A 72089-nucleotide genomic window follows, 5' to 3' on the forward strand; every position below is an offset into this window, starting at 1 on the left:
ACACTATGAGGTTTGAATTCCCATCGGATACCTTATATTCAGCTTTTATACCTGAACAGGTATTACTTTCCCAATAAACAATACATGTATAATAAAAGAAAGGCTTTACAATGAAAGAAAGAGACACTCTTTTTGCTATGATTTTAATGATAAACATGCAGTATCAAATGTTAAAAAATGTATGCTTCTTCCATACAACACATAATCACTGTGCTTAAACGGCTGTGGGTAAGTTACCCATACCAAGATGGATCCGCCTTGCGTCGGTTAGGGACTTCTCTTCTATAGAATAACAATACCATTACGATTCGGTTAAAATTTATAGTGGCCTGTTGCATTCGATGCTCGAACTATATAAATTTGCAGTTAATGAGAAAACTAGAAGAAAGGACATTTTGTAAAAATGTATAAAACCTAGTTTTACAGCTAGCTGCATATTTCACTTGTATGCAAGTTGCATTAAATTTCATTAAATTGAACTAAACTAAAAGACGCAATTGTTAAAATTCAGTGACATAAAAGTAATAGAGCAATCAACATAACGTTAGTGTAACAATTAGAAGTAGTATATGACAATATAAATAACTAAGACAACAGGGTAATTTAATAGTTTAACAATCCCTGATAACATACAAAGAGAAATATTAAAAATATACTATGAAACGTTTTCAAAAAAACATAACACTACAACTTACTGGTGGGATGTATAAATACCGAGCCGCATCAAAGAGTATTCATCAAAATACACATTAAAGGAAACAGAGGTGAAAATAAACCGCAAACAGATAATTAAACTATAAAATTTAAAGAGTATGACAAAGCCATGGTGCGAATCGAAAAAGTCGATAAGACGCGCATCAGTTAAAAAGATTTCAAACCATAACCAGGATCGAGTACCTTCTGTGGTGTAAGTATGATGCGTTAATAAAATCTCATTTTGGTGGTGAATGAGTAGTATAAGAGGCCGTGCAGGTTACAAATATGATGTTAATTGTCTTCTAATTGTTGAAATTATAATTCTTAAAATTTTAAATCTAAAGTTACGGACAGTCTTCTTAGTTTCGATCAAAAAGTTACGGACGTCTTGTGCATTTTTTTTAAAGTTAACCTTGCTCTTTACTGACCTCTATATTAACTAATTTATGGTAATTGTTAGTTATTTCTTTATTTAGAAATCCTATAAATATTTACATTCTGCATGAAAAACGTCGCAAAAGGTTCATTTTGTATGAATTAAATATCAACGAGTTTATGGAACTAAACGTATGTTTCCTATACTGATACAACTCTAATGCTGATAGAGTACGTATTCTATCAGCAAGCTCTTTATCTATACAATTCCCATTGAAGAAAATTGTCACATAACTTAACATGCACAAGATGAACTATACGTTTTTTTGGGTTTTTTATAGTCCGTGTTGTATTTGTGAAAAATTCCTTATTTGTAATCAAGAGTAGTAATACTTGTAATAAACTTTCCGTGCATATTATTCTAGCTAAAGTACATTAAACCGAAATACAATTAGAATACGACGACAGACCCATGCTATAAATAAGTTGCTATTTCTTAGATCTTTAAAAAATGCGCGCGAAGATTTTCTTTCTCTTTTTAATTGCTTCTTCAATCGACTCAAACAAATTGTACTGTTTACGACTTCAGGGTTTTACATTGCCAAGCACACAAATCCAAACAAATTAGTTAATGACATCATTATTGTTCAAAACAGAACACTAGACGGTAGGCGGTGTTGAGGCGATATCGAAACTCGTCAGGAAAAGAAAATAATTTGCATCCATAGATATTGAGAAAAATGTGTATATAAATCAGCCTTTGTAGATGGATGGATCTATCTTAGAGTTATCAATTAACAGTAAACAAATGATCGTTTCCAATTTATTTAATGCGGTGCAGTACCTTTGTTTTGTGAAATCAACTTGCATTATGTATAAATTTTTATTGCAGAGTGAAGTATTGGAACCAGTGGGGTTTGAGATAGGGAGTGCGGAGTTGACTCGACGGAGGAGGTGACTCCAGTGGTGTTTGCCTCAAGAGGAGCACTGCTGTTTTTAGCCGGAAAATGCAGGACAATTTTCAAACTTATGTGACAGGTATTTGATATAAATGATAAGTGTTTATTTTTTTATAAGAGTTTGCTGCTATAAGGAAATATTTGACTCTTACTTGTGTTTTTGTTTGTAAATTATAATTGTCGAAACGGCTATAAATAGCAAATTTGATTGTCAATGTAACAAGTTTGAGAATTGACTATTGGTATTTGCTACTTCTCTGCCGTGTACCTGGCATATAGGAGTAGGGATTGTTGATAGTTTCGAAGTCAAACTAACGCCACCTAGGTAGAATTATGTGTTCCACTGTTACCTAGTTAGTACGGTGACCAGACACAATGTTTTTTAGATTTAATCGTCAAACATACTATATGGCTATATTATATATCACTGGATTCGGAAAAATGAGTACTTTTGAAATATCGATGTCGTCAAAAAGAAATGTGGTAACAGTTTTGCATAAATTAAGGTCAAAGATCAAAGTCTGTTATTATTTTTTTCTTCCATATTTTCAAAATTTTCACATATATACAACAATTTAGGTTAAATTTCAGATAAAGACATATTCTAAAATCAATTAGCAATAAATTATCTTGAAAAATGTAAAAAATAAACATTATTATTATCGATTTATTCTGAAAATTGGCGTTTTTCAAACACTTGTTCTTTTATACAAAATCAACAAATATTCTGTTTCAGTTACAGTAGTTACCTCACCGGCTGACATTCAACCTCAGCAATAAATTAAAAATATTATTTTTACCTGAAGCCTATTATCATGAAAGCGTATTTTGCAAAAGCTCATTCATGTAATTTACCAAAACTCAAAACCACTCATTACATCAAAAATAGTTACAATTAAAAATCCAATCAAAGAGATCCACACAGCAGAATTAAGCCAGGAGTATCTTCTGGTTCATCTGTCAAGGAACATAATTCTGACCTTTAACAGGAGCAATGCTCCAAACATACAATGATTTATTGTGAACAAACACATGACTTTTTTCATGAAGATTTTCCCTTACATGAAAACACAAGGTCCTGCAAGATTTCTGCTGACAGATGCCCTTTGAAATACAAGGGGTTTAATGAATCATTTAACTCTCGCCAACAGTATACTGAAGATGACGGAATAGGGGTTTAGCAATGTGTAATGCGGTTCAAATTTCAGTTTACAACAAAACACATAAAATATACTGTTTCAGTGCCGCTTTACAGAGAGGTTAACTGACTTAACTTACATCTTTACTGGTGGCAAGCTTGACGTGCATTGTTTTAATAAATATATCATGATGGAATGATTTAAAGAGATTTTTCTGCTCATGAAGCTTTGAAATTAATGTTCATGCCCAAACAAGGGCTTCAACTTTGTCCATATTACCAAAGCTCTGCAAACCACTGTCCTTCAAAGTCTTGTAGTCAGTTTGTTAACTTACTCCAAACACAGACGGAGTAATGGCGCATCAGATAAATGCATTTATAGAAGGCAAATTGTTGAGGAAAGACAGGTACATGATGAATGGGTAACAATCTTCGCCCTTACTTTACATTGCTTATGTTCCCTATCTGCACCCACAACTCGCTAGTATGTGACATATGTTTGTTGTATTCACAGAGGTCCGCATAATTTTGCTTTTCCCATTTCTCTAAGTTTGAGGCATGGAGAATCATACGAATATCGGCCTCATGTTGAGTGCTAAACAAGTGACGACAGTCATTAACAGTGTTGGTATACATAACTTTCACAATCAGGTGGAATTATAGGGGATTTGTCAAAGTTTTGAAGAATAAAACCACCAAAATAATTAAGGAGTGCCTGTTTGTTTTCTGTAACAGAAAGAAACTTCTTCCAGTCAGGAACCTCTCCCTTCAATAATCTGATACATTTTATTGGAAGCTGTAGTCTTTGTGCGGCCTGCATTTCCTTTCAGCAGACTTTATAATGTTGTTCATCGTGTAACGGTCAAAAACATCAACTACTGTGTGCGCTACAGAAAAGCATTGAGACATATTTTTTTAATAATCAGCTGCAAGATCACCGAATGTTCTGCTTTTATTAACATCAATACATTGAACTAATGCCATACCATCTCCGATTTAAGTTGTGAGTGATGGTACAATGGAAGGTAGGGAAAGTGCACAATAGACTTAAGATTCTAATTGGTTCACCAAATCAGACTTGCATGATTTTCTCGTGGTGCCGTCATCATATCAAAGGGAAATTGGAAGGGGACCTACAGGTTGCGACAATACATGTTCTATTCTAACATCATCTTTTCAGTTTGCCAAAAGCAATGCCAATCTTAATACAAGTTCTTGAATTATTTGACCTGAAATTATTTCCCCCGATTTACATTGAAGGTTTGTTTTTGAGGTCATGTTTTCAAACGTTATTAGTTTTGACTTTGATATAGGACTATATAAACTCCTTGACTAAAGAAAGAGAACTAGTGATGAAAAGTATAGACATATTCAAGCCTTCATCGACAGCGGTGAGCAAAGACTCTTGACTATCTCTTATAACATGAATTTCAGAAGAGATATTGATAACACATTAAGGATGCGATTCCACATCAAAGTGATTAGTCATGGTTCATTTAGATGGTTCACACTGACAATAACATGTTTTTCATCTAATTGCATTTATTTCAGCCATTTCCAGTATTTAATTACCAAGGGATTCTATGAAATGTCTATTAAGGGTCTATCTAACAAGCGCAGACTTTTAATTTGCTATGCCTACAGTGCCACCTGATCCCCTTGATCCTTTTATAATGTTCCTTTAAACAGAAAAATGTCTACTGCTCTAAGGAAAATACCCCAGTATATAAATGTCAGTAATACAGCACAACCCCATTGTTTATATGTATCTATAAGAGGTTGTGTATGAGCTTCGAATAGCTCCGTCATATGAGCGTTAGGGCTTGTGTCTGGGTTGAATGGCTGAAATGATGCTTCTGAGATAAATGAATTTTATATTATTGATTGATAAAGGTATGAAATATCATATAAATGTTGCTTATTTAACATTTTGTGTAAAAACAAGTGATGAAATTGAATTGAAATGTACTCTATTAAATGCAATATATTTGTAGTGTTAAACTTTTACAAAACCCTTTATGAACGGATTAATTTTACTAAACTTTATTTGAAATCGTCAAAACAAGGTGTAACAACAATGTATATAATAACAGGAATCATATTACGAATGTTCTATTACCATATAAACCTCAAAACTTTTCAAAATCACAAAATGTCATTGATATTATCAGCTAAAAATAAGTAAACATTCTTTAAGGTGGAACAAAAGCCATTATTTCATTAATTCAAAGCTGACACCAAGTTTTACATAACCAAATAGTGGTGCATGCCATATAAATATTGGTTCTAAAATAAGTTATAAAATGATTAATTTGGTAGATTAACTAATACAGTGTCCTCACGACTGGGTCTGTAGACAGTGCAAAAAACCTGGGCATAAACAAGCAGATTGTACAAATGATTCAAGAAGTAGCAATTACGAAGACGCTATTAATGAACAACCAGATGCCAATGACGCAAATACTAAAGACAATGAAGAACCTCAATCCCAATTGATACTTCGGCCATTAACTTCAACGGCATAAATCAAGATCATAAAATAAAATAAAATTTCCAATTACAACATACAGTTGGTGTGCCAGCATGTACAACATAAGATCCACTATTGGCAGCTGGTGATGATGGAATGATGCACTGGGGGCAGCTGGTGGCTCATGATGTGATAAACTGGAGGCAGTTGCTGGCTCATGAAATGATGAACTGGAGGCAGTTAGATGCTACTGACATGATGAACTAAAGCCAACTAGTCTAAGAAAACCAAAATTTGGGACTTATGAAGTGAAATGTTGTGGTGACTGACCGCGATTTTGCTGATTCTCCTGTTCAAACAATGGTCTAGTGGTCAACTGCTCATTTTCTGATTCTTGTTCTGTTTCCACCAATAATTGAGGAATCTGAAAAGAAATTGAATATCTGTAAGAAGGTTGCATAGTCTATATATGTTTGTAGTATCATATCCCCTATTGGCAAAGTCATCCCTTGTCTACTCCGAACCTGTGTAAATTAGAAAAGCTGAAATGTCTCCATCCAGTGCTGACCCTCAACGTATCTGCTATTTGTTGCTTTGGTGCAGGAGCAGATCCTTGTAAGAAAGATATCGTTAAGTAACAAGAATCTCCAAGAAACCCAAAAGTTGTTTAAGTGTCTAAAACTGATCATCTATTTTGTGCATTTTGCAGACAAAAACATACCATACCAAAAAGTACAGCCCCTAGTTTGGCTATAATTTTGGAAAATGCAACTTAGAACACAATAACTAAAGGCCCCCATGAGCCATTAGATAAAAAGACCAAAACTCAAAAACTTAACTTTGACCACTGAACCATGAAAATGAGGTCAAGGTCACATGACATCTGCCCGCTAGATAGGTACACCTTACAATCATTCCATGCAACAAATATAGTAGACCTATTGCATATAGTATGAGAAAAACAGACCAAAACACAAAAATTTAACTATAACCACTGAACCATGAAAATGAGGTCAAGGTCAGATGACACCTGCAAGTTGGACATGTACACCTTACAGTCCTTCCATACACCGAATATATTAGCCCTATTGATTGCAGTATCTGAGATATGGACTTGACCACCAAAACTTAACCTTGTTCACTGATCCATGAAATGAGGTCGAGGTCATGTGAAAACTGTCTGACAGACATGAGGACCTTTCAAGGCTTGACCCCCCTAAAATATTTTTGACCTTACATTGAAAATGGTGCAGTCTGAGTCATTTTCAAACTATTTACAAATGCATGAAAAATGGGGTTTCATAGGAATGATATCGTTTTTTTTTAGATTTTAAGGTCAATCTTGTGATATTGCGTATTAAAATACGACAAATAAAAATATTTCAAAAATAATCTTGTTGTATTACCAGATTTTGCTAAAAATAAGAAAGCAATGGAGGGTCAGCAATAACCATTAATACCAAGAAACAACATAAATATAAACTATCTAAACATATAGCCGACTTTATGGCATGAAGTTTTCTCATTGTTGAAGGCTATAGGGTTGCCTATATTTGATACATCCACTTTATTTGAACTTTGGTAGATAGTTGTCTCAATGGCAATCATACCACACCTCCTTTTTTTATATGAAACACAAGCTGTCATTGTCTGTTCATGTGCTTAGGAAGACCAGGCTAGGGTAAGCAAAACTTCCCACGTACACCCTTACAATTTCACCCTATTTCTAGCACATTCAGAATATGCTGCTCATAATAAAAAATATTTGTCAAAAAAAATCACCACAAAGGGTAGATATTATTAGTGTTTTACTAGGAAATTTTGCTTAACCTGGCCATGTTGAGCACATATACACACAGTGACAACTAATTGTAATGTAGACAAACATATTGTGACAGTCAAGACTTGAGAGGCAATGAAAAGAAATTAGATTTGTTAAATTTTGTTCAGCACTTCAATCAAAACACAAGTATCAGAGAGTCACATTGTCATAGTCAAACTCATCAGTCTTCACTTTTATTGTCATCTTCCTCACTGTCATATTCAGCATCATCTTGGAAGTTAGTAAGATTGAGCAGCTTTAAAATGTGTGACATTTTTTTCTCATCCGTCCCATTTCTTTCTTCATCGTTTTCGTTCAAATTGGCTTGGACACCTGCATCTGCAGTTTCCATCACTTCTGCAGGAGCAGTTGTCCCGACTTTAGCAACTGCAAGGCCCTTAAGTTTTTTCCTTGGTTTTGACTTGTACCAATTGTCAACAGCTCTGTTGCCTCATCAAATCTCTCGTCCAAGTTGTTTCTTAAGGCTTCAACATACTTGGCCATCTTTCCTGTTGCTTCCTTTAACTGAGCATCAGTGGGTGTTAACTCTAAAAATCCTAGTCTCTCAATACCTCGGGTTTCTTTGACGATTGCTGTTTTCACTTTTTCTGTCAAATTACTGTCTCTAAGTGCGTCTTTATCTTCCTGGATGCAAGGTTGAATACATGCATAATTGATTGTTCCAGCTTGAAAGGTTTTGCTCAGTGTTGCAAGAATTGGCAAGATTTCTTTCAGAATGAAGATGCTGGGGGCAAATCTGACATTTTTCATCTTCTTTAAAAGGCCCGTGGCAACAAATCTTTCTCAAGCAATGACAAGCATTGCATTATTGCTGGGAAGTCATCATAACATCCCTGAACTGCTGCATTAAATGACAGCCATCTGGTTGAACATGCCCTTTTTTTACTTTGTGGACGATTGAGATCCTTGAAGTTTTTGGTAGTTGTTCATTGCATTTTGCCATTTCCATCTGGACTCTAACCAAGGTTGCAGTCCGTTTAGGAGAATCTTCAAAAACTTTCCAAAGATGTCGAAGTATGTCTGATGTGTCAGTAACAAATTTACAGTCTTTGTTAGAATCTGTACATGCCAGCGCTAGGCGATGACATATGCAGTGTACTGACTGTTGGATATTCCTTTTTAATTCTAGCAGCAAGGCCATTCCTTTTGCCTGTCATGGTGCTTGCTCCACCAGTTACAAGTCCACACAAATTGCTTCCATTTTATCTTTTATACACTCCTTTAGTACTTGGTGAAGAGATTTTTTTTTTTGGGGGGGGGTTATTTTTTTTTTTTTGTAAATTTTAGGATTTGTGACAATTTATTTTGCTATTTCTTTGTCTATAGCCTAAAACAGATTTATGATGTTATATTTGTTATTCTCGTGGGATTTTGTCTGATGCTTGGTCCGTTTCTGTGTGTGTTAGTTACATTGTAGTGTTGTGTCGTTGTTCTCCTCTTATATTTACGCGTTTGAACATCGGTATACTACTGTTACCTTTATTTCCCTCAGTTTTAGTTTGTTACCCCGATTTTGTTTTTTGTCCATGGATTTATGAGTTTGAACAGCGGTATACTACTGTTGCCTTTATTTATTTACTAAGTATTGCACAACAGCACAGTGTATTGTGAAACAGCAAATTGTTTTGCGCAACAGCATGAAATCTTCAATTGAAAATAAATTCAAATCATTTAACCAATTTCAAGTTCTTTGACTACATTTATTCTGTGACAGAAAACTATTATGTGTCAAATATTTAATTAAAATCCAAATTCAGCCTCTATCAAGCTTGAATATTGTGTTCTTTTTTGCCCAAACTGATCAGGATTGGACCTCTGCGGTTGTATCAATCTGCGCTTGGCGAAGCACATTTTTGTTTATGATATATGCAAAAGACCATCCATTTCATACTTTTTAAAACAACTGCAAATTATTATGGTATGACAAGGTCAGTGTCAATGTCGTCCCCTGTACATAGGATCGTTTCCATGTGATAACTACTGTCCAAGATAATCTATACTTTAAAATTTGTACATGATGATCCTTAGTACAAAAAAATGTATTGATATTAGGAGATCTAGCCTGTATCATATCATATTTTGGGGAAGGGTTAAAAGAGGTTTTCTTTAAATTCTGTTATTTCTTTTGATATTCATCCCATTTCAGTTGAATTTCTTTTTGATGTACTCCTTTTTAGAGAGATCTCATCTGTTTTGCCATCTCTCTTTGGTTTTTGAGTTAAAAGGGACTGCTGAAGTTTTAAGTTGTTTAATGGAATGTATTATGTAACTATGGTATTGCTGGATGTACTGATGTATTGTGGGACGTACTGATGCATTGTGGGACTGGTGATGCTTCAATTTTGCTATACCATTTCTGAAATTGTGCTTTTCTAAAAAAAACCAGATGCTCCGCAGGGCGTAGCTTTATACGACCGCAGAGGTTGAACCCTGAACGGTTAGGGCAAGTATGGACACAACATTCAAGCTGGATTCAGCTCTAAATTTGGATTGTGATTAAATAGTTGACACAGCATAGGTTTCTGACACAGAATGAATGTGTTCTAATGAACTTAAAATTTTTGTTTCTCTTAGAGCAATTCACTATGCTGTTGAATATTAATCCTCTCAAAAAAATGTTTGAAGAAATTTTCTTTTTTATTTATGAAATTTCAAATGAGAAAAATTGAACCCAATTTTTTTAATCACATCCCCCTTTCCCTTATTCCAAAACTAATCTCAATTAAAATTTCTAATGGAGTTTGCAACAATAACTACTCATTTAAATACATCATAAAATATTAAGATGTAAAAAAACTGCTTGTTATCACTGAATGGTAAAGATTATTTTAATTTTTCAGTTGGTAGTAAAAAGTGAATATACATTGTATATTGTATATAACAAAGATTTAAGTTGATTCTGGACAAAGAAAGATAACTCCAATTAAAAAAAAATCTTGCTATTGCACAATATTTTGCAATTAGATATTTCTTGCTTACTATTCTGGACAAAGAAAGATAACTCTAATTAAAAAAAAAATTGATATTTCACAATATTGTGCAATTAGATATTTCTTGCCATTGCGCAATACTGTGCAATTGAAAAGACTTGCTATTACACAATACTTAATATAATAATTTTAGATCCTGATTTGGACCAACTTGAAAACTGGGCCCATAATAAAAAATCTAAGTACATTTTTGGATTCAGCATATCAAAGAACTTCAAGATTTCAATTTTTGTTAAAATCAGACTAAGTTTAATTTTGGACCCTTTGGACTTTAGTGTAGACCAATTTGAAAACAGGACCAAAAATGAAGAATCTACATACACAGTTAGATTTGGAATATCAAAGAACCCCATTTATTCAATTTTTGATGAAATCAAACAAAGTTTAATTTTGGACCCCGATTTGGACCAACTTGAAAACTGGGCCAATAATCAAGAATCTAAGTACATTTTTAGATTCAGCATATCAAAGAACCTAACTGATTCATTTTTTGTCAAAATCAAACTTAGTTTAATTTTGGACCCTTTGGACCTTAATGTAGACCAATTTGAAAACGGGACCAAAAGTTAAGAATCTACATACACAGTCATGACAGTTAGATTCAGCATATCAAAGAACCCCAATTATTCAATTTTGATGAAATCAAACAAAAGTTTAATTTTGGACCCTTTGGGCCCCTTATTATGTTGGGACCAAAACTCCCAAAATCAAACCCAACCTTTCTTTTATGGTCATAAACCTTGTGTTTAAATTTCATAGATTTCTATTTACTTATACTAACGTTATGGTGCGAAAACCAAGAAAAATGCTTATTTGGGTCCCTTTTTGGCCCCTAATTCCTAAACTGTTGGGACCTAAACTCCCAAAATCAATACCAACCTTCCTTTTGTAGTCATTAACATTGTGTTTAAATTTCATTGATTTCTATTTACTTAAACTAATGTTATAGTGCGAAAACCAAGAATAATGCTTATTTGGGCCCTTTTTTGGCCCCTAATTCCTAAACTGTTGAGACCAAAACTCCCAAAATCAATCCCAACCGTTCTTTTGTGGTCATAAACCTTGTGTCAAAATTTCATAGATTTCTATTAACTTAAACTAAAGTGATAGTGCGAAAACCAAGAAAATGCTTATTTGGGCCCTTTTTGGCCCCTAATTCCTAAAATGTTGGGACCAAAACTCCCAAAATCAATACCAACCTTCCTTTTGTGGTCATAAACCTTGTGTTAAAATTTCATAGATTTCCATTCACTTTTACTAAAGTTAGAGTGCGAAAACTAAAAGTATTCGGACGCCGGACGACGACGACGCCGACGACGACGACGACGACGACGACGCAGACGCCAACGTGATAGCAATATACGACGAAAATTTTTTCAAAATTTGCGGTCGTATAAAAATTAAATTAATCCTTCTTTAATAAATAAAAAAAAAAAAAATTTAAATCCCAATTTTTATAACATATTTTTTTAAATTTTTTTTACAGATCATGAAAGTGCAGATGGATTATCTGGTATAAAAGGAGATTGTAGTAGTGTCAATTCTGAATTAGAAAATACAGAAAGAGTGGTGAATGATGATGAGATGTTTGAACAGAACCAGATTCTCCAGGATAATACTAAACTGATTAAAAAAGGTATAATACCAATTGTATTACATTTTTATACAAAATCTAGGTATGCATATGATAAATGAGGGGGGGTATATATTTTCTTTTAATAAAAAACGCTTATCTCTACAAAAGTATTTCTGTATTTCTGTTGAACTATTGTATAAAATCTAACTTTGTAAACAAAATTTATCAAACAAATATCAAAGTAAATCAAATAATTGTAAGGAGTATGTACCCTTGTGTTATTTCAATGCTAAACATATGGAATTTTTTTAGAAATTCCACAGCCTTTATCCTTGTTCTATCAATCTTGGCAATTCTTTGACCGATAGATATAGGATCATTGCATGCAGTGCTAGCATTGATTTCCTTAAAACAAGTTTATTAATGTAGTTATTTGTTAGAACAAATAAAAGTATGGACCAAATCGTACTAAAATGGCTACAGAAGGGTACATAAACCTTAAAAAATAAAACGTCAAAGTGGCTTGGCACTTTATAAATGGCTGTGTGGTGCCAATAAATCTTTCTTTAGCATGATTAAAATTAAATAAATCTTCATTTTCAAGTATAAAGACACATTCCAAGCAAGAAGAGGGTGACCCCTACAGCCTGTCAAGTTGTAGGTGCCAACTATAGATTGTTTAAGACTTTTTCTGTGAGACGTAACAAAGGAGTATGATTGACAACTAGACTTCTAGGCACAAGAAATGACAAGTCGGTCAGCAAAAAGAACATACTTCAACTTCAGTTCTAATGAGGAGATGCGATATATTTTGTCTACAATCTGTCACGGCAGTGTCCTTTTTCAGTCTTTTGATGTTGAATCTGTAATAACTCCTCCTGTTATCTAGGGTTTTCTTGCATCGTGTCATTTTTCCTTTTTTTTTATCAGATTGTCAGATTGAGGTGGACACAGAAAGAGAGTCAACAAAGATAGTGCAGGTGAACGTAGGAGATCATGTCGCCATAAGGCATGGACAAATTATTTTTCCAGCTATGGTAAGCAAACTTTGACAACTTCTTCCCCCCCCCCCTCCCCCCCCCAAAAAAAAGCAGATGAAATTGACCTTTCATTTGACATGTTTGAGTATCAATGATGAATTGTTTTATATTCATTGGAAAATTAACTGCCAAGAAAAAAATTGCTAAACGTGCTCAAAATGGACAAATTAGAACTGCTTGTATTTTTGAGATTAAATATCTGTTACATGTAATATAATATAAAAATTTATCCACATATTTTCTTTTTTTTATATTTCAGATCACCAGAATAGATGATCCTGATGATTCAGTGTTTTGGATCTAGTATTTCAGAGAAATATCCAACAACAAGTGGAGTCTAGAAAAAAAGTAGTTTTCTGCCATTCATACCGATTTTTCAAGAAATTTAGCACCACCGGACTTAGCATTTGAAAGCTGTTCTAGATTTTAACATAAATTTCTATTAACTTAAAGTTATAAAGCGAAAATCAAGAAAACGCTTATTTGGGCCCTTTTGGCCCCTTATTCCTAAAATATTGGGACCAAAACTCCCAAAATCAATCCCAGCCTTCCTTTTGTGGTCATAAACCTTGTGTTTTAATTTCAGAGATTTCTATTCACTTTTACTAAAGTTAGAGTGCGAAAACTAAAAGTATTCGGACGACGACGACGACGCCAACGTGATAGCAATATACGACGAATCATTTTTCAAATTTTGCGGTCGTATAAAAAGTGTTCTGCTTGAAGATAATGCTAACAGAAAATAACTTTGATGTTCATCTGCATTTCATCAATAGTACTTGCGAAAATATTACGAGATGTTGTAACAATGGTGATTAAATTAAATTCACTTCAAATGTTAAAAAGTAAAAACACAAAAATACTGAACTCCGAGGAAAATTCAAAAAGGAAAATCCAAAATCGAAAGGCAAGATCAAAAGTCACAACACAGAAAACGAATGGATAACAACTGTCATATTCCTGACTTGGTACAGGCATTTTCTAATGTAAAAATTGGTGGATTGAACCTGGTTTTATAGCTAGCTAAACCTCTCACTTAACAGAACACTACATTCAGAAAGTCTAGCAAGATCAAACAAAGTACAACAACTATCAAAGCGAAAGTCCATATAAGGAGATTCGGTGACGAACATAACTAGTTATTTGGTAGCTTTCATTTATATACCGTTTCCGACTAATGCTTTCTTTTACAATATGATAATTGGCTATTGCCTGCAGTTGAATTTGATCGTGAACATCTTGAATCCCATGTTTCATACATTTCTACTCTCATTTCAACCCACAAACAAAGAACTTTTTATCATAAAATATTTTTTATGTTATCTGTATAGTTGCAAAAAGTAAAATCACAAAAATACTGAACTCAGAGGAAAATCAACTAGAAAAGTCCATAATCACCTGACAAAATCAAATAACAAAACACATCAAAAACGAATGGACAAGAACAGCAATTCAGTCGCTATGTAATATTTTGTTATTTGGTGTATATCACATACTTTTTTCGTAGGAACTATGTCCATATAAAGAGATTCGGTGACGAACAAACTATTTCTTTGGTAGCTTACATTTAAAATCGTTTCCGACTAATGCTTTCAATTACGTAATGATAATCGACTAATGCCTGCAGTTGCATTTGATCTTGAACATCTTGAATACCATGTTTCATACATGTTTACTCTCATTGCAACCCGCAAACTAAAGAAATTTTATATTAAAAATATTTTTGATGTGATCTGTATAGTAGCAATTCAGTCACTGTGTAATAATTTTGTTATTTGATGTATATCACATACATTTTTCGCAGGAACTGTGTTCATATAAGGATTTTTGGTGACGAACATAACTATTTATCTGGTAGCTTTCATTTAAAAATCGTTTCCGACTAATTCTTTCTTTAACATTATGATAATTGGCTACTGCCTGCGGTTGAATTTGATCTTGAACATCTTGAGTCCCATGTTTCATACATTCTACTCTCATTTCAACCCGCAAACTAAAGAAATTTTATCATAAAAATATTTTTGATGTGATCTGTATAGTAGCAATTCAGTCACTGTGTAATATTTTTGTTATTTGATGTAAATCACATACATTTTTCGCAGGAACTGTGTTCATATAAGGATTTTTGGTGACGAACATAACTTTTTATCTGGTAGCTTTCATTTAAAAATCGTTTCCGACTAATTCTTTCTTTAACATTATGATAATTGGCTACTGTCGCAGTTGAATTTGATCTTGAACATCTAAAGTCCCATGTTTCATACGTTCCTACTCTCGTTATCATAAAATATTTTTGATGTGATCTGTATAGTAGCAATTCAGTCATTATGTAATATTTTTGTTATTTGATGTGTATTACATACATTTTTCGCAGGAACTACCATTTAACTTCTGATCCTTTTAATAAAAGATAATAATCTGGTGAAACATATGACGACAGAATCACGAATTCAATTTCCTACACCAAATAATGATTACTTATGAAGAAGATACGTCGATAGAGTCTTACCAGATGCTCCGCCAGCATCCCCACTTTGAATGCCGGGCTTGTAATGAATCTTAAAAGTTAAAGTCGGCAAGTTCGGCCACCCATCTGTGTTTTGTCGCATCTAATTTTGCGGTAGTTGATATACATGTTAAAGGATTGGTGTCAGTATAAAAGTCGAATTCATTTGTGTAGTAAAGATAATCCCGAAAACGGTCACAGATTGCCCATTTAAGTCCTATAAATTCTAACTTCCAAGAATGCAGTTGATAATTTTGTTCCGCCGGTGTAAATGTTCTCGATCCATATGCAACTACCCTTAAAAGTCCGCCTGCCTGCGTCTGGTTTAACACTTCGCATAATCCTTCTTGTGATGCGTCTGTATGTACAATATAAGGTTTTTCGTATTGTGGATAAACCATTATGTTCGGCTTAACGAAACATCTTCCTCAATAATAATTAGGTTGAATGATTGTTTAGTGTTAAACGTCCAGTGGCAAATATTTCATGCATATTCAGACGAGAACATGTAAACAATTAATACAATTGATAGGTCTTGTCATTAAAAGCTATTCGTGATAATAGTCTGGGAAATTTGGACTGCCACTGGAAAATGAGGGTTTAACAGAAATTTTGCCTTGTAACCGGCCACATACAGTCTTATGTAGACGAAACGCGCGTCTGGCGTATAAAATTATAATCCTGGTACTTTTGATAACTATTTACACCACTGGGTCGATGCCACTGCTGGTGGACGTTTCGTCCCCGAGGGTATCACCAGCCCAGTAGTCAGCACTTCGGTGTTGACATGAATATCAATTATATGGTCATTTTTATAAATTTTCTGTTTAAAAAACTTTGTATTTTTCAAAAAACTAAGGATTTTCTTACCCCAGGAGTAGATTACCTTAGCCGTATTTGGCACAACTTTTTGGAATTTTGGGTCCTCAATGCTCTTCAACTTTGTATTTGTTTGGCTTTTTAACTATTTTGATCTGAGTGTCACTGATGAGTCTTATGTAGACGAAACGCGCGTCTGGCGTATAAAATTATAATCCTGGTACTTTTGATAACTATATTCAAACAGTTGTTGCAAGGGTTCTCAACTAGGTCCCTAATATGACCGGACATGACTGCGAACTCGATACATTCCGCACAGCCAAACTGACGCCTCACTTCAGCAAGCGATTTACTGCCGGTAGGAACAAGACCAAGTAACACGTTTTTTTGTCCTTAACAAATGAGTCATTGGCACCATCTTTTTTCTTTCTTTCAATCCATCTTTTCTACTGTAATTTGTACATATTAGTTTGCGCTTACCATTCAAAGCTCCACAATGTTCACATTTTATATAGTTTTCTTCATTATGCACATCCTTATTAACCTGATCATCAATAAAATCTTGAAAACATCTCTCAATTTGCTCCTGCTCCTTCGACACAGTGCCAATGTCATGATCAATAAAATAGTATAATTGATTGTAATGATCTGTTTCCATTTTTAAATATCTGTCTGTGTCCTGATCAATTATTTCATTGATAAGAGATTGAAGTTTTGAAGCTTGTATAGTCTCATTCTCATTGTCATTTTCCGCTTTATTATCATTTTCAATATTGGGCAACTGTAACTTCTGTTCAGGTTTTAAGCCTGCTTTTTTTGGTGAACTTTGCTCCTTAGCCCAATAGTCTTTTAACGACCTGCTGGATAGGTTTTCCAAGTAAATCAACAACTAACCTGCTTCCAGTTAATATTTATGCAGTTAGATTTAGCAAAAAAGAAAGAGGTGAAATAAAACTTCTATTGCATACACTAAGATTGTTCTACTGCTCTACAAATTGGCAAGATGTCACCTGGTCTATCTTTCAGCTTATGGAGAGAGACGTCAAAATTACTGAGTCCCATTATGTTACCTATTGATGGTTCATATCTGTTGTTGATCCATTTTAAAATATCAAAATTTGCCACTACACGGGGGTCCTTGTAAACATTTGAAAAAGTTTTTGAATCCTCAGATATATGACTATGCTGCTTTCCCCCAATACAGTTGCACAAGAGAGATTCTTCTTTCAGAAATAAAATGTTAAAAAATTCATTATAAAAACCTGTTTTTGATTTTCTTCCATCTTTGACAATGCTAAAAAAAATCAGTGTTAAAACACCCAAGAATGAAATCAATCATCAAACAACCTAATGTCATTTTGTTTATCCAAATGCAGACTTGCAATTGACATTCCCTCTTCTTATTGATAATATACTACAAATTATCTTAACACATATCTTTATTCATTTGACATTAATGTCCAATTATGAAATGGCGGATTATAATATTGAAGCGTTGTAGCGTTGTTGATTTTAACCCTCCACTTTAGAACTTAAACATAAATCTAGTAATCAAATAGCGATCATTATTCAAATAGTTGAAAGTTTTGGTGATTTTATGATTTTTTCCTCTCGCGTTGCCAATTTTGTTTGTCACTGTTGTATTGAATGTCACAGTCGACACACTTTCCCATTTGTTCGATTGGCAGTGGTAATTCACATATTTTGCGATAAAATAGATAAAAATACATTTTAAAATTTGGATTGAAAACAACTGATTGAATGTCCATAATTTTGTTATCAAATTACTTGATAAAATAAACCATACACACATTATTTGTTTTGAAAATGAAACATTACATATATTCACCTGACATTATATAAAATTGAATTTTTATTCACTTGACATTATATAAAAAGATTTTTTCAATATAACAAAGAATGAAAACAGGGTAAATGAGACCATGCAGCACACAGCAGGAAATAGTTCAACTCAAGGCTTCCAATCAGGTGCATTGAATTTTCCTACACGTGTATCTCTGAAAAAAGGTTAAACTGGTTGTCAACTGCATGGTGTTACATTTACTGCAGATCCATTAATGCTTGTGGTCTTCTTTTTTTAGGAGTCTTACATTTTGTTAGAGTTACGCCTAATGCTGTAATCTCTTCTCTGTTTGGGGCTGAAATGAGTCAGTAATGACAGAGTATTTCAATATGGTTACTTTTTTAGACTAAATTGAGTCAGTAAACGTATTGAAATACTCTGTCATTACTAATTGTGACCAAAATGAGTCAGCTTTGACAGAGCTTTTCAATAGGTTTACAGTTTGTGGCTGAAATGAGTCAGTAATGACCTGCTGATAATTCACCTGAATGCATTTTTTATTTTTGGTATGAGATTTAAAGTTATTTATTGCTATTCAAAACAAAACCATGCATTTTATTAATATCTTGAAATTTCAGATGACGATTCCGGTACAGATTCTACAACGCTATAGAGGAAGCGTCATGTCAAACTGTAGAAGAAGTTTGTAGCCCTAGATCAAAATCAATCAAGTAAAAAACAGACAATGACCAACACTAAATCGCAAAACCAACCTCTCCCAAATTTTCCTGATCCGTCCGATAAACATTCAAAAAATAGAGACAGTGTCTAAACTAAAGTAACGACAAGTCAGCCTATCCCTAATCTTCCGTCAGGATAAACATTAACTAATCACCGGACTCAATCAATGAAAATGAACCATTACAGTTATATGTACCTTACCTTGACCATTTAGCATATGAATGGAACAGTCTTTACCTGATATTGCCATGGATAGTAAAACATTTTTTTCACAACAGGTAATAGATAATTGACAGCTGCCAGTGTCTTTTTTTTTTTTTGCACAGATAGGTAATGCCACCACCTTAAACAGTTTATTCCCTGTTGATATAAACATGGAAGATGGGACCAGAATCAGTTTTATAGAATTTGAAGATATGTGTGTACAGCACATGATTAGTGTTTCATTAATTTGTATATATTGATTATTCTATCATATCTACGAATTTTTGTATAGACGCTTGGTTCCGTTATGAGTTAAAAGAAATCGAAATGTTTTTATTTGGAATCAGAAAGGAAAGTTTAACTAGTAATAATGTTATATTATTAAATGTGTCCATTTAGAATGAATCCCAAGAAGTGCAGACAACACAAGAAGTCGAAGCCAACCAAGAAGTGCGTGCAACCAAAAAAAGGCTATCCAAAAAGTGCAGGACGACATACCAAATGCAGTAGGATACAAGAAATGTAAGACCTGTTTTATGAAAAGATTAACTTTGAGATTATATATAAATGTTGGTTATTTATGTGTCAATGTAGTCATGATACTTACAATATCTTTTTCATTCAAACCTTCAGCTTGGTTAATATTTTTGTTATTTGAAAATGCATGTCACATACAGTCCTCCGAATGATATACTAATGTTGTTGACCCATAAATGTGACTGAACTGAACAAATGTTGCATTCAGTCAATGGACGACCAAATGTGATGCACAACTAGCATGCGTTCATGTTAACGATCGGCCCTCCTACTCGTCAAAGCTTGGCACCCAGGGTGCTCGTATTGCCTTGACGGTACGGTATAGATAAAGAAAGGCAACAGTAGTATACCGCTGTTCAAAACTCATAAATCCATGGACAAAAAACAAAATCGGGGTAACAAACCAAAACCGAGCGAAACGCATTAAATATAAGAGGAGAACATCGACACAACACCGAAACGCAACACACAGAGAAACTGACCAATCATCAGACAAAACACCACGAGAATAACAAATATAACATGAAAACCAAATACAAATGCCACGTCTTATCTCAATATCTCAAAAATAAGAGAAAACACAAACGACTCAACGTTAAAATGCAACACACAGAGAAACGAACAATAATATAACAATGACCATCATCCTGACTTGGTACAGGACACTTTTAAAGGGGAATAAAAGTGGTGGGTTAAACCTGGTTTTATGGCATGCCAAACCTCGCACTTTTTTTGCGAGCGGAGGCATGCTATAGGTCTGACGCTCTAGCGAAATCCATTTTAGGGCTAGTTGAAGACTATTCTGACTTAATCTTGTGTTTGAGTTAGAACAATTGACCGTTGCCTGCAGTGTTAGTTGGTCGTATTCGTGTTTAAACCCTTTAGGCAATTTGTTTTTATACATTCCAGCTTACAATCACTTAAACTATCCTTTTCCTAGTTATGTGAACCCATGATTGGAGAAAATATGTTAGTATTTGTTTTCATTATTATTTTTTCATATACGACTTAATAGCTCATGAAATGTCATCAACCAAAATTTTAGAAGATTCTTGATTTTCTTTCTTTTGTTTTGAGACCCAAATAATATCAATGCAAATACTAGTATCTCAATTGCGGACAATTGAAAGGTCTTTCCTGTAAAAGTGATGTTTTCGTACGACCTTTCGTTTGATATACGACAAGCAAACCTTCTGAAACTTTCCGCTTTCAACACTTAATCACCTCATTTGCCTACATTTTGAAATCGGAATTATGATATACATAACATAAAGTACATGAGATTTCATTTGATATGCAACAACGCCATGTTCTAGAAAGTTTGATTTTTGCACTTAATAACCCTAACCAACTAATTTTTGGAGGTTGGGAATTTGATATTTCAAATGTATACATCATGGCATTTCATTTGATATACAACAACCCTATCTTAAAAGAATTTTGTTTTTGCACTCAATGACCCCATCCAACCCTTTTTTGGGAGACGTCAATTTTAAATTTAAAATGTACGCTTTATGTTCTTTCATTTGATATGCGACAACCTTACCATCTGCGAAATATGAATGTTTGCACTAAATGACCCCACACGTCCCCCTGGGAAGAAAAGGGGGTTTAGAATTTTCATTTTTAAGTAGAGTTTATTTAGACCTTCAATTTGACATATCAGATGACCCCATTTGACAAAGTGCAAATTATCAATGATATAAATAGAAGCTATGAAACTTATATAGTCAATGCAAAACTTAAAAATTTCAAATTGATTTTTTGGTGTTTTTTTCCATGGAATGGTCTTAGTATTTGGTCAAACATATAACCATTTTAACCTCTTCAATTTCTTAAAAATTTTAAGTGGTAAGCTGTTGTTGATTCAGAAAAACATGCCTCCGCTCGCAAAACTTTAAACTGCATCATCTCTAAAACGACAATAGATATCTCAAATCTGTTAAATGATAAATGATCTACAGTTGAAGGACAACATTATAGAAAAAGAATTGGGACAATTTCAATGTTCACCATGGTCACAATTAATCGTCAAACATATGATGTAATACCAAACTTATGAACCGGAAGTCGTAGAGACATGCGACTACCACCATTCAACTCAGGACCACTTGACCTTTCACATATCACAAGGTCAAGGTCATAGTATACTGTGAAGGTCAAGGTGAAATTTCATCATGACCTGACATTGACCTCAAAATGAAGGTCTTGAATTACTGATCATCTTTTCAGTTTATAGTAAGTTGATATCTGCTTCCTTTTGAAAGATGTACAAAAAATACTAAACTTTTAAAAATCATCCCGTTGTAACTTTTGAACAGACAGTCGGACTTTTTTGGACTTATATAAAATGTAGAGCTCGTCGATAGGAACATTTTATACACTGTATGTATGCAGCAAAGTCTAATCGTTTTCCTAATATGTAAGCTTGAAATTGCACCTTAAATTTTTTGGTGCACTCGGTGACCTTTGACCTTGGGTGCATACTAAAGGTCACATGAATTAAAGATTATTGGTGAAAGTCCCAAGTCTCTACGACTTCCGGTTCTGGAAATAAAAAAAATCTAAAATTGTTTACAATTTTTCAAGGGGAATAACTCCTTATGAGGGTTGATAACAAAATGATTGTATATGTTCATTAACATTGCCATCTGTTCCTGTACATGTTGCCGTTTTCAAATCGATTCTATCTCTTATACTTTTTGAGAAAAATACAAAGGAAAGAAATTGTTTCAAGGGGATATAACTCTCATAGGGGACGATGGAATCATATTCAGCCTCACATGGTAATACATCATGATGAGATCTACATTTTGTCCAATCAAAGTCATGATATCTGTAAAACCAACGAGGGGGGGGGGGGGGGCATGTTGAAAAAAATCAATAAAAGGGAGATAACTCCTAAAGGGGATGATGAAATCCTTAACAGGGTCATTTTGTAATACATCATGGTGAGGTCTAGCGATGGTCCATATTTGGGCTTGATAACTTCAACAAAAACAAGAGACGGGCATGTCAAAAAAAAAGAAAAGGAAAAAAAAACATTAGAAAAACAATAAAGTCTTTCCTCACGTAGGGGAAAGACCTTAATAAGGTAAAAGTCAGCCTTTTCCCGCCATATTTTAATCTCAAATATCTCACAAAGGAGGACCATTACCTATCAATATTTTTAAATTAACTTTATCCTTAATAGATGCTCTACCAGCTTATAGTATAAATTATAATTTCTTAATCTAATTACTTAAACTTTATATTTAGGACTATCAATCAACATGATATTAAAACATATGCATAAATTATAAAACTATTTACTATGAAAACTGTATAAAATTTTCTAGTATCATGAACCATACAATTTATAGGAATTTTTTATTGGATATATAGCAGTATGAAAAGAACTTATTTTGATAATTGAAAAACTTTCTTTTCTTTTTTTGCGGTGGAAAATAGAGAAAAATAACTAGGGTTTAAGGGAACATATATTTATTCTTTCGAGCTTCCCCCAGGCATGCTTGGGGGATGCTTGGAGCCTTTTAGAAAAGCTTATTTCATTAAAACACCATTCAAACCCCATAAATGTCAATCAGATTGAGAATCCACGCTGAGTTCAATCAGTAAAAAGCTCATATGAGCCTGTAAAAGATGCTTGTTTATAAATGTGATGTTTAAAAATATATTGGCAATACGTCTTTATTCTGTGTAGTTATTAATATTTTGCAGACATTTCAATGTCTTGGTAAAATGCCTTTTTCAACTTTCTGGATTAATTTACACTGCAAGCTATCAAACTGTGCAATACATTTGGGGGGGGGGGGGATATAAAAGAAAACTTTCGATGTGTATATGAAATTAAGAAAATTAAATCTATATATTAACTTTATTTAAACCGAATAACAGTTAACATAATTATTCTGTTTTCAATTCTACAACATTTAATGTCCCATGGAATGATGTGCATTTATATTGAGCTTTAATATATATAGGGCAAATAAACTGGTCTTATGAGCTTTTTAGAGAGCATTTTTAAATCTTTATTAGAATATATCGCCATGCATGTTCTATGATATAGCATTTAGCACTTTTTCTTGAATGTATTAAAGTGTACTATGAGTGAACTCTTACCACCGGAATTGTGGTTAATTGTATTTCGGTATTTGGAAGTAGAAGATTTAGTGCGACTTCGTCAAGTTTGTATTTTTTTTAAAAGTGTAACATTAAATCAACATACACTGGGATCTTTTCATTTGAGTAACATTCACATTACGGACATTGATTTGATTAATATTACAGAATCTGTTTACAGATTTTTGGACTTTGATATATTTCATTGTACATCTATAAATGGATCCTTTGCTAATGAAACAGGATTTTGTGAAAAATTCAAGAAACTAGTAAGTCTTAATATAGGCCATACTTCAGTTACTGACACTATTCTAATAAAACTTCTGGATTCTGCAATAAATTTACAATCATTGTACATAAATGATTGCTTGAATATCACTAATAGGTCTTGTTTACAAATATCATCCTTGAAATATTTGCGCAAACTGGTTATTGGATCCATAAACAACTTGATAACAAATGTAGGAATTTTGCAAATAGCAAATGGGTGTAGATTTTTAAGTATGTTAGACATATCAAATGGAATTATTATTTCTGGTGAGGACTTCATAGCAATTCTTTCATACCTGTTGAATCTTGAATACTTTGATGCATCATACTCTGTTATTTCTGATGATGTCCTTATTAATTCTTACAAGACACTGGCAAAATTGACAAACATTAGAATTATTATTTTGTGTTACACACTTGTTACTTCCAATGGAAAAAACTATATAGAAAATAAAATACAGAATGTCAAAGTTCTTATAGATCCGAATACACTTGGGTAAATAATGGATAGTGTATCAAGTGACGATGAAATTGACTGGATGTTCGATAAATCTAACCAAACGCCAGTCAAGCAGTTGGAGGAAGCTACTTCTACAGAAAAATCAACCCCATCTGCTTGGATTTTATCTAGGTCTGGTAATACACCAGACACACCATATAATCTTAAATCAAACACTGTATCATCGCTCAAAGATCAGCGAACTGAACCTTGAAAACGTGGGAGAAAATCGCTAACTTCAATGTTTCCAAATATCGTACCAACTGCAAAAGATTTCATTGAAGAACATGGTTACCAGGCAGATTCGCGTAGACGTTGTGATACAGCCCGATCTTCCGGTGTTACATTAGATCAGATAAAAAATAAACTTGTGGATAAGATTCCAGGTTTAAAGGAAAGAGGAATCCACAAAACCACAGTTCATCATATGTTAGCTCCCCCAGATAAAAGATTAAAATCATCATCGACAGTTTATAAACAAGAGATAGATGCTAAGCTGTGTAGTAAACAAAACAATATTAGAAAGGAAGATGCGAATTCTCACTTTTATTCAACCCGTGTGAAATACTCGATGGAATTTGCTTCAAAGTACTCAAATGACTGTGTTTTATTATCTTGTGACAATAAAAATAAAATTCATATAGGAACACTTGCAGTAAGTAGATATCATCAGCTACGTCGGTTTTATCCTTCTGGTGACAGGCCAGATTTTCCTGACCATGATTTTCCTTTTCCAGGATATTTAATAACACCATGTGGATATATGTTATTATGTTCAAAATCTTCTGAACAAAACATACAAAATAAATGCCAAGATGAACTGAACAGGGAGCACTATCCCATTTACCGCACCGGACCACTAACTGTAGTGAATAGGGTTTCTCAGTTTCACAAGTCAACTGTTGAAAGTCATACAAATGATCTTATTCCGATTTTAAAAGAACAGTTTTCTTTGGGTAAATCTATATGCATTATCATAAGTGATAATGGCCCAGACTGGACAATGCACTCTTTAACTAATATTTATTTTATGTATAGACTTTGGAAACTTAGTAAATTAGATGCACTAGTATTGAACAGTTACTGTCCTGGTCAATCTGCTTACAATCCAATAGAACATGCATGGTCACCACTTTCTGATGCTCTTGCTGGTGTGATTCTCCCACCAAACATACATGGTGAAGAAAAGGCTCCATGTCAACAAAAGCTTTCTAAAGAGGAGAAGACTCAAAAAGAAGCAGTTGTTTTTGACACTGCAATGAGACGCCTAAATGAATATTGGAATAATCTTAAATTTGACGGTTTTGATGTAAAATCTTTATATCAGCCTTGTTTGGAAGAAGGGGGTCCAACTCGAGATCACTCTCATATACATGAACTACTGTCAAAATCTCCTACAGCTATTAAGAAAAATCCGGAATTATTTGAAGAATTACAGCAATGTATTGGACATATCTATAGACGCATCCATAGCATCACAATTATTAAGTGCACAAAATTAAATTGTATACATTGTACAGAGAACCCAGTGATTAAACAGGAAGCTTGTAGCTTATTAAGAAGATTTAAGGGATTACCTTCTCCAAGACCAGATACTAAGCATGAGGGACATTTTTTAACTTTTATTGATATATGTGACTCAGATGTTACCGAATATGAGGATATACACATGCCGAAGTACCAACAAGCAGAGCTTGGAAAATGTCCTGACTGTCCTCTGTATTGTTTTACAAGTCAGACAGAAAAACAGAAGCACAGAAAGTTATTCCATCAATAGGTAAGTACAAATATCAAACATTAATGTATGGTACAATTTATTCATATGATGTGTGTGTTTTATTTTTTTTGGGGGGGGGGGGGTAAACAAATTGTTTGATTCTTAATTTCTTGAAAAAATATTTTGCTTCCTAAGATAAGTGAGAAAGAGATTTTTTGTTCTCCTGTTAATTTAATAGGGAGATATCATATTTAATATCAAGTTAAGTGTAAATAACAAATTATTACTCCAACACTCCACCACCCAAGATAAAATTTTGGTGCCTTACACAATATTTTATTTTAAACCTTGGTATGAAGCGTGTCATGTAGTGTATTAATTTGAACTTCATTTAAATATTCAAAAAATCTGTTAAAACAACATTAAAAGATCACCGCTAAGACTGTCAAAGGTATGTTTGTGTATTTTGGTTAAGGTAATTAAATGATGACTAAAACTTGTATCAAATAAGATAAATCTTTTTAGTATAAGCATCAATGAGATTACAACTTTGAAGAATCATAATAGTTCCCACTATACATAATGTCTGTCATCGTGCACCTCGTTTTGACGACTTTCTTCACAGAAACAAAACTATAAATATGTCAGCCATTCTAACTTATCTTAAATCTCTTAATGTTTGTTTTGTTTATCCCAAAACTTTAGTACCATCAGGAATGAAACTGGACGCTTGAAATTGTATTATTATGTATAAATTTATATCGTGACCCTTAAACCCATGCTTTAGAATAAGACTTGTTGTTATTAAGAGTTGATGTACTGCATTATGTGCTTCACTTAGAAATGGGTAAAAAGTTACAAATTATTTGGTTAGAACCAAAAAGTGATCTTTATGTTAAGAAAAAAATCATTGACACTGTTGCTAGAGAAAGAGTTCTATCCGGTAGTACAATAGAAAAGGATGCTATTGTTAAAGTTCTATTCAGGACCAAGTATTATAATGCAAGGATTGTTTCAACAGATGGTAAGTGATTTTGATATAACATATTAGACCCATATTACTGTTGAGTATCATTTTCAGCTTTGAAACATTTTCCTAAACTTTATGCTCTTTGTGAGTTTTCTCGAATAAAAAATAACTTAAATAATAATTTAATTTAGATATATTATTTACACAGGTTTGAGTTAAATTTTACATTTAAGGGAGGCTATGGTTATTTTTTTCTTAGTCTTAGTACAAATTTTATTTATTTTTTCAACGCTATCAATCAAATTATTTTTTTCAAAATTTAACACTATAAGATATAGAAAAAATCTGGTATCAAAATATTTTTATTTGTCATCTGCTTGAACAGAATATTTTTTTCAACAAATTGGGAATCAGAATATTTTTTTAGAAAAAAAAAACATAGCACCCCCCCCCCCCCCTTTTTGAAGTTTAATGGTCGTTCCCTAAATACAACTTTTTATGCACAACAACTCAAATATCATTGTTTGGCTTTAAACTGACGGGTGAAAAAAATATTACCCATAAAAAAATTATTGTTTGGTCGGTGTCGGGTCTGTGATTACAATTTTAGTACATTCCTGCGAACAAGACTTTTGTAACTTTGTAAGAGAAGATTAACTAAACGTGTTTATTACATTTTTGTGGGATACAAATAAAAGCAGGAATACATAGTATCTACAGTTAAAACGGTTTGTACAGTGAAATTCAGAATAAGTACTGGCAACCTGATGACTGATAACCATCATAGCCATAGGTACATGTAACATCAGGGTACCCAAATCGCCCAGTTCGGAGGGTGGTTTTCGACCATTGCAGAGAAAGAGTTGCAACATCATTGTTGATTTTTATTTTGGAACAAGTAGACTACACAATTGTTTTTCACACAAACATTTCGCATGTATACATTTATAAATTTCCTGCATTTTTTCAGGGACCTATATAAGTTATAACTTTGAGTTATACATAGGTCCCTGATTTTGTGTTTCAAAATATTAAAACTACATGTAGTCTATATATTTTTTTATATAATTAGCATGCAGATCCAACAAGTAAATTAAACAGAAGGAGTCAAATGTTTGCATCTTAAACACAATTTAAAAACAAATGAAGACTTTGATGAGGTTCCTGACTTGGGAGAAGAACATGAAATGTGAACCCACTAAAAACTTTTTAGGGAATAACCATCCCCCTTTATAATACCAACTTTACTTCCTTACCCATACTGATTATTTTTTAACAGTTCCATGTATTTTAAATTTGAATGATTTGTTTACATTACTTGTAGGCAAGTCAGTAGAATTTTAAAGAATGCAATTTCAACATGTTCAATGTTGACTTATTTCTTTGGAGAACTTTAATTAAGCACTGATTTTGCCTTACAAACAGCTACAGCCTTTGAACCATGTCATTGATTGTTTTGCATTAGTTTCACTCAGTTTGGCTATTAAAGCCTGATTAGGTGTAACTAATTTTACTCCATTATACAAAAATTAATGGTTCAATCTTGATAATTTAGTAGGATGTCTTTAGCTATGCAATATAACCTTAATGCATGATACATGTACATGTAGTCTATAAATTACATTTAATGGGATCATAGTGAAAAACAAATAATTAAATGATGATAAAATGTGCCCTTCTTATAGTGTAAGACTGCTGACAAAACTACCAACAAACACAGGTGTGTTCCCAAATCATCTAAACAATTAAATAATTATATTATAATTATTTAATATTTACAAATTGCATATTAGTGCAGTGACCATTATACTAGTTTTTTCCCCTTTAACATTTTTATATTATATACTGTTGTACAGTACAGTCTAAGAAAGCAGATGACAGGGGGATCTCATATTACTACATTGATTAGTTCCACAGTTTGAATAAAGTAGATCATTAGTCTGACTGACCCCCAGATGTGAGTCATTGATAAAATGATAATAGATGACATGGCATCATTTATACCTGCTGATAGTCTTCATATTAATTATATTTCTAAGAGAGAAAAAAAGAAAAATGTAAACATTGAAAATTTAAATAACTTGCTATAATTTAAGATAAAAAAAAACTTAAAAAGCAGAAAATGACAATAATGCAAAAACATGACAAAAAATCAAAGAAAAACAAATTATTCACCATGTACAAATTATAAAATGTGTGCATATTAGACAGCATAAAGCAATCTTGAAAAGCAATATTTTGCAAGTAAATGGAGAGATACAAAAAAACATAAAAAGGCAATTACCTACATGTATATATATATAATAATAAAACTAAAAATAGCAATATTTGTTGTAATTATATAACTAAGGCTAACTGTATGTTCTCTTGAAAAAATAAAAAAAAAAAAAAAGAAGATGTCTAGTAAAATACTACATGTAAAGTCACTATCTGCATCTGACTTGTCTCCCATAGGAATTGCCATGCGTCCTTTTATATTTTGAACTCCATAGAAAATTGACCCTCAGGCTCAAAATACCCCTATGGTAAATTAAACCCCCTGCCCAATGGAAAAATAAACATTGTGATAAACTGACACTGTATTTTTTCATTCTATATTCTTACTGGAAAATTATATATTATTTAAAAGCTTACTATAGATTGATATTCAGACATCTTAAAAAGTGGTAGGGGGTATGCATGGTATGAGGTGAAAATGCCATAACGCAGAAAAGAAGTAATTCCATATACCTGTACTAATTATTGAAGCATCATACATGTAACTATTAGGGTAAAAAAGTTTAAATTTGTTTTTAAAAATGTTAAATTATTATCAGTAACCTATTTAAACAGTATTTCATGTATACTTTGTTAAACTCACTAGTTGGGGACTTTAAATAAATATACATAACACATATAGTTTGAATTTAGACAGTGAGTCCTTTACTGTTCCCCTTTAAAACTTGGAAAATTACAAAGCTTGGAGAATTTGTGGCATCTTCCTTGACTAAAAACTTAAACCTGATCCTGGACAGAAGGGCTGCCCAGTAAACATAATTCCCCTGTACTATTGGAGGTGGTTCATAAAAATAGTTCATACAAAAATCTAGTTGTCTTGTGGTGTAGAACCACTAATTAGGGCCCGGTAAAAAAGAACCTACCCAAAAGTAGTACATATTTGAGAAAAAAAAGTTCCTATGCATAGCTGTAACTTTGTTAATCTGTAGAATATTTGGTAATTTCTTTGTATCAAATGAAGCTTAAAAACCTGGGATCACTACTGAACCATTTTAGACTGATTATTATGAATATTAAAAAAAAAGATATGTATTAAATTTTAATTAAGAGGGGTCATTTTGCCCTTTTCTCAGATCTGAAGTACCTGTTTTGGTACTTCCAATGTTCTGGGAACCAGTTCGCTCTTATATACTGGTTTTTTAAGCACCAGTCACAAAAATATACTGCTTTGACAAAAACAGACTGTCACTTTATTTGAACTTAAGATGAATGAGCCACAAAAGCCTAAAGTTGACTCATTTAACATAGAGAGCAAGGGGGATTTAATTAGTGGTTTGTCACCTTTACCAAAGAAACATGGAAAATTAAAAAATCAAAAGTAACAGTCTTACCAAAGAAAATAGGTCTTATTAAATATGTACATTATCATGTTGAATCAACTTTTTAGGCTGAAAATTCTATTGGTGTCAAATAACAACCTCAAACTGCTAAAATATGAATTTTAATAGTGCTTTTTTGGTCATACAGCATGCATTCATTTAAGACTCATTCTGAAGTTTCAGTTTTTGCAGTTTTTGTTACTGAAATCAGTTTAACAATTATATTATGACTTGTCTATAGTTAAAAAAATGGCCTTTGATCAAATTATTTTGTGATTTGTTTACTTTTACTTGTTTTCTTTGTTAACCATTTTGGACTTTGGTATGTACTTGTATAAGAATTTGAATATCTTACTTTTAATGCAAATTCTAACCAAAAAAAGCAACTTGCCTAGGTGCAATCTGTACAAACCGCTCGTGTGTTCCTGTGTGATACAATAAAAGTAGTTTTTTTACCAAAATTCTCTTTTCTAACATAAGGAAAAAAAGAGGGATGGCAAATTTTTGATTTATTTGATATATGAACTTCCTTATATTTATAGAATAATTATTCCTTGGTATAAATATAACAAGCAGGTGGGAACAACACTTTTTAAGTATAAATTAACAAATGGGGAGTGGTCACACAAGAAAAAGTCTCATTTTCTTCACTAGAAATACCCTGCACAGATTTTATTGTACCAATCATATACTACAAGTTCAATTTCAGCTTCAATTTAGTAAAAATATGTTTGGACTAAGGGTTCACATGGTTTTTTATGCTAGGAAAATATCATAGAATAAAATGCACTAAAGCAAAAGTCAATATGGTGAGTTTTGTTCTGTTATAGGTGTTGAACCACTAATTAGGGCCCCGTAAAAAAGAACCTACCCAAAAGTAGTTCATATAAATTGAGAAAAAAAAGTTCCTACGCATAGCTGTAACTTTGTTAATCTGAAGAATATTTGGTAATTTCTTTGTATCAAATGAAGCTTAAAGACCTGGGATCTCTACTGAACCATTTCAGACTGATTATTATGAATATTAAAAAAGATATGTAAATTTTAATTAAGAGGGGTCATTTTGCCCTTTTCTCAGTTCTGAAGTACCTGTTTTGGTACTTCCCATGTTCCGGGAACCAGTTCGCTCTTATATGTCATTAAAGGTATACTGGTTTTTTAAGCACCAGTCACAAAAAGATACTGCTTTGACAAAAACAGACTGTCACTTTATTTGAACTTAAGGTGAAAGAGCCACAAAAGCCTAAAGTTGACTAATTTAACATAGAGAGTAAGAGAGATTTAATTAGTGGTTTGTCACCATGTGACATGAATAATAATACTGTTGTCAATTTGTTAAACAAAAAGCAATCCTCACACAGTATATGCATATGATTTTATTTTACAAAAAAAGTTTGAAAATTATACACTTTAAAAATAGTAAATTTATGTTAAAATTGCTGAAGATAAAATTTAAAAATTACTTTTTCAATATGAGTTTATTCATTTATAAATAGTTGTATATTAAATATGAAAGAAATTAGTGTCATTTGTGCAGAATTTCAAATATCAGAACAGTATTGTAGATCAAAACATAGTTTACTATGTTAAATCTTGATAATTAATCTAGAATATAAATTATCTTGTTGGGTAATCTTAATGTGTATGTTGCTGATTTTATCAGTGGTGTGTGAGACTGTAACACACAGTGAGAGAAGCACTTATCCTTATCATATAAATTACATTATTTGCATAAAATCAACAAGTGTTTGAATAAATAATATATCAGTAAGTTGTAAATTGGATAATGTTCTGGCTATTTAGCTAATTATGTAACCTAGAATATGTTGTTGATTAACTGTACAGCAATTTAATTATACAAATAGTAGTTTATTACTATTAAATACACTTAGGCACACAATGTGTACAACAAGAGCATTATGATTTAGTATACAATATAAAATAATAAATATTAAAAAAAAAAGTATGAAAATTAAGAGATACAAAAATGAGATATATTTAGTTTTAATACTTGATTTATAAGATCAAATTATTTCATGGGCATTATGGGGAATGCCTTTAAACAAAAGAAAGAATACATATCGACTTTTTTCTTAAAAACAAATAAACATGGATTTATACAAATTCCAATATATATATGTATGCGTGTCTGTCAACTTTCAAATTAAAAATTGTGAATCTTTGCTGCATAATTAATTTCTCTTTAGGATATTTTTTCCTGAATCTCTCTGTTCTAGTATTAAATGTTCTATTTAATACAAACATAGGTTTATAGATGATAAAAATGTCCACATAGCAACATTTAAATCAATTTTATCCCAAACTATAACCTGGCCTGTTCCTAATTGTGTCCAACATTAATGATACCATTATCATAATGGTGATTTTGATTTGTTCTATAATTTAATACTTTTTTTATTTAAACGAAGTTATCATTATGTCCTGTCCCAGTATAACATTGAAAATTAAAAGAGTGTGAATCTTTACATATTTTTTCAAGAGTTTAATTTCTAAGTATTTGCAGGGGAGGTATGAGCTAATGTTTTGTAGAGATATTATTTAAAGGGAACATATATTTATATATATATATATGAATTTCATTTTGTACTAACCCTTTTATTTGAATTAATGAATAATTATTTATGACATCTTGGTGCTCCAAATATATATGAAATCTTATATTAAAATTTTTTAGACCTTGTCGCAAATTAAAATTCAGTTCAAGAGAAGTCTGAGTCTGCTGTCAGAAGATGTAACCAAAGAAAATAAACAAAATGACAATAATACATAAATAACAACAGACTACTAGCAGTTAACTGACATGCCAGCTCCAGACTTCTATTAAACTGACTGAAAGATTATGATTTCATCATATGAACATCAGGCACAATCATTCCCGTTAGAATATCACCACTTAAAAATTATGGCTTGAAGATGTCATCAGATTATTAATGACTTGAAATTAAAGTTGACCATTTGGAATAAAGATCTGTCTATGTAGCTACTAAAAAATCAAACGAATCTGAGGTTAACATTATTTCAGAGCTTAAATCCCCAAAAGATTCATTTAGCTCAAATTTTATGCTGATTAATAGACTCATTTTTGGTAAATACCTAAACAAATGTTATATTGACCTATAAATCTTTTCCAGTGATTACACAGCTGTGCTAAGTTACATTCCCTGCTAATTTTGTTATATAAAGATAAAATAACAACTCTCCACTCAGGATGTACAAATGTAAAGCAATTAAAGGTAACCATATAGCCTTCATCCCAAAGCAAAAGCCAACTCCACAAAGTGAGCTATAAAGGGCCATAAAATAATCATGATAACCAATTTAAGATAATTAAAACAAAAAAAAACAAACTGATAAATAACTAGAAACTGGCACATATATTATGTGGCAGATTGCAAGTCAAATCCTAACCTGGGACAGTGATGTAACAGTACAGCATGATATAAGAACCCGCTTAACTCATCAGATCAATGAATATCTAACACATACATGTAGACCAGCAAGATAACATGAAATTGTATCACAAGGTTCCATACCACAAAAGGAAGGTTGAGATAAATTCCCCCCCCCCCACCCCCTTCCTGTTTGATAAATTGTAAACGGTTGAGATCCCCACCCCTAAACCATATATATTATTGTAGGGGACAATAAAACAAATCAAATGAAATATAGGGGGGGTCACCCCAACCCCTTCCTGTTTGATAACTTGTAAACGGTTGAGATCCCCACCCCTAAACCATATATATTCTTGTAGGGGACAATAAAACAAATCAAATGAAATATAGGGGGAGTCCCCGGGGTCACCCCCACCCCTTCCTGTTTGATAACTTGTAAACGGTTGAGATCCCCACCCCTAAACCATATATATTATCGTATGGGTCAATAAAACAAATCAAATGAAATATATGGGGAGTCCCCGGGGGTCACCCTTACCCCCTCCTGTTTGAGAACTTTTAAACGGTAGAGATCCCCACCCCTAAACCATATATATATATTCTTGTATAGGACAATAAAACAAATCAAATGAAATATAAGGAGTCTCTGGGGTCACACCCTCCCCCCTTTTTTTTTGAAGTCAAGATCCCAACAAAACTCATTAGAAAACACAATCATTTCAAATTTTCATTGTCATCAAATTCTTTATAAGCAAGTGAGATCGGACAGTTATAATGGGGAAAATTATAGGGGTAGTACCACAGGGTTTATTATCACAGGGGCTTTGTTTGGGAGACTTTGTAACAGCATCCTGTTACAATTATGTATTTTTTTTAATTTCATTTTATGCGTTTGGGATTTATGGGACTTTATTAGAAAAAGGGGGGGATTTTCAACACTTTGGACAATAACTCAAAAACGCTTTACCAATGTCCATGAAACTTTGGTTAATTGTTTATGTCTATTGATGTAAACTCTCTTTCGTTTTTTTTATTATTTCATTTTATGCGTTTAGGATTTATGGGACTTTATTAAAAAAAGGGGGGGGGATTTTTCAGTTTTCGGATAGCTCAAATTCCTTTTAACCTTTCCCCACATTTTAATAACACATCATTAGGATTGACAGAAGAAAGCTCCCTTTCAATTTAGAAAAAAAAATGGCCATGTTGTTTCAGGGTAGTAGTACTTTAACCATTTGAATTAAGGCAATTTTTCACAATTTGTATTTAAGGAAATTATTAATGCCTTCTTTTCCAATTTCTCTATGCCCAATAAGGGTGTATCATGCGCTCTAAGCCCAGCTGTTTATTGATATTTTTGCCCAGTTTTCAAGTTGGTCCAAATCTGGGTCCAAATTAAATTTTGTTGATTTCAACAAAAAAATTGTATTTTTGTGGTTCTTTGATATGCTGAATCTTAACGTGTATTTGGATTTTTAATTTTGGGCCCCATTTTCAAATTGGTCCACATTGAGGTCCAAAGGGTCCAAAATTAAACTTTGTTTGATTTCATCAACAATTGAATTCTTTGTGTTTTTTTTATAAATTATATGCTGATACATACCATGTATATTGGACCATAACAAGTATGTTATGTCATTGATGTTTGTAGACAAAACGCTTGTTGGGTGTGTAAAATTATACCCCTGATATCTTGAAATACTTTTTTATTTGTGTGTCTTGAATGTGTAAATGGGGTCAATCCTGACATTATTGTATTATCTTAAACACTACAATAGAGAAAACAGCAACACATTTCACCTAGATATATGCTACAAATGAGCAAATATAACTGATCATGACTGCAAAAAAGGTGAACATGAATATCAACATAACATTTTGTTAGAAGAGCATTTCATACTGTTAGTAGTCTCTTGCTCTATTGAATTTTAAATGTTTTATATAGTGAAGGAAAAACTTACTTCACATTTGAAATTATTTGCAAAAACTCAGTATATATATACAAGGGACTCTACTCAGTACAAGGGGGAGATATTAATTTTTCCTGCAAGAATAATTGAATGACTTATTTTTTTATTGTATTTCAGGAACTAAGAAAAAGATATCAAATGATGAAGGTGAACTTGATAATGAACCAATTGCAAAAAAGTCAAAACATGACAAACATTATGCAGAACTTGAAGGGAATGCTTCGGATAGTGATGATGAACCTTTGTCAAAATTAAAAATAAGTAACAATGGTGAAACCGGTGGATGTGAAAATTTTATACCTCAACAGCAAAGACAAATCGGTCAATTAAGTCCAACTCAAGAAAATACAAATACATCTGTGTTTGCTGAACAGATAATTTCAGCACAGGAACAAAATGTGAATAATGAAGGTGGAAAACTTGTTCTAAATTCATGTCTATCATCTTACACGGATAATAAAACCACACTGAAGGATTCTACAAATGTCTCCATATCAGCCATTAACAGCAGTAATACAACTGATGAAAATACAATTACAACTGTTGTTGCTGAACAGATAATTTCAGCACAGGAACAAAATGTAAATAATAAAGGAGAAGAACTTGTTCTAAATTCGTGTCTAACAACTGACACAGATAAAGTTTACACCACACTGAAGGATTTTACAAATGTCTCCAAATCAGTCAGCAACAGCAGTGATACAACTTTGAAGACACCACTAAAACCTTTGATTTCTCTGTTTCCAAATTTTGATGAAGATCCATCTTTCTATGGATTACAAGATCATGCACAATCTGCACTTGACCATGATTACCATGTTCAAGTGGTAGCAGAACCATATGAGAATATGAATTTCTTTCAATCATCCATGGATTCATGTACATATACCAGCAAAGAGCAAGAAATAATTCAAGATCCTATGCCCAACCTGACCTGTCAAACATTGCAACCACCTGATCAGGAATTTTCAAAACATCAGACATTATCTGAACAGCTTGATTTCATTGAAAAGCAAAATGGAACCATACTAGAGGCACAGAACATTGCGTTTGAACAAATATCAAATATTTCAATATCTATGGACACTGTACAATCAAATTTACAATATTTAATAAACCTGATCAAATGTAGGAGCACGGTTAAAAGCAGTAATAAACAAACACCTGTGACACCAAGAGGAGATAGAGTTCACCTAGGGAAGACATTAGATATCAACTGTCAGATACCAGTCGTCGTAAGATCAACAATAAACCCAGAGAATATCAGGATAGGCAACTCAAATTTTGAGATGAGCTATGATAAGTACTGCAAAATTTTACAAAGAAACAGTAACCTTCCAACTACATTTGCAGTAAAATTACTTTCTGTTTTGTTCACTGATAACGAACTATTTGAGAGAAATGTCACAGGAAGGGTCATACACGATAATGTCCAGAGGTCAAAACTTAACCCCATAAAGTTAGATGCTATTGAAAACCAACTTCGTTTACAGTTTCCACAATTTATGGATTCTAAGGAGAACAATGACAAAATATGGATTGCAATAAATGGGAAATGCAGAAAAACAACTGCTAAACTTAACAAGACTGTGTTTTCAGATCCAATCTAAAGTTCAATATTTTTCTTAATTAGTTCATGCTTGTTTAACCTCTTGGCAGAGTTTCATATGATCTATTGTAATCATTTTGTTTCAATTTCCAACATGAGCTTTATCTCTGAATTCTTATGGTCAAGTTTAAACATAATTGTCAACTCTGAATTTGCAAGGTCAAGTTTAAACAAAATTGTCAATGTCTGTATTTTAAAGAATCTTAAGAATTAATATTGAAAAAATTCTGGCTTATTTTTATAGGTTCCTGAAACCTCTTATTGGCTGTCCCTCTTTTGATATCTGATCTGAAACACTTGGAGCAATTTGAACTAAAATTATTATTAAATTCCCTGATTGGTTCCCTTGTATTTAAGCACAACTCGTCCTTAACAGCTTGATAGATATTAATGAAACTTTACACAGTTGAAGGACACAACCTGAGAATGTGCATGAAGGAAAATAATTCTGGTCTGAAATATTTCAACAGAGACAATTGAACTTACTTATTTTATTAACTATGGGGGGGGGTATCCTTTAGTTAGTTGACTCACAGTTCTAAATTCCTTTTTTCACATATATATATATAACAAATAAGGAGATGAGATATATATATATATATATGGTATGATTTCCAATGAGACAACTTAACTATCAACTAGAGTAGAGACACATTGCATGGATTTGATCAACTTGGGTAACCATAAGACTTTAAACAGTGAGCTATAGATTTTTATTTTATTCAAAATATTAGTAGACACAATAATCTGTAATGGCAGATTCTTGATCCTATGAGTTAAAAGGTACATTGTATTTTATTTGACCTGATGCATAAGAACCCAATATACCAATATACTTCTTTCTTTAATTTAAGAAGCATGTAATGATGGGATGATTCATTAATATTTTGATATTTTTAATGATACTTGTACATGTAATAGTGATTTTAAAGGTAAAAATGTTGGAACATAAGGTAAAATATTTTATTTTTGTATCACCTTGAAGGAGTCAAAAAGCAAGACATAGGTATATAAAAAAGAAGATTTGGTGTAATTGCCAATGAGACAACTCTTCACAAGAGACCAAATGACATAGAAATTAACAACTATAGGTCACATGCTGTTTATGGCAGCGGTGTCAACAATGTATTAGTTTGGGATTAGGTCTAGTTTATGGTGATTCACTAGTGATAGGTCAATGATATTTGGTACGCAGTTGTCTTAGCTTTGGCACATCTCATTTACATGGAGATTATTTGGCCCTGCCCTCTCAGTTATGGTCTATTGACTCTGAAACGTTTGCTTAAGATACATGTATTAGTTTGTGATTATGTCAGTTTATGATGAACCATTAGTGGTAGGCCAATGTTTATTGGTATTCAGTTGTATAAGCATTAGAACATATCACTTCCATGGAGAATATTTGGCTTCACCCGCTCAGTCATGGTCTATTAACTTTGAAACTTTTGCTTAGTTCACATGTATTTGTTTGTGATTAGATCAGTTTAAGATGAATCGCTAATGTTTAGTCAATGATATTAGGTATGCAAATTTATTGGCATTTGCAAGTCTCTTTTCCATGGTGATTATAATCATGGTTTATCGACTTAGACACTTTTACATAGTTTACAAGTTTATTAAGTGTTTAGGTTTGTTTAAAGGCATGGACTTATGATAAGTCAATGGTATTTGGTATGCAATTGAATTAGAATTGGCACATCTTTTATACATCTCATTTCCATGGGGATTGTTAAGCCATGTACCTTCAGTAATGGTACATTGACTTTGAATATTTGAATAACTTACATGTTAAAGTATTGCTATTTTGATTTCAAAATTTGCATTATTAGAATTACAGAAAGGCGAGACATATTTCTGTGTTAACAGTAAAAGAAATGCCAGTTATCAAATATAGCTCATCATACATCTTTGAAGATGGTGAATTATTTCTTTGCTTTTTCTTTTGTACATAAAATGTTGAGTAGACTTTTTGTTTGTTTAGCTTTCATTATTTTATGCATGTCTTTTCTGAAGATTTATGGAATATCCTTTGATATTGTTCAAAATAAAGGCATGTTCAGAATATGTGGATATTTTTAGAGAAATATAAAGTAGCATAATTGTTCAGTAGTTTTGAAGTTTATATCAACAAAATTCTTTATTTTTTGTTTACATTTTTGCTCAGGTGTTTATCATTGTGCAACAACTTGTGTTTAGGAATATTTTTGCAGACATTTCAAAAGAGTTCTTTTTTTCATATTTCCTAAATTAATTCAAATCAAATAGTTATTGAATTACTTCATTGTTTTATGAAGTGAATTACTTCATTGTTTTATGAAGTAACAAATTATACTCAAAAAGGGAACTTTTCCAGTGTGACAGTACCAGCCATCAACTGGTTGAAAAAGTAAAATCCACATTTAATAGATAGAAAGATATATGTAGTGTGCTATTTTCATTTGCATGTTTCACTTTACTCATTTGGAGTACTTTGAAATTTTCTTACTGACAACAAACATTGAAGCAAATAGTGATTTCAGAAAATGTTAATTTTCAATAATGCTGCTATTTTTTTGTGATGTTGCAATTTTCACAATGATAAAAACATTGCATTAATTTCTGATTTTGCAGTATTGTTTTTTATAAATTGTCAAATGTTTATAATGTAAAACTTTTCAATGTCCCTATTTAAAAACCATTTCTTATCACTAATATCATTAACATCAGTGGAGGTCAGTTGAGGTCAGTAGTCATAAAACTGGCAAATTATCCCATTAATAAAGTGTAAAGCACTGTCCACATGTTTTTATCTTTAACACCAAGAAGCCATTAAATGTAATCAGATATCCTTCATTTATCATGCTTCACCATATGATAAGGTCAGATTCCTGAAAGACCCCCTTAATTATTAGAAATATATAACTTTGCATCAACCATAATATCTTGGTGTTACTAATTATAATCAGTATGTATTAAAATGACAACTGGTTAGATTGTATCTTCTCTATAGAGTACAGAATATTAAAAAGTAATTTTGATGGTGAAATGTTGTAAAAATGGTTTTTGCAACCTGCTACCCAAATACAAATTTACAAGAAATATATTGATTAATCTAATGGTTTGTACATGGAGTTTAAAAGTTAATTGTGAAGAATATAGGTAAGCTGTACAACATGTATTATAATAGAACTGCATGTGATATGAAAAAGCTGAAGTTAAAAAATGAATATGTATATGCTATGATTGTATCTTGGAAATAAACAATGAATATGAACATGAATATCAGTTTTTTATTAACCATTGAAAAAATAAAAAAATAAAAAGCAGTTTGTATAAAAAAGAAGATTTGGTGTAATTGCCAATGAGACAACTCTTCACTAGAGACCAAATGACACAGAAATTAACAACTATAGGTCACCGAACGGCCTTCAACAATGAGCCAAGCCCATACCGCATATATAGTCAGCTATAAAAGGCCTGAAATGACAAATGTAAAACAATTCAAATGAGAAAACTAACGGCTTAATTAATGTACAAAAATATGAACGAAAAACAAATAATATGTAACACAGCATCAAACGACAACCACTGAATTACAGGCTCCTGACTTGGGACAGGCACATGTATCACTAGCGGATTTAGGGGGGTTCGGGAAAACCCCCCCGCTTGGAAATCGTAAAAATGTTTTGACCAAAAATTTGTGAACTTACTGTACAATCTTTGTTCAATATCGATTTCCTTCAAACTTTGTATAAATTAAGCTAATTATCAAAGTGGCATGTTATCATAAGACTCTTGTTATATACACAATATCATAATCACATTGACCCCGGGGTATACCTGTTTAATGAGTCCTGGCTACAAATTTAAAGGATTAATGTATGTCATAATTTTTTTTGGTAAAAAAGGGGGTGTTTTTTTTCAAATTTCGTGCCGTATCTCTATTGCTTAAAACCTAACACGTTTATGTTGCGACTGGTTTCCATATACATCTTATATTTTAAAACTTCCTATTGAGCTGGAATAAGGAATGAGTCTGGATATATTAAGCATGACATCTTGTACAACCCCGTGTTATGCCAAAAACATTTATTACGGTTTTTCACAAGACTACGGGCGTATCATGCCCTCTTGGCGCAGCTGTTTATTTTGTTTTTTATGGGTGACGTCTACTCTCTATCAAATTCAAATACTGCAGTTTACATTTGTATTTGCTTCTTCTTCATTATCTACTTATAAGAAATGTTTAAAATATTTCGTTATCAAACAATTTTTTTTCTAGCATTTTCCCTAATTTAATTCCATTCTAATATGATTATTTATTTATATGTATGATAGTCGAGAAGGCCATATGTTAAGTTAAATTGTTAGAACTATAACAATCTTTTAATTAGTATTAAATAGAGTAGAGATCGTTTGCACACTATTTTTAATTGCAAGTAACTTTTACAAATTTATCCTGTTGTGATCTTTGATCAAATCATCGTCTGCTAATTTTTGACATGAATTAATACATGTCTAGGTAAACAGTTTACTTAAATTGTATCTCTATCATTTACTGCGGTCAAGCAAAGTTCAATCCTGTATGCATCGCAGCTAGTTTATGAATTACTTTTATTGCTTATGTGGTTTAGATGTGTTAAATGTAAAATCAGCTGCTACTTCATAACTAATCAAAACATTATTAAATGGTATATATATACATGAAATGATTAAAGAATATAAAAACTATTATAAAAAAAATTCTACTTGCATGTAACAATAAAAGCGCATTTTAAACTTATTGAATTAGTTATCAAATCTTTGTTTTTGTAATAAATATAACTTGATTGTGCACTAGCATTACATTTTGGAGTGTACGAATCATAAAATATTCTTTGTAAAAATGAACATTTGCAATTTCAAAACAATTCATATGCAGCTTATGTTTACTTAATACTATAAATAACAAGCTTTTTTATGAGCTTATAAAAGCTCTTATAAAAGCTCTTAATAGTAAACTCACAGTTGATTTGCTTTTTGATTGACATTTATTGGATTTTGATTGCTTCTTAATGGAAGAAGCTTCTCTAAAAGGCTCCAGGCATCCCCCGAGCATGCTTGGGGGAAGCTCACTAGAATAAATATATGTTCCCTAATTCAAACACAAACCTATAAAAAAGGAAGTATCCTGGTCTTCAGTAATAATACTTGTTGCCTCCAACATATCTTTTTGTCTACTTGCAATTTGTTTGAGGGTGCCAACATTTGAAAGGGCACAGTATGTTCTATCCTTGGCAAATATCCTTCTTGTGTCTTTGTTAACGCTTAATTTCTTCCACGCCTAAAATAGGTTTGCCTTCTTTTAAATTCTGTAAAAAAACTCCCCGGACCCACAAAACTTAATTAGTTGTCTCTCTTGAACGTTGTCTCTAACACAACATACCACAGACAATTCTATAGTCTGAAGGTCAGCAAGTCTTTTAATCGGCTTAGTAATTTGTTTTATGACATTTGACTTTATCCTCCTTTCATTGTTCCTTAGCGTGTTAAACAATTCATCATCAGAACTTAGAAGAAAAAAATTAAAAGAAAAGGAAAATTTCAATGTACTTTTTTATTTGACCATTTGTTTCGTTCTATTAAAATTTAGATTATCAGATGATAAGTTGCATATTAATTAAACCCTAAATACAAAAAGATAATAACATCTGCATTTACATGATTTAGGATGTGTGAAATGACTCATACCATGCCAACTTGCCAAATTTGGTGACGTGAATCATACCAGTAATGAAAAAAAACAGGTGGTTGGTTTAAATTTAAGTCAAAGAAATTAAATCCCTGATAATCATAGCCATTGAAACAGTTTTAGTTTTATAAAACGATATAATAAATCTTATCTAAGCATCTGTATAAAAAAAGTGTTCATCATGCAGTTGCGAAAATTTTAGACCTCAGGCACCGATTATTTTTAGTAACAAAATATACATTTTGATCGACGACGATGTTTTTCATGATTCTTCTATATACTCTTATTCATATTTATTTACTTACTTATATACAATTGTAATATTCAAAACGAAAAAAGTACAACACCACTTCAAGCAATGATAAGTTATTATTTAAGGGAAAAAAATATAGTTATAAAATATTATTATTTTCTTCTCCCGGGCGCTAATTTTCCTTCTCCGGGCGCTTTTTCTTTTCCCGGGCTGTTTTTAGTAGGACCGTAGTATTTGATTAATTAAACTGCACCCGTGCTGCTTTTTCCTTATACCCCCTTCACATACACGAATGTGTCTTACGATTCCTTACGAATGTTGTTTGTTTTATCAAATGCAAGCATTCGCAAGCAATCGTAAACCACTCGCAAGCAATCGTAAATCACTCGCAAGCAATCGTAAACCACTCTTAAACAAATCGTAGACATTCGCAGACAATCGTATCGATTCGTAAAACTATTTGGAAATTTTTGGACATGCCAAAAATTTTACACGAATGTCCACGAATCATTTCATTCGTAAAGAGCTCGCAAATCACTCGCAACAATTCGTTAATGCATCGTTAACCGATCGCAACAACTCGTAAATCATTCGCAAGAAATCGTGAACAGTTTGATTTAAGAATGTTTAACGATTCATTTACGAATAGTTGCGAGCAGTTTACGATCGCTTTGCGATGGATTAACGAATTGATACGAATTCACGCGAGTGCTTTACGAATATATCCGATTGCTTTACGAATGTATACGAATACTTTGCGACTGCTTTGCGAGTGCTTTGCGAATGTTTTACAAATAGGAATATTTAACAAATGATTTGACGATAAAATTGGGGTTTTGTTTTTATTCTAAAAGATTTAGGAAAATCTTGAATAGAGAACCTTTAAATGTATAACTATTTGTAGATTGCAGAAAATTTGTAGCTTTTTTTGAGAATGAAAAGAAATAGGTTAATCCACATTTGTTTATGTTGTTTATTTTAGGAACCAAAATTTTTAAACAAAACCAATAAAAAATGACATCGCTGAAAAGTGTAATATGCAAACGGAATCTTTTGCCATTACTTGGCGCCTGTGCCCTTTTCAATGTACATTTAGTTGTAAATCAAATTCGAACACACTAAGGAGCAATCAATAATCATAAACCACAAAGAAGACAATGCCATGGCAAATACACAACAGGCAACACAAATAACAACATAACAAAAACTAAAAACAAAGCAACATGGACCCCAAACAAAAACAAAATGTGGTGAACTCAAGTACCCTGGAAGGGTTAGCAGCTCCTGCTTCAAGTGTGACAACCGTCGTTTAGCTTAAATGTCAAAATCATTCTGAAACTCATTTATTGATGCTTATCAAAGTTTGTGTTTAAACTCAACCTATTCTTTTTTGCGCGTGTTGGGTCGTTGCCTCTTTGACACATTCCCCGTCTTCACTCATATTCTATCCCTTAAATACCATTCCAAGTACTAGTATTGCAACAAATTTGTATTATAAAGTGTATGTCAAACAAAGTTGGAGTGAATTATTCATTATGATAGAACCTCATTCTGAGATTTTTTATAGTCCTATCTATATCTAAATTTTTATTTTTAAACATTACATCAATTAACACAATACTGATGCATTCAAAACAATCAATGTTTCTGAACCAGTCAAATCATGTTCTCTTGCCAATCTACGGCGCCTGCTTCCGAGTTGAAGTAATTTTTAAGATAGTTCCTTTGATCAATTCCAGCAGCGTTACCAAAATTTCTCTGATACCCTGGGTCTCCGTCGGTAAGTTGCGCACCTTGTCGCCATTGTCCCTCTATTAAATTATGATTGTTGTTTTCTTCGTCAGCAAACAGTTGTAGATCAGCACGTTTCCTTATCCGAAGTAAGTTATGAAGAGTAGTACAAGACAGTACGATTAAATCTACTGTTTCTGGCAGTTGTTGCATAGTTCCAATCAAAATCTGAAATCTCATGGCAAGAATGCCAAAAGCATTCTCCACAATTCTACGTGCACGGGACAACCTATAGTTAAAGATGCGCTCATCGTGGTCTAAACGTTTTCTTGAATAGGGTTTCATCATCCATGATCGGAGAGGAAATGCGTCATCGCCAATAAGAAAATAAGGAATATCTGTTTCACCATTTGGAAGAGGGGAGGGAGGCGGAAGATCCAAAGTTCCATCTTCTAACATTGGTCGTAGTTCCGAGTCCCTAAATATCTGGCTATCAGATGCACTTCCGTATGAGCCCACACTCAGCCAAATAAACTTATAATCTGCATCAACTAGAGCCATCATCACTGTAGAGAAGAAATGTTTGTAGTTAAAAAATAACGACCCCGAGTTAGGCGGTTTTCTTATTCTAATGTGCTTCCCATCCAAAGCACCACAAGCGTGTGGGAGGTTCCATATTCTTTCAAAGTCAGATGCTATACGCATCCAATCTTCCGTCGTAATCTCATCCGGCATGACTTCATCTTTGTATGCTAAGTAAATTGCTTCGCAGACTTTAGGCACAAAGAGTGATATGAAGTTCCGGGCAACACGAAAGGCATACATAAGATCAGCATACGTGGAACCGGTAGCCAAATGTCTGAGTGTAACGGCTAACTTCAGTCCTGGTTCAAGTGGTTCCCTGTAACGAGAAATATTTATCTAAACTTACAATGCAATTAAAAGAATATTTTTTGTCGCATAAAAGGTAAACTGGAAATGTGTCATACATTAGAATAACAAAAGACAAGACAGTTTAATATACCCACTTCCATATGAATACGAACGTTATTTGGGGCGTTACTAACACGTACTTTGTTCACTTTGTATTAAATTGAATTATTTAGAAGCAAAGTGCTTAAGGAAAATTTTTTAAAAGATTGTTTTGCTGACCTTTTTACTTAGATATGAATTTCTGAAAAAACAGTTAGTATGGTTTTCTAAACTGACTATATCATGCGGAAAATCCAAGCCTCGTCCTTCGGCACCGTCGGATATTCATATGATATAGTCAGCATACAAAATAAAACTAACTATTATTCTTAATGTACATTTCTGTTTTATTTTGCTTGAAAATTGAAGTACTTACCTGAAAGAGGTAGAGCTTTTTCTGATTGCAGGGGTAATTCTGTCAAGTATCTCCCCAAACAAGTCGGCATCAACTCTTAAAAAGTTTCTGTAACCAGACGCATCTTCCCGGTTAAGCTCATGCAGGAGTTGGTCATATTGTCCAAACAAAGTTCTTCTGATGAGCCATGGCCTGCACCAAAATCTACGTTGAGTCCGCCTCCTCCTCCTCCTAAAACAAAGAGGAAACAGTTGTTGATTTTCTTCCTCTGCCCTCTGTGCCAGTGGAAGAAGAAGTCGAAGGAAGTTATGGAAGAGTAATAATTTATTTCTCTCGTAAGACATGTCTTGTTACTCCGAATGTTTACATGGATAATAAATGAGACTGTATGGCCTACTATCTATATGAGTGCATGCATTTCCCATTGCAAAAAAAATAAACATTCGTAAAACACTCGTAACTCAATCGCAAATGTTCGTGGGCTATCGTAAACTATTCGTTAACCAATCGTAAAAACTTGGATCAGATCGTTACCATTCGTATTGTGCTCGCAAAACACTCGTATGCATTCGTTAATTGCTCGTATCTATTCGCAATGAATCGTCTACTGTTATCGTAAAAGCATCGCATTCATTCTTAGTAAATCGTAACCAATCGTAAAGCACTCGCAAATCACTCGTAAAAGTGGTTTATTCGCAAAAGATTCGTTAAACGAATCTTGTAAATTTTGGTGATTCGTTAGCATTCGTAAGAAACATTCGTGTATGTGAAGGGGGTATTATCTAGATGGCATAAGCCACTTCTCTCCCTCAATTATCAATTATGTCAAACTCTGACATGTTAATATTCACAAGCAACCATAACGTCAAAAGAATTATGTATAGTACTACTATTAGCGCATTTTGATAAAATAATGACATTATCATACAAGATACAAGCGGTTTCATGAAAAGGTAAAAGATTAAATACAGACAATTATATATAGATCAATGCTACCCCCTTTCCTAGCTGGAGATTAATTTTTTTTAGCAAAAGTATGTTTTATTATTTATGACCTTTTAAACGTTTTTACACAAGTAATATGATAGTATGCACTACACCATAGTCCCTTACCGGTTATAATTTCATTAAATTGGAGCAAAAAGCTATTATTGATCTGTAACCTGTTATGGCGTAAACTATAGAACAAATATCAAATGAATATCGTCAAGCTTGATGAAAAAAGGTGTGGAAACGGACTATTAGAGACCATGGACAATAACTCTGAACAAAATATAATTCTTTCTTTCATAATTCCTGCCTTGTTTTATTTTACTTGTTCTTGTCCTGTCCATGCATGGATTAACGTTAGGACTGACCTAGAACAAACATCTTATGGAAGTTAGTTTCCGAAAACTTCTATCATGTGTCTATTTAAATTTGATTAATTTTACAAAAGTACTGCTATAAGTCTCATTAACTTTCACAAGCAAATTATACATCAATAACTCTGCTTTAAAGATGGGGAAAATGATTTAAAGGGAAAATTCACGATTTTTTACTTATGGTTTAAATATGTTCATTATGACATAATATATATATTCACAAAGTTTTATCGCTATATGTGCAGTAATAAAGGAGAAATTCAATAATTAATGAAAAAATATCAACTACTTCCTGTAGGTCGTGACGTTTTCTCCTGATTTTTGCATGCCGGGATTTAAAATACAATCATTAAAAGTCTTGGTTTTTAATCATATTTTAACGTAATCGTAAGCGCGCCGATGACGTATGCTTTATCTAATAACCATCCGATAATAAGAAGATAAAACGCACAGACGTTCAATTGTACTCATTCGTGAGATAAATTATCTATGTTAAACGTATATATTCGAATTATTTTTGTAGACAACACAAAAAGTTATAAATTTATTTTTAATAAATGCATTTTCGGACTGATAAGGTGAACAAATTAAAGTACAATAATCTGTAAAGACAATATGTTGGTGTACTATTATTGACCTTTTACTATCTCTGCTATGGCTAGGTTTATACGATGTGTGTATTCACGGTTCTGTGGCAATACTCGTAGATGGCTTGTTGAAAGGTAAATTGTTATTTGCACTTCGGTATTTAACCACGCCTCTAGGGCACACCTTTCCAGGTGTGACTGTCTATTCGGATCAGTGGTAGCATTTAATACACACATTAAAAATACATATTCAAGTTGGTGACAAATAAAAATTGGTCGCCGTGGAATTATTTAATTATATTTGGTGCTATTATTTATTTGAATTCAAATAAGTTAATTTACTAAGAAATACACAATTTTCGGTTAAAGGGAAATTCCGCGATTTTTTACTTATCATCTAATTATGTTCATCTTAACATAAAAAACACATTTGCAAAATTTTAAATTTATATTCCTTCTAATAACGGAGAAAATCAAGTATTTGTAACTTTTTTGGTTGAATTCTCGAGTGGGTCGTGACGTATTAGCCCGATTTATTGAATTCTGGGGGAAAATAAAATCTGTTTAACTCTTATAGCTTATCGACAATATACGTAATTAAAAGCGCACAGCTGACGAATGGTCGTAGTTATTAACCACAATATAATAATGAACGAAAATGAATATGCATATACCGTTTTGTATTCATTGAATTAAACTCCTATAAAATTATATGTCTCTGTCTCTAGTAAATGTTTTTGAATAAATTTAATTAATTATTGTTGAGATTTTATTCATAAAATATTTATTGAACATTTTTACTATTTATTTGTCTATTTACCGTTATTGTTTTGATAATCATTTCAATGCAACTAATGTGTGAGCAGAGTGTGTATATTATTTTGTAAAGGTCACTGTATATTTCTCGGCTTGAGGTCAATTCGTTTACCTTGTAGCTATTTAGCCGCAGGTGTGAGTTCAAGCGTACACAGGTATAAATGTTGTTATTTGGAAAGGATATACAGAAAGTATTAGAAAGAGTATGATGTCACGATGTTAATACACTAAGATTTAATACACGATGAGAATAAAGATTCAATAATTAAATTGTGTAAATTAATTGAAAATAAAATTCAGATTCGTAAATCCGAAAATGTATAAAAATAAAAGGAAACAATTTTTGATTACTTTCTTAGCGGCAATTGGCGTAAAGATTCAAATATGAAGTAAAAAATAGTAGTTTTAATCTTTAATAAAAACTAAATGCAATATTACCCAATTTGATATACCATTGTACATCTGTTTGATATCATTGACTTTACCGGAATTTCTTAACTTGTATTCAAATCTGGCTGTGTTTAAATGCTAATGAAACTATTGCAATTTTAAAGTTTTTAATTGACAAAAAAATACAACATACATGGTTTTTTTTAGTTTCTTTTTAACATTTTATTCTTACATAATTAAATTCATTTGACAATCATTTACACGAACTTTTTGTGACAAAATACCAATTATCTAAGCTAAGGCATTTTTTTTTTTAAGGATTTTTGAGGATTTTTTTTTAATTCTATGATAATAGTTGTGCAATGTTGAACATGATAGCCGTCATTAATCCAAATAAGTAATACAGTAGTTGTAATAAAAGTTATATTTTAGTCATGCATAACTGATATTGACGAATTTAGAATAGTTCATCCATACATCGTTGTTCTTAAAACAATCATTATTAGTATACATGTAAGTTTCCTGACGTATAAGAGCCATTGAGGATGAGCTCCAGAGAAAGCAGACTAGTAGCGTTTCGTTCGTTTGTTTGTTGGGAAAGGAGAGGAAATGCAACCGCTTGTACAGATAAACAACAGAATTACCATACAAGCATTTATAGTCAACACAATCAGAAACAGTTCCCATCGTTAGACGGGGAATATGAAGGCTTTCAAGAATGAACAAGTGACATGTCTAACTCGAACAGTTAGAAAACGGACTATCGACATCGACCGCTTGTTCTTGATAGTTGAAATTGTATGCATATATACGTATACGTTTATGATAGTGATGAGTTCTTGTGTCTGACAAAAACTAAATTCCTTCATGGTTATATCTTGCCATACGTTTATATTGGTTTGTAAGGTGATTACTCAAAATCGTTATTTGAAAATCCTGTTTGTGAGATGTATATTCATTTCAATACAGAAATTTCGTCTATATATTTCACAAGTGTATAACACGGAGAAGCTCTGAAGGTCCATTACTCCCATTTTGTTTGGGTGTGAACCATCGATGTTGACAGCAATATCAAAGAATAAGATGATGATGGTAGAAAGAACTATGGGCGTCATGTGGCAAATATTACATGCATATCGGACAATGAGTTGTCAATCTGTATGAAAAGATTTCCAATACAACCATATTATTGAGAAGGAATGTTTACATGCTATACTCTCGTACTAGTATTACAGGGTTCTTGTGGCGTTCACCTTAGACACACATCTTTTTAACGATGTTTAAAAAAAAGACAGAACCAATTTAATGTCATATTTCCCTATTTTTTTTTAAATATAACTAAAAGTCTTTCATCTGACAAGAATACCCCTATTTAGCGGACAAGTAATTTTTTCTTTTTTCTGTTATTGAATACCAAGAAAAAAAATAAATCCCGAAATTAATTTGAAACTTTGATACTCAAAAGTTTCCCAGCAAAATATTCACATCCCTTCGGGATAATTAGTGTTCGTCCAGTGGCATATATAACAATTGTGATGACGAATTCCTTCCTTTGTTCGAGAACAATCTTATTGAAATATAAATCTGTGATTTTACTATGTCCACAACTTCAATGTACCAAAGCAAAAGTTATACATCGACCTGTATTTAAATCAAATTGGTTCTCTTCTTGTTCTTCAGGTATACAATAGTCTATCGACATTCGATGATTACATACTGTTGGCATACGTGGACTAGTCTATTTACAACACTTTTACCCCTATTTATTCAAAATATATGTTTTTTTCTTATGTTCAATGTATACATGTATATATTTTAAATTGCGCTATAGTTCCGTAACTTTCTATCCAGTCGTATAAACGAATCGTCGGCAAGTGCGTACATATTTTTAAATCAATATTTCTGGTATGTTCCAATCTGTCCTTCACTTTTGACAATGAGTATATATTACATTTTCCCAAATTCACCCTGGGAAAAAATATTTAAATAGATTTTAATTTCATCAAATCTTATTTTTTGGGTATTATTTATATTTTTATGAATAATATTCTTTACACCAGAAATGTTATTTATAAACAAGCGTATGAGTTTGGTAATGACAAGTAAGACAGAGTTGTATATTATACATCTGATAGTTCAAAATGGAAAGTTAAATGTTATCAGCCGTGTACACTGATCAATACCTGCAGAAGTGAAACGATGCGTGAACTTGCAAGCCCGACAGGAAATCGCTTGAATACCTGGACGTGTCACCTCACACCCCTCACAATACCTTTGGAAGTAATACCTTTAGCCATGCTGGTAATCAGAAGAGGGAAGATAAAAATTTATTTGAAAACGGTTTATTACTTTAAAGAATTATGAACAAATTAGATTTTCGAAAACAATTTTCACGGAACACTTATTTATGATTTCAACTTTGACTTTTCACCTAATTCTAATATCAAGTTTAAAAACAACAGACCATGGTTAGTTAGTCGGATAAAACAACCGTACGATTGACAAGATATCGACACGCAATTACGACTACATCGGTTACTGTAGTTTTGTTTCTTTGTGGTTTATAGACATATCGTTTCATTAATCGGGAAAGAAGGACAAAATGGCGGAACTCAGAGAATTAATACTCTTAATTTAAAATCGATGGTGATCGCTTATCTAGCGGAATAAAACTTTAATATCTATGAATTTGAGCATTTTTATACAGAATGAACATAATATCAATTTTTGATTTTTTTTGCGAAGTTTCCCTTTAATACTACCGAACATATGCCAAATACACTTGATGACTGGTAATTAATGGACTGAACCTGTTTTTTGCAGAATTGTCGTTGTGTGGTCGTAATCTCCACATAGTTTGCAATCTCTACTTTGGAAAACATTCATTACCAAATGCATTAGACGGTCTTCTATCTTTCCCTAATTGTGATATTATGTTCTATGATAGCATTGGCTGCCTAAGCCGAAAACAATTTGTGATATTTATAAAAATCTGTTTCTGTAGTTATAGGCCATATCATTTATATCGGCCCTGTATTGATCTAGCTCATCTCGCCGTGGAGGGTATACTTTACAAACGATATTCCGCAATTTCCAGAAGGCCTTTGTGAACTCATCAAGGGTCAAACATTTTTTTTAGACGAAGATCCTTAGGGGCGGATAACTCTACAGTTAACCTTTCAGAAAAGACAGAGCGTTTTTGGGAACCTCGTTCTTTGGAAAAAGTAATAAAGAAAGGTTTATGTCCTTACTTTCTAAAATTGCTTGCGCAAAGAAGTAGACACGTTGTCTAAATTTGGCAAATCCTCCGCAAATACAATGCCTTTTGAAGCGTTTACTTGTCTGTGGAAGGGTTGTTCAGCATTAACAGAAGAGATTGGGGTATTGTGTTCGTATGTAGCTTGATATGCCGAGACAAAGTCATAGTTTGACTCTGAATTATAATCCTGATTCTTTTGATAACTATTCGACATACTATTGCTACTGCTTGATGAAGCATCTGTGTTGGCAAGAAGTCCTTCAACCATATATGACATCACCGACAAAGCTTCATTTGGCGACTTCAGCGCGGATGTCGAATCCTTTTGCAATTCTGCTGTACGTGACATTGTACTGTTTTCATTTGCGTGTTGGTCAGTGTCCACGGTGGTCATCGGCAGCGACTGTCACTTCATCAATATTCGTAGAATTTGATTCTGTAGTTCTGTTATATACATATTGCTTAGCTTTATATACCTGTGTCTTTTTTGTCTTTTCTTTCTAGAAACCCGATCGAGTTTTCTATTTTTAGCTCACCTGACCTGAAAGGTCAAGTGAGCTTTTCTCATCACTTGGCGTCCGTCGTCTGTAAACTTTTACAAAAATCTTCTCCTCTGAAACGACTGGGCCAAATTAAACCAAACTTGGCCACAATCATCATTGGGGTATCTAGTTTGAAAATTGTGTGGCGTGACCCGACCAACCAACCAAGATGGCCGCCATGGCTAAAAATAGAACAGTGGGGTAACATGTAGATTTTGGCTAATAACTCTGAAACCAAAGCATAAAGAGCAAATCTGACAAGGGGTTAATTTGTCTATTAGGTCAAGATCTATCTGCCCTGAAATTTTTAGACAAATAGGAAAATCCGTCATTGGGTTGCTGCCCCCGAATTAGTAATTTTTAGGAAATTTTGCAGATTTTGGTTATTATCTTGAATACTATTATAGATAGAGATAAACTGTAAACAGCAATAATGTTCAGCATAGTAAGATCTGCAAATAAGTCAACATGACCAAAATTGTCAGTTGACCCCTTAAGGAGTTATTGCCCTTTATAGTCAATTTTTAACCATTTTTCAGAAATTTTAGTATTCTTTTACTAAAATCTTCTCCTTTGAAACTACTGGGCTAAATATAACCAAACTTGGCCACAATCATCATTAGGGTTACTCGTTTAAAAATTGTGTGGCGTGATCCGACCAACCAACCAAGAATGCCGCCATGGCTAAAAATAGAACATAGAAGTAAAATGTAGATTTTGGCTTATAACTCAAAAACCAAAGCATTTAGAGCAAATCTGACGGGAAAAAATTGTTTATTAGGTCAAGATCTATCTGCCTTGAATTATGTAGACAAATAGGAAACCCCGTTATTGGGTTGCTGCCCCTGAATTAGTAATTTTAAGGAAATTTTGCAGATTTTGGTTATTATCTTGAATACTATTATAGATAGAGATAAACTGTAAACAGCAAAAATGCTCAGCAAAGTAAGATCTGCAAATAGGTCAACATGACTAAAATTGTCAGTTGACCTCTTAAGGAGTTATTGCCCTTTATAGTCAATTTTTAACCATTTTTCAGAAATTTTAGTATTCTTTTACAAAAATCGTCTCCTCTGAAACTACTTGGCCAAATGTAACCAAACTTGGCCACAATCATCATTAGGGTTACTCGTTTAAAAATTGTGTGGCGTGACCCGACCAACCAACCAAGATGGCTGCCATGGCTAAATATAGAACATAGGAGTAAAATGTAGATTTTGGCTTATAACTCTGAAACCAAAGCATTTAGAGCAAACCTGACATGGGATTAATTATTCATTAAGTCAAGATCTATCTGCCCTGAATTATTCAGACAAATAGGAAAACCCGTTATTGGGTTGCTGCCCCCGAATTAGTAATTTTGCAGATTTTGGTTATTATCTTGAATATTATTATAGATAGAGATAAACTGTAAACAGCAAACATGCTCAGCAAAGTAAGATCTACAAATAAGTCAACATGACCAAAATTGTCAGTGGATCCCTCAAGGAATTTATGCCCTTTATAGTCAATTTTTATTAAATTTTGTAAATTTTTAGAAAATATTTTCCAGTGTAATTATTTGGCACAGTTCATTATAGAAAGAGATAATTGTAGAAACAAGAATGTTCAGTAATTAAAGATCTAAAAACACATCATCACCAAAACACAATTTTGTCATAAATTTATCTGTGTCCATTTTTTGATATGCAAATAGACCAAGGTGAGCGACACAGGCTCTTTAGGGCCTCTAGTTTTGTTTAACAGTTTTTACTTTCTTTTTAAATCTTCGAGCCATTCTTAATATTGACGATTGCCAATCTGATAGTTATAAATGCGATCACAATTATATACTGTATAGTCTAGCCCCAAAAATCTCACTAGTTACTAGGGAGTATCAGATTTCTAAAATTTGTTATGATTATTAGCAGACAGCTTCTGCAAATTGTTATCTGTAGCACCCCCACTGAGCTTGTACTATGTATAAGAGTGTCAGTGTCAAATATAATCTAACGGTTCTTTTGACCTGGTATTATTATATAAAGAAAAAGAAGGAGAAAGAGAAAGGCAGATACAAGGAGAAATTAATGTCAAAGGAAGATACAATTCATTATGAACTTTGAATCAAAAACTGCACCAATTAAAATATCAAATCATTAGCATTTTATTAATCATTTCAGTATTTGATTTATTTATATTTATAACAAAATTTTAACAAAATTATTTGTAATATCTCAATCTTTCTAACAGTTTTTTTTTAACTAGTGTTGATAGATCATGTGTTCCAATATTCTTCTTGTATATTTGTGTAAGCATAAAAATAGGAAAATAATAAAGAGAATTTTTTTTTTATCTTTGTTTATATAATTATTGATGAAATGTAACTGAACATGTTTTTGTGTATTTGAAATGTTTGTGAAAAATCAAATACAATTTGGAAAAGCAATATTTAGGAAGTTAAATTTTAAATAAATATTATTTAATATAATGATATCTTTTCTACAAACAAATATTATTTGAAGTTGTGTTACTTTTAAATATTGACCTGTATATACATATTGGCTTATAAATGTGCTCATCACTTTCAACATGTGTTTGTCATTTAATCAGTAGATAATCTTAACTTTATCTACAGGGTATCCCACTGTGCCACTGACCATAAATTGTTTACAGAATTCATTAAGCAATTATTTATAACAGTTATTAATGTCATAGTTCTCCAGTACAGATAAAACCAATCCAGGGCTTGTCCTATAAGTATATAACTTTTACGCCTAAAACAAACCACAGTGGGTAAACCAGCTGTCTGCAATCACAGACAAATGGAAACTAAATGCACACATTTTATCGTACATCTACTTAATGATTAATCATGATGTTGACCTCAGCTGACCCAATATGTCAGTAGTTGGAAAGTAAACATGTGTTTTCAAATATATTGATACCTTAATTAACACGGATAACTTAACTTATATGTAATGAGGAGTGGTAGAAGTGCTGCTAAAACATTTAAATCCAATTTTAAAGATGACAGATTAACACTTGTTTTATTAAACAAGAAATTAAAAAATCCAATGACAACATAATAAATTTCCATAGTATTATAAATATATGAAGTGTCCCTGTATCTTTTCCTTTGGTCATGTGGCCCATTATGTTTTTTCGGGTTGTTTGTAACGGATTGCTGCTTTGAATTCTGCTAACTTCCTGTCATTATGGTCCTTTAGCATGTTTAGTTCTATTTTTTTTGTACATGATGGATCTTGCTGTACCTGCACTTTTACTTGTAGTTCCAATTTTTTCTTTCGCCTCTCTTCTTATAGTTGTTATTGTTTCCTTTTTTTCTTCCAGGAAACCGTCTAATGTTCGGATTATTCTGTCCGTGAAAGTATTTCTTGTCTCTTCCGTGGTGTTCTTCATTTGATCCCTAAACGAATTGTTCATTTCAACATTGTCCAGATCAGGGGTGCATCTCATGTTGAGATGACAGAAGGGGGACATATTATTGGATGTTTTCCCGTACACCATCCCTTCTCTGGCTTTGTCTATTCCTAATCTCTGTCCCAAAACTTCCTCTATTCTCTATTCATTTGGTTCTTGTTTGAATATTCAATTGGTATCTTCATTCTCTATAGAATGATCAATCGTTTGTATGTATCAACTAATGCGTTTAAATAGCTAATTGGTATCGTTCGCCTCTCTATAAAAGAATTAACGATCGTTTGTATATGTCGACTAATGATTTTGAATACTCATGGTATCGTCCGCCTCTCTATAGAGGATTATCGAAGGTTTGTATATACCGACTAATGAGTTTGAATATTCATTTAATATCGTTTAAGTATTCATTTGATATTGATCGAATATTCATTTGGTATTGTTCGAATATTCATTTGGTATGGCTTGAATATTCATTTGTCATCGTTCCAATATTCATTTGATATTGTTTGAATATAAATTTTGTATCGTTTGAAAATTCATTTGACATTGTTTGAATGTTAATTTGATATCGTTTGAGTATTCATTTGATATAGTTTGAATATTCATTTGGTATCGTTTGAATATCCATGTGGTATTGTTCTAATACTCATTTGATATCAACCCAGGGGTGACTGGGGTATATAAATATGGTCTCTTGGTCTTATCCCGACCTGCAGTAAAACAGATGCCGAAGTGGGGCGTCCGTTTAGCTGTGCGGATTGCATCAAGTTCGCAGTCACGTCCGGTCAGAAGGGAGATGTTATATATGATGCCTCGTGAAAAGAGAGTGCAACGGTCCTTGCACGTTGAGAACCCTTGCAACAACTCTTTGAGGGGTCCGTAGGTGGCCTGTTGCCAGGCACAATTTCTGTCCCTATCCAATATACCCTCATTTTCCAGTGGCAATCCAAATTTCCCCGACCATCGTCCCATATGGCATCTATTGTATCACCCTACCTTTTGTATTTATTGTGAACTTGTTCGCGTCCTGAATATGCGTGAAATATTTGCTACTTGACGTTAAGCAACCAACAATCAATTAATCAATTATTTGGTATCGTTTGAATATTCATTTGATATCGTTTTAATATTCATTTGATATCGTTTTAATATTCATTTGTAATCGTTTGAATAATCATTTGGTTTCTCCAGCCTCTCTATAGAAGATTATCGATCGTTTGTTAATATCGACTGATGAGTTGTTTGAATATTAATTTGGTATCGTCCGCCTCTCTATGGACGCTTATTGATCTTTTGTATACACCGACTTATGAGTTTGAATATTCATTTGATATTGTTTGAATAATCATTTGATATCGTTTGAATAATCATTTGATATCGTTTGAATATTTATTTGGTTTTGTTCGAATATTCATTTGTTATCGCTTGATCATTCATTTGTAATCGTTCCTATATTCATTTGATAGTGTTTGAATATTAATTTTATATCGTTTTAGTATTCATTTGATATCGTTTAAATATTCATTTGGCATCGTTTGATTGTTAATTTTATATCTTTTTAGTATTCATTTAGTATAACATCGAATACAATTATCAATACATATTAGAAAAATGTCTTGGTGAAATGACCGATTTAAGGTAACATCAAATACAATTACCAATAAATATTAGAAGTCTAAAAAGTGGTCAAATTTATTGAAATTATTTACATATTTATAGTTAACTTTTGATTGGTTCAAGATGACTTCTGATACAATTATCAATACATCTGAACAAATTATCCAAAAAGTGGTAAAATTTACTAAAAAAAAGTATTAAAATTCTATAATGAAGGTTTGTTTTTTTCAAATTGACTTCAAATACATTTGTAAATGCATGTAAGAAGATATTTCGGTCAAATGACCGATTTAAGGTAACATCAAATACAATTATCATTACATATTAGAAAGTTGTCTTGGTCAAATGACCGATTAGAGGTAGCAAATTACAATTATCAAAAAAATGTCAAATGTACAGTAAAATGACGAAAATTTATCAAAAATACCAACAACAGGTTCGCTGTTGTATTATTAACAATTATCCTATAAATAGGGTCAATTGAAGGTAACATCTGAATAAATTATCCAAAAAGTGGTAAAATTTACTAAAAAAAAGTATTATAATTCTATAATGAAGGTTTGTTTTTTTCAAATTTACTTCAAATACATTTGTAAATGCATGTAAGAAGATATTTCGGTCAAATGACCGATTTGAGGTAACATCAAATACAATTATCAATACATATTATAAAGTTGTCTAGGTGAAATGACCGATTTAAGGTAACATCAAATACAATTACCAATAAATATTAGTGTAAAAAGTGGTAAAATTTATTGAAATTATTTACATATTTATAGTTAACTTTTGATTGGTTCAAGATGACTTCTGATACAATTATCAATACATATTAGAAAGTTGTCTTAGTCAAATGACTGATTTGAGGTATCATCAATTACAATTATCAAAAATATTGTCAAATTTACAGTAAAATGTCGAAAAGTTATCAATAAACCGACATCAGGTTCGCTGTTGTATTATTAACAATAATCCTATAAATATGGTCAATTGAAGGCAACATCTGAATGAATTATCCAAAAAGTAGTAAAATTACTAAAAAAAAGTATTATGATTCTCTAATGAAGGTTTGGTTTTTTCAAATTGACTTCAAATACATTTGTCAATACATGTAAGAAGATATTTCGGTCAAATGACCGATTTAAGGTAACATCAAATACAATTACCAATACATATTAGAAAGTTGTCTTGGTGAAATGACCGATTTAAGGTATCATCAAATACAATTACCAATAAATATTAGAAGTCTAAAAAGTGGTATAATTTATTGAAATTATTTACATATTTATAGTTTACTTTTGATTGGTTCAAGTTGACTTCTGATACAATTATCAATACATATTAGAAAGTTGTCTTAATCAAATGACCATTTTAAGGTATCATCAATTACAGTTATCAAAAAAATTGTCAAATTTACAGTAAAATGTCGAAAAGTGATCAATATACCGACAACAGGTTCGCTGTTGTATTATTAACAATTATCCTATAAATATGGTCAATTGAAGGTAACATCTGAATGAATTATCCCAAAAAGTGGTAAAATTTACTAAAAAAAGTATTATTATTCTATAATGAAGGTTTTTTTTTCTTCAAATTGACTTCATATACATTTGTCAATACATGTAAGAAGATATTTCGGTCAAATGACCGATTTAAGGTAACATCAAATACAATTACCAATACATACTAGAAAGTTGTCTTGGTGAAATGACCGATTTAATGTATCATCAAATACAATTACCAATAAATATTAGAAGTCTAAAAAGTGGTAAAATTTATTGAAATTATTTAGATATTGATAGTTAACTTTTGATTGGTTCAAGATGACTTCTGATACAATTATCAATACATATTAGAAAGTTGGCTTAGTCAAATGACCGATTTAAGGTATCATCAATTACAATTATCAAAAATATTTTCAAATTTACAATTAAATGTCGAAAAGTTATCAATATACCGACAACAGGTTTGCTGTTGTATTATTAACAATTCTCCTATAAATATGGTCAATTGAAGGTAACATCTGAATAAATTTTCCCAAAAGTGGTAAAATTTAATGAAAAAGTATTATAATTCTATAATGAAGGTTTGTTTTTTTTTCAAATTGACTTCAAATACATTTGTCAATACATGTAAGAAGATTTTTCGGTCAAATGACCGATTTAAGGTAACATCAAATACAATTATCAATACATATTAGAAAGTTGTTTTGGTCAAATGACCGATTAGAGGTAACAAATTACAATTATCAAAAAAAGGTCAAATTTACAGTAAAATGACGAAAATTTATCAAAAATACCGACAACAGGTTCGCTGTTGTACTATTAACAATTATCCTATAAATATGGTCAATTGAAGGAAACATCTGAATAAATTATCCAAAAAGTGGTAAAATTTACTAAAAAAAAGTATTATAATTCTATAATGAAGGTTTGTTTTTTTCAAATTGACTTCAAATACATTTGTCAATACAGGTTAGAAGATATTTCGGTCAAAAGACCGATTAAAGGTATCATCAATTACAATTATCAAAAATATTGTCAAATTTACAGTAAAATGTCGAAAAGTTATCAATATACCGACAACAGGTTCGCTGTTCTATTATTAACAATTCTCCTATAAATATGGTCAATTTAAGGTATCATCAATTACAGTTATCAAAAACATTGTCAAATTTACAGTAAAATGTCGAAAAGTCATCAATAAACCGACAACAGGTTCGCTGTTGTATTATTTACAATTATCCTATGAAAGTGGTCATTTTAAGTTAACATCTGAAAGAGTTTTCTTAAAAGTGGTAAAATTTACTAAAAAAGAATTATAATCGTATATCGAGGTTTGGTTTGTTTAAATTGATTTTAAATATATTTGTCAATACAGGTTAGAAGATATTTCGGTCTAATGACCGATTAAAGGTAACATCAAATACAATTATCAATACATAGTAGAAAGTTGTCTTGGTGAAATGACCGATTTAAGGTAACATCAAATACAATTACCAATAATTATTACAAGTCTAAAAAGTGGTAAATTTTATTGAAATTATTTACATATTTATAGTTAACTTTTGATTGGTTCAAGATGACTTTTGATACAATTATCAATACATATTAGAAAGTTGTCTTAGTCAAATGACCGATTTAAGGTATCATCAATTACAATTATCAAAAATATTGTCAAATTTACAGTAAAATGTCGAAAAGTTATCAATATACCGACAACAGGTTCGCTGTTGTATTATTAACAATTATCCTATAAATATGGTCAATTGAAGGTAACATCTGAATGAATTATCCCAAAAAGTGGTAAAATTTACTAAAAAAAGTATTATTATTCTATAATGAAGGTTTTTTTTTTCAAATTGACTTCAGATACATTTGTCAATACATGTAAGAAGATATTTCGGTCAAATGACCGATTTAAGGTAACATCAAATACAATTACCAATACATATTAGAAAGTTGTCTTGGTGAAATGACCGATTTAATGTATCATCAAATACAATTACCAATAAATATTAGAAGTCTACAAAGTGGTAAAATTTATTGAAATTATTTAGATATTTATAGTTAACTTTTGATTGGTTCAAGATGACTTCTGATACAATTATCAATACATATTAGAAAGTTGTCTTAGTCAAATGACCGATTTAAGGTATCATCAATTACAATTATCAAAAATATTGTCAAATTTACAGTAAAATGTCGAAAAGTTATCAATATACCGACAACAGGTTCGCCGTTGTATTATTAACAATTATCCTATAAATATGGTCAATTCAAGGTAACATCTGAATGAATTATCCCAAAAAGTGGTAAAATTTACTAAAAAAAGTATTATTATTCTATAATGAAGGTTTTTTTTTCAAATTGACTTCAGATACATTTGTCAATACATGTAAGAAGATATTTCGGTCAAATGACCGATTTAAGGTAACATCAAATACAATTACCAATACATATTAGAAAGTTGTCTTGGAGAAATGACCGATTTAATGTATCATCAAATACAATTACCAATAAATATTAGAAGTCTAAAAAGTAGTAAAATTTATTGAAATTATTTAGATATTTATAGTTAACTTTTTATTGGTTCAAGATGACTTCTGATACAATTATCAATACATATTAGAAAGTTGTCTTAGTCAAATGACCGATTTAAGGTATCATCAATTACGATTATCAAAAATATTGTCAAATTTACAGTAAAATGTCGAAAAGTTATCAATATACCGACAACAGGTTCGCTGTTGTATTATTATTAACAATTATCCTATAAATATGGTCAATTCAAGGTAACATCTGAATGAATTATCCCAAAAGTGGTAAAATTTACTAAAAAAAGTATTATTATTCTATAAGGAAGGGTTTTTTTTCTTCAAATTGACTTCAAATACATTTGTCAATACATGTAAGAAGATATTTCGGTCAAATGACCGATTTAAGGTAACATCAAATACAATTATCAATACATATTAGAAAGTTGTTTTGGTCAAATGACCGATTAGAGGTAACAAATTACAATTATCAAAAAAGGTCAAAACTGGTGAAATGACCGATTTAATGTATCATCAACTGCAATTATCAATAAATATTAGAAGTCTAAAAAGTGGTAAAATTTATTGAAATTATTTAGATATTTATAGTTAACTTTTGATTGGTTCAAGATGTCTTCTGATACAATTATCAATACATATTAGAAAGTTGTCTTAGTCAAATGACCGATTTAAGGTCTCATCAATTACAATTATCAAAAATATTGTCAAATTTACAGTAAAATGTTGAAAAGTTATCAATATACCGACAACAGGTTCGCTGTTGTATTATTAACAATTATCCTATAAATATGGTCAATTGAAGGTAACATCTGAATGAATTATCCCAAAAAGTGGTAAAATTTACTAAAAAAAGTATTTTTATTCTATAATGAAGGTTTTTTTTTTCAAATTGACTTCAAATACATTTGTCAATACATGTAAGAAGATATTTCGGTCAAATGACCGATTTAAGGTAACATCAAATACAATTATCAATACATATTAGAAAGTTGTTTTGGTCAAATGACCGATTAGAGGTAACAAATAACAATTATCAAAAAAAGGTCAAAACTGGTGAAATGACCGATTTAATGTATCATCAAATGCAATTACCAATAAATATTAGAAGTCTAAAAAGTGGTAAAATTTATTGAAATTATTTAGATATTTATAGTTAACTTTTGATTGGTTCAAGATGACTTCTGATACAATTATCAATACATATTAGAAAGTTGTCTTAGTCAAATGACCGATTTAAGGTATCATCAATTACAATTATCAAAAATATTGTCAAATTTACAGTAAAATGTCGAAAAGTTATCAATATACCGACAACAGGTTCGCTGTTGTATTATTAACAATTATCCTATAAATATGGTCAATTGAAGGTAACATCTGAATGAATTATCCCAAAAAGTGGTAAAATTTACTAAAAAAAGTATTATTATTCTATAATGAAGGTTTGTTTTTTTTTCAAATTGACTTCAAATACATTTGTCAATACATGTAAGAAGATATTTCGGTCAAATGACCGATTTAAGGTAACATCAAATACAATTATCAATACATATTAGAAAGTTGTTTTGGTCAAATGACCGATTAGAGGTAACAAATAACAATTATCAAAAAAAGGTCAAAACTGGTGAAATGACCGATTTAATGTATCATCAAATGCAATTACCAATAAATATTAGAAGTCTAAAAAGTGGTAAAATTTATTGAAATTATTTAGATATTTATAGTTAACTTTTGATTGGTTCAAGATGACTTCTGATACAATTATCAATACACATTAGAAAGTTGTCTTAGTCAAATGACCGATTTAAGGTCTCATCAATTACAATTATCAAAAATATTTTCAAATTTACAATAAAATGTCGAAAAGTTATCAATATACCGACAAAAGGTTTGCTGTGGTATTATTAACAATTCTCCTATAAATATGGTCAATTGAAGGTAACATCTGAATAAATTTTCCCAAAAGTGATAAAATTTACTAAAAAAAAGTATTATAATTCTATAATGAAGGTTTGGTTTTTTTTCAAATTGACTTCAAATACATTTGTCAATACATGTAAGAAGATATTTCGGTCAAATGACCGATTTAAGGTAACATCAAATACAATTATCAATACATATTAGAAAGTTGTTTTGGTCAAATGACCGATTAGAGGTAACAAATTACAATTATCAAAAAAAGGTCAAATTAAGAGTAAAATGACGAAAATTTATCAAAAATACCAACAACAGGTTCGCTGTTGTACTATTAACAATTATCCTATAAATATGGTCAATTGAAGGTAACATCTGAATAAATTATCCAAAAAGTGGTAAAATTTACTAAAAAAAAGTATTATAATTCTATAATGAAGGTTTGTTTTTTTCAAATTGACCTCAAATACATTTGTCAATACAGGTTAGAAGATATTTCGGTCAAATGACCGATTAAAGGTAACATCAATTACAATTATCAAAAATATTGTCAAATTTACAGTAAAATGTCGAAAAGTTATCAATATACCGACAACAGGTTTGCTGTTGTATTATTTACAATCATCCTATAAAGATGGTCAATTGAAAGTAACATTTGAAAGAATTATCCAAAAAGTGTTAAAATTTATTTAAAAAGTGTTATAATTTTATAATGAAGGTTTGGTTGGTCCAAATTGACTTCAAATACATTTGTCAATACATTTTAGAAAGTATCTCGGTCAAATGACCGATTTAAGGTAACATCAAATACAATTATTAATACATAATAGAAAGTTTTCTTGGTCAAATGACCAATTTAAGGTGAAATCAATTACAATTATCAAAAAAAAAAAATCAAATTTATAGTAAAATGTCGAAAAGTTATCACTATACCTACAACAGGTTTGCTGTTGTATTATTTACAATTATCCTATAAATATGGTCAATTGAAGGTAACATCTGAATGAATTATCCCAAAAGTGGTAAAATTTACATTAAAATGTCGAATAGTTATCAATATACCTACAACAGTTTTGCTGTTGTATTATTTACAATTATTCTATAAATATGATCAATTGAAGGTAAGATCTGAATGAATTATCCAAAAAGTGGTAAAATTTACTAAAAAAAGTATTATAATTCTATAATGAAGGTTTGGTTTGTTCAACTCGACTTCAATTGCATTTGTCAATACATGTTAGAAAGTATTTCGGTCAAATGATCGATTTAGGATAACATCAAATACAATTATCAATACATATTAGAAAGTTGTTTTGGTCAATGACCGATTAAAGGTAACATCAAATACAATTGTCAATACATATTAGAAAGTTGTCTTGGTCAAATGACCGATTTAAGGGAACATCAATTCCAATTATAAAAAAAAATCAAATTTAAGGTAAAATGTTGAAAAGTTATAAGTATTCCAACAATAGGTTTGCTAATGTTTTATTTACAATTATCCTATAAATATGGTCAATTGAAGGTAACATCTGAATGAATTATCCAAAAAGTGGTAAAATTTACTAAAAAAGTATTATAATTCTACAATGAAGGTTTGGTTTGTCCAAATTGACTTCAAATACATTTGTCAATACATATAAGAAAGTATTTCGGTCAAATGACCGATTTAAGGTAACATCAAATACAATTATTAATACATATTAGAAAGTTGTCTTGGTCAAATGACCGATGTAAGGTAACATCAAATTCAATTATCAATACATATACGAAAGTTGTCTTGGTCAAATGACCGATTTAAGGTTACATCAAATACAATTATAAATACATATTAGAAAGTTGTTTTTGTCAAATGACCGATTTTAGATAATGTCAATTACAATTATAAAAAAAATGGTCAAATTAACAGTAAATGTCGAAAAGTTATCATTATACCTACAACAGGTTTGCTGTTGAGTTTTTAACAATTATCCTATAAATATGGTCAATTGAAGGTAACATTTGAATGAATTAACCAAAAAGTGGGAAAATTTACTTAAAAAGTGTTATAATTCTATAATGAAGGTTTGGTTGGTCCAAATCGACTTCAAATACATTTGTCAATACATTTTTAAAAGTATCTCGGTCAAATGACCGATTTAAGGTAACATCAAATACAATTTTCAATACATATTAGAAAGTTGTCTTGGTCAAATGACCAATTTAAGGTTACATCAAATACAAGTATGAAAATAATTATCAAATTTACGGTTAAATGTCGAAAAATTATCAATATACCAACAACAGGTTTGCTATTGTATTATTTACAATCATCCTATAAATATGGTCAATTGAAGGTAACATCTGAATGAATTATCCCAAAAGTGGTAAAATTTACAGTAAAATGTCGAAAAGTTATCAATATACCTACAACAGGTTTGCTGTTGTATCATTTACAATTATTCTATAAATATGATCAATTGAAGGTAACATCTGAATGAATTATCCAAAAAGTGGTAAAATTTACTAAAAAAAGTATTATAATTCTATAATGAAGGTTTGGTTTGTTCAACTCGACTTCAATTGCATTTGTCAATACATGTTAGAAAGTATTTCGTTCAAATGACCGATTTAGGATAACATCAAATACAATTATCAATATCTTTTAGAAAATTGTTTTGGTCAAATGACCGATTAAAGGTAACATCAAGTACAATTATCAATACATATTAGAAAGTTGTCTTGGTCAAATGACCGATTAAAGGGAACATCAATTCAAATTATAAAAAAAAATCAAATTTACAGTAAAATGTCGAAAAGTTATCAATATACCTACAACAGGTTTGCTGTTGTATTATTTACTATTATTCTATAAACATGGTCAATTGAAGGTAACATTTGAATGAATTATCCAAAAAGTGGTAAAATTTACTTAAAAAGTGTTATAATTCTATAATAAAGGTTTGGTTGGTCCAAATTGACTTCAAATACATTTGTCAATACATTTTAGAAAGTATCTCGGTCAAATGACCGATTTAAAGTCACATTAAAAAGAATTATCAATACATATTAGAAAGTTGTCTTGGTCAATGACCGATTTAAAATAACATCTATTACAATTTTTAAAAAAAAGGTCAAATTTACAGTAAAATGTCGAAAAGTTATCAGTATACCTACAACAGGTTTGCTGTTGTATTATTTACAATTATCCTATAAATCTGGTCAATTGAAGGTAACATTTGAATGAATTAACCAAAAAGTGGTAAAATTTACTAAAAAGTGTTATAATTCTATAATGAAGGTTTGGTTGGTCCAAATCGACTTCAAATACATTTGTCAATACATTTTAGAAAGTATCTCGGTCAAATGACCGATTTAAGGTAACATCAATTACAATTATCAATACATATCAAAAAGTTGTCTTGGTCAAATAACCGATTTAAGGTAACATCAAATACAATTATTAATACATATTAGAAAGTTTTTTTGGTCAAAGGACCGATTTAAGATAACATCAATTAAAATTACCAAAAATATGGTCAAATTAACAGTAAAATGTCGAAAAGTTATCAATATACCTACAACAGGTTTGCTGTTGTATTATTTACAATTATCCTATAAATATGGTCAATTGAAGGTAACATTTGAATGAATTAACCAAAAAGTGGTAAAATTTACTAAAAAAGTGTTATAATTCTATAATGAAGGTTTGGTTGGTCCAAATCGACTATAAATACATTTGTCAAATGACCGATTTAAGGTAACATCAAATACAATAATCAATACATATTAGAAAGTTGTTTTGGTCAAATGACCGATTAAAGGTAACATCAAATACAATTATCAATACATATTATAAAGTTGTCTTGGTCAAATGACCGATTGGAGGGAACATCAATTCCAATTATAAAAAAAAAAAAAAATTAAGGTAAAATGTTGAAAAGTTATAAGTATTCCAACAATAGGTTTGCTAATGTTTTATTTACAATTATCCTATAAATATGGTCAATTGAAGGTACCATCTGAATGAATTATCCAAAAAGTGGTAAAATTTACTAAACAAGTATTATAATTCTACAATGAAGGTTTGGTTTGTCCAAATTGACTTCAAATACATTTGTCAATACATATAAGAAAGTATTTCGGTCAAATGACCGATTTAAGGTAACATCAAATACAATTATTAATACATATTAGAAAGTTGTCTTGGTCAAATGACCGATTTAAGGTAACATCAATTACAATTATCAATACATATCAAAAAGTTGTCTTGGTCAAATAACCGATTTAAGGTAACATCAAATACAATTATTAATACATATTAGAAAGTTTTTTTGGTCAAAGGACCGATTTAAGATAACATCAATTACAATTATCAAAAAAATGGTCAAATTAACAGTAAAATGTCGAAAAGTTATCAATATACCTACAACAGGTTTGCTGTTGTATTATTTACAATTATTCTATAAACATGGTCAATTGAAGGTAACATTTGAATGAATTATCCAAAAGGTGGTAAAATTTACGTAAAAAGTGTTATTATTCTATAATAAAGGTTTGGTTGGTCCAAATTGACTTCAATACATTTGTCAATACATTTTAGAAAGTATCTCGGTCAAATGACCGATTTAAAGTCACATCAAAAACAATTATCAATACATATTAGAAAGTTGTCTTGGTCAATGACCGATTTAAAATAACATCTATTACAATTATCAAAAAAATGGTCAAATTTACAGTAAAATGTCGAAAAGTTAACAATATACCTATAACAGGTTTGCTGTTGTATTATGTACAATTATTCTATAAACATGGTCAATTGAAGGTAACATTTGATTGAATTATCAAAAAAGTGGTAAAATTAACTAAAAAAGTGTTATAATTCTATAATGAAGGTTTGGTTGGTCCAAATTGACTTCAAATACATTTGTCAATACATATAAGAAAGTATTTCGGTCAAATGACCGATTTAAGGTAACATCAAATACAATTATTAATACATATTAGAAAGTTGTCTTGGTCAAATGACCGATGTAAGGTAACATCAAATACAATTGTCAATACATATTAGAAAGTTGTCTTGGTCAAATGACCGATTTAAGGGAACATCAATTCCAATTATAAAAAAAAATCAAATTTAAGGTAAAATGTTGAAAAGTTATAAGTATTCCAACAATAGGTTTGCTAATGTTTTATTTACAATTATCCTATAAATATGGTCAATTGAAGGTAACATCTGAATGAATTATCCAAAAAGTGGTAAAATTTACTAAAAAAGTATTATAATTCTACAATGAAGGTTTGGTTTGTCCAAATTGACTTCAAATATTTTTGTCAATACATATAAGAAAGTATTTCGGTCAAATGACCGATTTAAGGTAACATCAAATACAATTATTAATACATATTAGAAAGTTGTCTTGGTCAAATGACCGATGTAAGGTAACATCAAATTCAATTATCAATACATATAAGAAAGTTGTCTTGGTCAAATGACCGATTTAAGGTTACATCAAATACAATTATAAATACATATTAGAAAGTTGTTTTTGTCAAATGACCGATTTTAGATAATGTCAATTACAATTATAAAAAAAATGGTCAAATTAACAGTAAATGTCGAAAAGTTATCATTATACCTACAACAGGTTTGCTGTTGAGTTTTTAACAATTATCCTATAAATATGGTCAATTGAAGGTAACATTTGAATGAATTAACCAAAAAGTGGGAAAATTTACTTAAAAAGTGTTATAATTCTATAATGAAGGTTTGGTTGGTCCAAATCGACTTCAAATACATTTGTCAATACATTTTAAAAAGTATCTCGGTCAAATGACCGATTTAAGGTAACATCAAATACAATTTTCAATACATATTAGAAAGTTGTCTTGGTCAAATGACCAATTTAAGGTTACATCAAATACAAGTATGAAAATAATTATCAAATTTACGGTTAAATGTCGAAAAATTATCAATATACCAACAACAGGTTTGCTATTGTATTATTTACAATCATCCTATAAATATGGTCAATTGAAGGTAACATCTGAATGAATTATCCCAAAAGTGGTAAAATTTACAGTAAAATGTCGAAAAGTTATCAATATACCTACAACAGGTTTGCTGTTGTATCATTTACAATTATTCTATAAATATGATCAATTGAAGGTAACATCTGAATGAAATATCCAAAAAGTGGTAAAATTTACTAAAAAAAGTATTATAATTCTATAATGAAGGTTTGGTTTGTTCAACTCGACTTCAATTGCATTTGTCAATACATGTTAGAAAGTATTTCGTTCAAATGACCGATTTAGGATAACATCAAATACAATTATCAATATATATTAGAAAGTTGTTTTGGTCAAATGACCGATTAAAGGTAACATCAAGTACAATTATCAATACATATTAGAAAGTTGTCTTGGTCAAATGACCGATTAAAGGGAACATCAATTCCAATTATAAAAAAAAATCAAATTTACAGTAAAATGTCGAAAAGTTATCAATATACCTACAACAGGTTTGCTGTTGTATTATTTACTATTATTCTATAAACATGGTCAATTGAAGGTAACATTTGAATGAATTATCCAAAAAGTGGTAAAATTTACTTAAAAAGTGTTATAATTCTATAATAAAGGTTTGGTTGGTCCAAATTGACTTCAAATACATTTGTCAATACATTTTAGAAAGTATCTCGGTCATATGACCGATTTAAAGTCACATTAAAAAGAAATATCAATACATATTAGAAAGTTGTCTTGGTCAATGACCGATTTAAAATAACATCTATTACAATTTTTAAAAAAAAGGTCAAATTTACAGTAAAATGTCGAAAAGTTATCAGTATACCTACAACAGGTTTGCTGTTGTATTATTTACAATTATCCTATAAATCTGGTCAATTGAAGGTAACATTTGAATGAATTAACCAAAAAGTGGTAAAATTTACTAAAAAAGTGTTATAATTCTATAATGAAGGCTTGGTTGGTCCAAATCGACTTCAAATACATTTGTCAATACATTTTAGAAAGTATCTCGGTCAAATGACCGATTTAAGGTAACATCAATTACAATTATCAATACATATCAAAAAGTTGTCTTGGTCAAATAACCGATTTAAGGTAACATCAAATACAATTATTAATACATATTAGAAAGTTGTTTTCGTCAAAGGACCGATTTAAGATAACATCAATTAAAATTACCAAAAATATGGTCAAATTAACAGTAAAATGTCGAAAAGTTATCAATATACCTA

At 31.4% G+C, this 72089-nt stretch overlaps 2 protein-coding genes across 2 annotated transcripts; one reads left to right on the top strand and one right to left on the bottom strand.

Moving 5' to 3' along the window:
- Positions 1–23631: 23631 nt before the first annotated feature.
- LOC139495443 (uncharacterized) lies at positions 23632–37890 on the top strand. Its single transcript, XM_071283728.1, has 2 exons — positions 23632–26366; positions 36373–37890. Exon 1 carries the CDS (start codon positions 24831–24833, stop codon positions 26364–26366), a length of 1536 nt encoding a protein of 511 aa, XP_071139829.1. The 5' UTR covers positions 23632–24830; the 3' UTR covers positions 36373–37890.
- Positions 37891–44744: 6854 nt separating this feature from the next.
- LOC139495444 (uncharacterized) lies at positions 44745–47599 on the bottom strand. The gene is made up of 2 exons (XM_071283729.1): positions 46907–47599; positions 44745–46459 (listed from the first exon to the last, which is right to left on the bottom strand). The coding sequence occupies exons 1-2, from the start codon at positions 47227–47229 to the stop codon at positions 45484–45486; spliced, it is 1299 nt and encodes a 432-aa protein (XP_071139830.1). The 5' UTR covers positions 47230–47599; the 3' UTR covers positions 44745–45483.
- Between the last annotated feature and the right edge of the window lie 24490 nt (positions 47600–72089).

Source organism: Mytilus edulis, chromosome 11 (genome assembly GCF_963676685.1).
Source record: "Mytilus edulis chromosome 11, xbMytEdul2.2, whole genome shotgun sequence".
In the NCBI taxonomy this organism is placed as follows: Eukaryota; Metazoa; Mollusca; class Bivalvia; order Mytilida; family Mytilidae; genus Mytilus; species Mytilus edulis.

Excerpts from the sequence above, each read along its gene's own strand:
- LOC139495444 (XM_071283729.1), bottom strand. The coding sequence starts at position 47,229 with ATGTCTTACGAGAGAAATAAATTATTACTCTTCCATAACTTCCTTCGA. Across the intron at positions 46,460-46,906 it reads AAAAGCTCTACCTCTTTCAG|GGAACCACTTGAACCAGGAC; the intron begins GTAAGTACTTCA and ends TTCTCGTTACAG.
- LOC139495443 (XM_071283728.1), top strand. The coding sequence starts at position 24,831 with ATGTTTCCAAATATCGTACCAACTGCAAAAGATTTCATTGAAGAACAT.